At 35.9% G+C, this 59,358-nt stretch overlaps 6 protein-coding genes across 8 annotated transcripts; 2 read left to right on the top strand and 4 right to left on the bottom strand.

The window, feature by feature from the left end:
- Positions 1–6,094: 6,094 nt before the first annotated feature.
- Positions 6,095–12,128, bottom strand: LOC106445888 (LEAF RUST 10 DISEASE-RESISTANCE LOCUS RECEPTOR-LIKE PROTEIN KINASE-like 1.3). Of its 2 annotated transcripts, XM_013887531.3 has the most exons (7): positions 11,122–12,128; positions 11,001–11,024; positions 10,653–10,676; positions 10,293–10,316; positions 9,857–10,186; positions 9,470–9,775; positions 6,095–7,006 (listed from the first exon to the last, which is right to left on the bottom strand). In XM_013887531.3, exons 1-7 carry the CDS (start codon positions 11,885–11,887, stop codon positions 6,381–6,383), a joined length of 2,100 nt encoding a protein of 699 aa, XP_013742985.2. In that variant the 5' UTR covers positions 11,888–12,128; the 3' UTR covers positions 6,095–6,380. The 2 variants fall into 2 exon arrangements, with proteins under 2 accessions (XP_013742985.2, XP_022573761.2); XM_022718040.2 differs by lacking the exon at positions 10,653–10,676.
- On the bottom strand, positions 12,117–13,838 carry LOC125607890 (LEAF RUST 10 DISEASE-RESISTANCE LOCUS RECEPTOR-LIKE PROTEIN KINASE-like 1.3). Its single transcript, XM_048777396.1, has 2 exons — positions 12,825–13,838; positions 12,117–12,752 (listed from the first exon to the last, which is right to left on the bottom strand). Exons 1-2 carry the CDS (start codon positions 13,579–13,581, stop codon positions 12,682–12,684), a joined length of 828 nt encoding a protein of 275 aa, XP_048633353.1. The 5' UTR covers positions 13,582–13,838; the 3' UTR covers positions 12,117–12,681.
- Positions 13,839–16,982: 3,144 nt separating this feature from the next.
- Positions 16,983–19,315, bottom strand: LOC106445886 (putative glutamine amidotransferase GAT1_2.1). Its single transcript, XM_013887528.3, has 5 exons — positions 19,115–19,315; positions 18,660–18,973; positions 18,161–18,577; positions 17,853–18,062; positions 16,983–17,367 (listed from the first exon to the last, which is right to left on the bottom strand). Exons 1-5 carry the CDS (start codon positions 19,197–19,199, stop codon positions 17,110–17,112), a joined length of 1,284 nt encoding a protein of 427 aa, XP_013742982.2. The 5' UTR covers positions 19,200–19,315; the 3' UTR covers positions 16,983–17,109.
- Positions 19,316–29,204: 9,889 nt separating this feature from the next.
- LOC111213648 (probable non-specific lipid-transfer protein AKCS9) lies at positions 29,205–29,756 on the bottom strand. The gene has a single exon (XM_022715449.2). The coding sequence runs from the start codon at positions 29,746–29,748 to the stop codon at positions 29,326–29,328; it is 423 nt and encodes a 140-aa protein (XP_022571170.2). The 5' UTR covers positions 29,749–29,756; the 3' UTR covers positions 29,205–29,325.
- Positions 29,757–49,285: 19,529 nt separating this feature from the next.
- On the top strand, positions 49,286–50,897 carry LOC125607888. Its single transcript, XM_048777395.1, has 2 exons — positions 49,286–50,104; positions 50,406–50,897. The coding sequence occupies exons 1-2, from the start codon at positions 49,369–49,371 to the stop codon at positions 50,471–50,473; spliced, it is 804 nt and encodes a 267-aa protein (XP_048633352.1). The 5' UTR covers positions 49,286–49,368; the 3' UTR covers positions 50,474–50,897.
- Positions 50,896–53,320, top strand: LOC106445884 (protein PLASTID MOVEMENT IMPAIRED 15). 2 transcript variants are annotated; one of them, XM_013887526.3, is made up of 3 exons: positions 50,896–51,098; positions 51,215–51,352; positions 51,452–53,320. In XM_013887526.3, exons 2-3 carry the CDS (start codon positions 51,239–51,241, stop codon positions 53,120–53,122), a joined length of 1,785 nt encoding a protein of 594 aa, XP_013742980.2. In that variant the 5' UTR covers positions 50,896–51,098; positions 51,215–51,238; the 3' UTR covers positions 53,123–53,320. The 2 variants fall into 2 exon arrangements, with proteins under 2 accessions (XP_013742980.2, XP_048633351.1); XM_048777394.1 differs by lacking the exon at positions 50,896–51,098 and having other exon boundaries at positions 51,130–51,352.
- Positions 53,321–59,358: the final 6,038 nt, after the last annotated feature.

Here is a 59,358-nt window from a genome sequence, read left to right as displayed (position 1 = left end):
GTTTGGGATCATATTATATGAATTTTAGAGTCATATTGTCAACACAGTCGTTTATTAAAAATATATTACATGTTCAAATAAATGAACAAAAAAATAAAAATGTTTCTACTATCAAATAAAATAATCAAATCTATAACTAAAATCAAAGTTTGAAATTTTAAAAATAAAAATATGAAACAAAAGAGAAACATGAAAGAAAAGTTTTTCTACTCTTCCATATTTAGTGTTTATTAAAGTCATATTTTTTTCAATTGAACGCGAAACTCTGTTTGTTTACAGATAAGAAAAAAGTTGTGAAAATTTTCCATTAATTATTGTCCATCAAATTTATAATTTTTATATTAATTTAGTGAAGACTAAAATAAAGCAAAAATATCAAAAGGAAACTTAGAAAATAAAATGTTTGAATTGCAATATATTGTTATTTAATTATATTTCAAGTGTTTTACAAATTAAAGTTCTTTATTACTATAAAATTATGGTAATAGTTATTAACACAAATTTAACTTATGTAACAAATAGATTTTCATGTATTGTTATAAAATATATACATATTTACATGTTTTTACTTTTAATCGGTTTTGTTCGGTTTATTCGGTTTAATCAGTTATATACCAAACCATATCCAAATCCTATGGTTTTTATAAAATTATATCCATTCGGTTTATATGGTATATACTAAAACCAAACCATATTGTCTATTTCGGTTCGGTTCGGTTCGATACGGTTCGGTTTTACCATATTGAACAGCTCTAGTCTCGACATAGCATATTCACTTCCTGCGCAAAGAGGTCAACAGAGTTTATAGAAAAAATAGATCTTATTTCGAATCTGCGTAAGAGCTTTGTGATCATTACAAAAGACTATAAAAATTTCGGTCGCAAGAACTGTCGGCAAGTTACCTTGTTCTAGCCACCTAAAACCTTAAACCTAATTGAGTCGCAGCTCGATAATAAAAGACGAGGAAGAAACGTAAAAGGTTCTGATTGATTTTGGACTAATCCTTATGAAAGGCTGCCTACGTACCCCTTTCGAGGATAAAACCAAACGTAATTCAATTAAAAGAGTGGAACAAGAGATCGAACTCTCTGTGCGAGTTCGTCTAGTAATTGAGTGCATGATATAGGAACTGAGCATGTCGAGTAGAATGCCTAAAATTCCTAAATGCTGATAGTTTTATGAATCTAAAAAGCATCATTTTTGCGCTTCTTGCCTTGCCTCGCCTTATATATGCCTCTAAGGTCGAGTCTTTCCTTTTCTGCCCTTGATCCGAATTTATCTCCTCGCGGAAATATTCCAGTTTTCTCGATCTTCATGATTATCCTTTGAAACTTGACTTTTATCTTCTTTCGCGAATATTTTATAGACCATCATAGTAACTTGGGTTCATTCTCGTCTAAAATTGGAAGTGGGCTTTTGCCGCGTTTTAGACCTTTTCGGACCGTTTTTCGACTAAAACGTTTTTAAGATTTCTTTCGGAGAAATTACCTTTCGTACGACGTCGGTTTTACGAGGAAGTGGAAACCAATCATATAGTTGAGATAACCATGGTATTAAGTTCACCGTTATCATTTTATACGATAGATTCGGATTCGTACGAGAAACAAGACATTGCTAATTTTATCGTAAACTTTCAACAGTAACTCCGATCGAGATGAAAAAAGAAACAATTTGATTGAGACCCGAAAAGGGGAGTTCCGGAGGCGAGAATGCATGGTGTGGGACTGATCCAAGTCGTCTGATTGCAAATTGAACGAGATTGATTCAACTCGCCATTAGGCGAGTTGGATTGGTCGATGGCGAGTTGGATATGGTTAATCCATCTCGCCCAATGACGAGTTGGATTGGTTGATCCAACTCGCCATTGGGCGAGTTAGAAGTGGTCCATCCAACTCGCCCAATGATTGGTCGATCCAACTCGCCATTGGGAGAGTTGGACGTGGCTTATCCAACTTGCCCAATGGCGAGTCAGACGATGCTGGTTTAGTTGTTTCGATGCTCGGGAATCGTCTGTTCGAGAGATTGAATTATTTTTTTCGGAGGAGCTTGTCGTGTAATACTTTTAAAAGTACGAAATTTTAGTTTTTCGTACTCTTATTTTCTTTTTAGCAAAGCTTCTCGGGAACTTTTCGATATTGATTTTGTCGTTACCGATCCTTCACAGAGCATAGTGAAGTAAAACACTTCTTCCCAGAGATAAATCTACGCGAACCATTGGTCCTAATTTTTTTGATCACAAATCAAGCGATTTAACATCCAAACAGAAACACAATTTTGGCTGCGAATATCCGCAAACAAACGAAAATGTTTCACCGACGTAGGATTAAGCCTAAACCATTGTGCCACCGCAAAACATATCCAACCCGCAAACATTTCAAGCACGAAATGCGGTATACGAAAGAAAAAAGAACCTTCAGCATCGCGAGACATCGGAAACTCCTGAAGAAGCCATTTTCGATAAAATGACTTCCTCGATGAAATTGTCGTCTTGGAAGACCAAACTGTCATACGCACTAACACCCTCTAAAACACTTATCCTTCGCGAAAATTTAAAAACAGTAATATCTACCATTATGTTTATTGCTGATCACAATAAACTCGTAACGTCCTCAACATACTAAGCCGTCTCATAGAGATAGCTCTTAGACATCCGACACAAAGATAATTAGCGCTAAAAAGAAATCCAAAATTTTGGTCAACACTTCTAAACGAATTCAAAATTATCTTTGGAGAAATGCTCCGTTCCTAGTCGATGCAAGTCATATAAGCCGAGAACTTATCGCAGACTTCAATATTGAGACAAAATCAGGTCAAAAACGATACAGGAAGCTTAAGCCGAAGTAGTCATCACACCCCCTAAACCTTTATTAGGCCTAGGTCTTGCCCTAAACACAGCACAGTGATCTCAAACATCTGAAGGCATAGTATCCAACCGATAAGAGATCCCAAAATATGTATCTTCGTTTGTATACCAACGTTCATGAAATTTCGGGAAATCAAATTTTTCGAACATTCTCATCTAAGACGAACATGGAATATGACGATCCAGAAAAGAGATAGATGTGAGATGACAACTCATAATCTCCACTCTACATTAACACGAATACTCATATGCTCTTAAAATGCAATTCATTAAAAAGAAGCCGCAACGCGACAGAGATTCAAAGTCACCTGCAGCCAGTCCTAAAAATATAAATACGGCCACACTTGGCCAGAGAAACAGCCAACAAGGCTCGTTTTGAGGCCGGAAATGTCTAATATAAAATGCCATCGGCAGCAACGTATCCGATAATCTCTACACGACACACAATTAGACCGTAAAGGTCTCACTGGAAAATAGGTCGTAAGAATCTTAACTACAAAACAAACTATGAAAGACTTGATCCCTTCGACAAGGGTACGTAGGCAGCCTTTACAAGGTGCAGCCCCAATCTTATCGCATTCCATTATCATAGGAATATGATGATGATAATATTCTCCGCAATAAAATAATCGAAAACTCTTTCAAATAAAAACGAAAAGTATCGATGGCCGTAGATTTCGATTAAAAACATCACTCGCCCGCAAAAATCATGTTCGAAACTTGCAAGCTGGAGGGCTAACTGTTGGGGTCAAAAACAGTAATCTCAAAATCAACGTCCAAGATTGGATCTCTTAAGGAAACTTTCTAGAAATAATTTCAGAAAAAATCTAAGTAGAAAACTATCGAATAACGACCGTATCAGCATGTGGACAACTTTGAGTTGGATCGACCTTGTCCAACTCGCATGATACTGAGTTAGATGAACTACATCCAACTCACCATCAACCTCGTCTAATTCGCCATCAGCGTGATAGCGAGTTTGATCAACCCTGTTCGACTCGCCATCAGGCAACCTGGACCAGTCCCGATTAACCCGCTCTTAGCTTCTCCTTCGGGCCTTCATCGAGCTGTCTCTTGTTTCATCTCGATTAGAGTTACCATTAAAACTTTACCATAAAATTATTCAAGACTTGTTTTCTCGTATTCGAATCGATCGTATAAAACGATAACGGCCAACTTAAGACCATAAGTTATCTCGGCTATACTATTGGTTTGAATTATTTTATAAAATTTACGTCGTTATAAAAGTGAGAAAACACTTAAGTCGAAAAACGGCCTGAAAAGGATCTAAAACGCGGCCAAAACCCACTTACGATTGTAGGAGAAAACGAGCCCACATTTCTGTTAGGAGATTTATGTGTAGGATCTTTGTGAGTACTACTGAAAAATAGAAGAATGGTTTGATAGAGTAAGAATCGAGACTAAAGAGATGTTTTAATTTATTGATAATTTGAGCAAAAACTACAATGTTTGGAGTATAAACCCTACTTCTACCGTCTAATTCTATTTTCTTAGTCTCTAAAAGTCGATCCCTTGTTCTATGGTTTAGGTTCCCCTTATATAGTCTTGGAGAGGTCGGTTAGATAGGTTAAACTCTTCCATGTTCAGAAATATGGAAGAATCCCTTTAAGTAGAAAACTTCCATTTTACCCGGAGGCTGACTGGGAGTAGGGGCCAGAGCCAGGTTCTGTTTTCGCAGGAACCTGGAGGCCGGTGTCCTGCCCGTGGCCTGGAAAATAATTATACCGGAGTATTTTTCTTCAAAAGTTACTATAACGGTTTATCAAATATTTGCGAAAGAAAATAAATGTTAAAGTTTCAAAGGATAAACTCGAATCAAGGGCATAAAAGGAAAGACATCCATCCTTGGAGGCGTAAATAAGGGGAGCCAAGGCAAGAAGCACAACGACGATTGTTTATAGACTCTTAGAACTTCCTGCACTTAGAAATTTTAGGCATTATACTCGACATGCGCAGTTCCTATGTCCTGCACTCAATTACTAGACGAACTCGCACATGCAGTTCGATCTCTTGTTCCATTCTTTTAATTGAACTACGTTCGAATTGATCCTTGAAAGGGGTACGTAAGCAACTTTTCACAAGGTTCAGTCCCAAAATCAACAAAACATTTTTCGTATCTTTTTCATTTGTTGTTATCGAGCTGTGAGGTTTAAGGTTTTTGCTGGCTAGAACTAGAGAACTCGCTGACAGCTATTGCGGCCGAAGCTTTTATAATTTTTTTGTAATAATCGCAATGCTCTTACGCGGATTCGAAATAAAGATCTATTTTCTCTGTAAATTCGTTTTATTATCTTTTCATATTTTCCGTATTTATTTGGTCACTTGTCGTTGGCTCTCGCAGAAAATTCAGGACCTCATTGAAAGTTAAAATTTCCTGGCTTTCCTTCGATTACGGATCGACGGTGCAAATTTCGGTTCCACAAAATTTATAAAAGATTCCTTTTAACTATGGAGTGTTTCCAATGTCTTCAATGATTCAATCTTCTTGAATATGAAATATTAGTCCCGAGACTTCCAAATGATTATAACTTCAGTTATTTGTCGTGGATGATGTAGTCTATATTTGGAAAAATAAAATAATAAATTTATAAGAACAAAAGTGGAAATCAACATCAACTAAGTATAACTAACTCTGTACTACTTAGTCTAGTGAAGTACAACCGAATACAACTAAGTAAAACTACATTGATATACTGAGTTCTAGTCAGATAATTAATATTTAATATTATAATTTTGAAATTTCGAAAATTTGATATTTTTTTTAAATAATAATAATATCAGAAAATAAAAAATGGTAAAATAAAATATTCATGTTTCATTTAAACCATTGGAGCATAAGAGATTTAAGAGGCACATAAGAAATTACTATACATGCAAAGAAGGAGATGTCTCATTTTAATTAGACTATAGTTTTGTCAGCTCGTTAAAAAAAACTAATTTTCTTAAAAATTATATTTTCAAAACTTCTCACATATTGAAACAATGAGTATATCATAGAAGTATAAGAGGGTGTATTGAATCTCAGATTTGAAATGAATTGATTTATAATGAATTTTGAGATGATTGATTGTAGGTGAATCTAAACATATGGTGTAATTTTTGTTAAACAATTCTAAAATCTCATTTAAAACTATGAGATTTAGATTTTTACTTTCATAACTAAGAAACTCGTATCAAACACTCTATCAACACTTAAATTACTCTAAAATATTTAACTTAAATTTTGTTCAATAAAAGTAAATTTTAGAGTGTTTTATGAAATGACAAATTCCATAACACTCGAATTTATTTGTCATTTTGATACAAATGAGATCAAACTACTAGTTGAAGACATCCTTTTAGTCTTTCTGTGAAAATATCAAAATACCCCAGAAAAAAAGTCAAAAATTCAGACGTCAGGTAAAATAAAAGTGAAACGGTGAAATTCACAATGGTTATATATACTTACACCGAACCCTCGTTGAGGGGAGAGTCCAAAGTCTCTCCTACTACACTCTCAAAACGAACTCGACGTCGTATTCGAACTACTTGTCTCTTTCTCAGTTACCGGCGATAACGGCGGAGGAACTCCGTGCCTTAGCAACACAACGTCTTCTCCTCCGCTCACATCAATGTCCACCACCTCCGGAAAATCTCGCATCCCTTCCTTCTGAATCCCCTTCAAAACCTCGACGATCTCATCCATCGACGGCCGGACGTCCCTCTCCTGTTGCAAACACCGGAACGCCAGCTCAGCAACCGACATCATCATCCTCTTCACCGCAGGATCCCTCGCGAATCCGAGAGTCAGATCCGCAAGCTCGTGGACGGCGTCGTTTTGGATTTTGGAGATGGCCATGTTCGCGAGGTTGATATCGTGTCGATGCCGAGTGGTATCGACTGCTTCTTTGGACGAGATCAGCTCCGAGAGGACGACTCCGAAGCTGTAAACGTCGCTCTTCTCGTTGAGACGGTAACATTGGTAATACTCGGGATCAACATATCCCGGAGTTCCTTGCGGCGCGGTGGAGATATGAGTTTGATCCGTCGAAAACAACCGTGAGAGACCAAAGTCAGCTACTTTCACTTGGTAGTTGCTATCTAGAAGAATGTTTGTAGTCTTCACATCTCTGTGTATGATTCCTGAAAGCATGTTGTTACGGACCAGGTCAACATTTATTTTTACTTGAATAAAAATTTTACATCCTTAATATTTTCTAGTTTTAGATAATTTTGCTGAATTTTTTTTATATATAAATTTATGAATAATTTTCTTATAAATCTAATAATGAAACAAAATATCTACATAAAAAGTATTTTACGTAAATCATCTAGTAAGTCTAATTTTTTTCATCCAATAAAACACACATATATAAATATTAATGGAATGAAAATGATAGAGAGTATAATAATGACTAAGGAAATTATCGAATAATCTACTGATATAGTACTGCAAACTAGTTATGTCCCTCACCTTGTGCCAACTAATATATATATATATATATATATATATATATTAATATGTTTATTTAAAATATAATCATTTGTTAATATAATAATTTGCTAATATAATCATTTGTTAATATGTTTATTGCTAAAATTTATTTTTAGTTTTTTCAATATCTCTAAATATATGCAGTAAAAATGTGATTGTATTTTATAAATTATATTATATAAGTAAAATATAATTTATTTATTTTCATGTAATTGTAAGATATTATAGTAAACTAAATATATAAAAAACAAAAAAAACATTTCAATAATAATAATAATAAATTATTTTTTTGTCAATTAAACCTATATACCTTTATGTTACTTAATTTTTTTGTCAATTAAACCTATATACCTTTATGTTACTTAATTATTTTGTGTAATCATCTAAGAAAATATATAGATATATATAAAAAATTCAATTACTTTGAAAATATATATTTGTATTGTGTAAAATTATGTTTTAAAAGAAAAACATTTATTTTTCTAATATCAAGATCATTTGTGTGAACTTTTGTTTTTATGAAATCACATTATATTTTTTTTTGAAACACTAAATCACATTATATATAAATATATTTTTTTCATCTAAGAAGATATAGATAAAAAAATATTTTATTACTTCAAAAGTATATTTTTTGTTACTTAAAGATATCTTTTAAATGAAATATTACTATTTTGTGAACTTTCCTTTTTTTTATGAAATTATATTATATATACATATATATTTCGCTTTAAAATTATTTTTTAAACTTTATAAATGTTTCCTTTTTATTTATATTGTTATTTGAAAAATTTAAAAAAGTAAATATTAATATTTAAATGTACTTTTTTATTTCATTAAGAGTATCATAGTAATCAACCATCGTGAGAGTTAATGTGAGCGCGACACCTAAGAAACTGACTTCTCAAATAATATTATAGATATATATATATATATATATTAATATAACAATTTTTAATAATGTTTATTTTATTATAAAATATTGAAGTAGATTTAAATTTTAAATTAGTATGATAAGTTATAAAATTTCAATATTTATATTGGTAATCAATGTATTAAATTATTTTATTTGGTTTAATAGATTTATTTCTGTAATGTAGATTTTGGATCGAAATCTTTTCTATAGTAATAATCAAATTAAAAAACTTGGATTTTAAATTAAAAAAATATTGTATTTGGAATGAAAAAAAATGTAGTGCCACTGAAACTATTATAAACAATCACAAACCATAAAACATCAGCAAAATAAAAATAGTCTAAGAGTGTTTAATACGATAAAACCGAACCGAACCAAAATAGAGAAAATAGTTTGAATTTGGTGGCAGCGAATAAATCACTGGATGTTATTTTTAAGAAACTATAGTATATAGATATGATTTAGTTATATTAACTGATCCAACCGGATAAATCAATTAATTAAAATATATTATTATACATATATAAATTGTATAATAATTTGTATTTTTTAAGTACTGCTAATAAGAATCAGAGAAATTTGCTATAATACTAGGCATTAAAATCATAATAAATATAAGATAAACATAATTATGATATTATCGATAGATACTTTTAATAACAATTACTGATATTCATTTATTAGTTAATTATCCTAAATATCATGATTATTATATATTAAATATATATTTTAAGATAATAGTATATATCAGTAGAATATGTTACTGTTTATTAATTATTTTAAATGTCATGATAAATATATAATAAAATAAAGTTTTAAATAATAATATTAGTTAAACTAATGATTTATCCTAAAATCATGGAAAAGATGGTAAATAAAGTATTATCAAATAAACCTATGTTGGAAAATAAATAAAGTATTATCAAATAATTTACTGATTAATACTGCAAATGGAATTATTAATCTAATATTTTAATTTTTTTAGTATGAAACAAATATAGAAATTGGTGTTATTTTTTTACCAAAAAGAAAAGAAATTGGTTTTTATTTATTAATGCTACGGGAATTCAGACACGAGAATGGACTGTGGAGTAGTCGCACTCATTATCCCCATCTAAGCCGGCACTAAATACTATTTCATCAATTTTTCAGGAATCTCATGTGTTCCTGTTTGTTAGTTCAATTTGTGTGTTACCTGAGGCATGGAGAAAGGACAATGCCTTAGCGGTTTGAATGGCGATGCTGAGTCTTGCAGGCCAGCAAATAGGACGAGACTGTGCTTGGTCTCCATGGAGATGATCAGCGAGTGTGCCATTAGAAATGTATTCATACACTAAGAGTAGCTCTCTGCTATGTCTTGTCGTGCATCCGTATAGAATCACTAGGTTCGGGTGTTTCAAAGTCCTCAATATATCGATCTCGTTCTTGAATTGCTCCACTCGTCTCAATGATCTCTCGAAGAGTCGTTTTACAGCTACTGCTCGTCCGTCCTTTAGTATGCCTTCACGAATTTTTCTTTAAGCTTTTAAAACACAAGTTTGAAGGTTTTTATTTGGTATGTAATTAGAGTTTTGGTTCTTACCGTAGTAGACAGTACCAAATCCTCCATCTCCAAGCTCTCTTGAGAAGTTCGCGGTGGCTTCCTCGAGTTCTTCGTAGCTGAAGACTTGAACTCCGAAGTAGACGCTTCCATTTGCAAGGTTGGAGATTGAGGGCATGAGAGAGTGGTTGCTTCCGGAGATTGTTGTGGAAGTTGGAGTGTTGGACATTGTATTACTGCTTGAATAAGGAGATGTTGTTGAAATGCCTTTGCTTATGTTTTGAGCTGCCAATCTTTTTCTTCTCCAGATGATACAGAGCACAGCTACTGCTAAAAGAATGGCACCGAAGAACCCGCCAGCGAATCCGATTCCTAGAGAGGAGCAAGAAGACAAGGGCTTTGTTAGGTTGCCTCAAGAACCCACAAGGTATGTTTTACTGGAATTAGATTCTTCGAAAGTAAAAGAACAGTAATCTACCTAGTTTCTGTTTTTTGGTGAGTTCTGCATCAAAAAATACCATGAGAAATATGTTAGTTCAAACTGACGACAGAACTCGAAATCATCGTATATAAAACGAGGTTTGCACTCAAGGGAGTTTCTCTGAATGGTCACTAGAAAAGGAATGTAATAAATCAAGTTCATGTTAGCTATTTACTAGTTCCAGTTAAAAGGTGAGGTTGGTAGATGGGGTAATATACTAGTATGCAGTGGTTAAGGAAGGAATGAGATCTGGATTTTGTGGAAGAAGATTAACACTTACTTTCATACCGAACTAATATTTAGATTAACTGAAATAGTGAATTTAGATTCCTTGGAAGGAAAAGAATAGTCACCTACCTGATTTCTTTGATTGGGTGAGTTCTGCATCAACAAATACCATGAGACATGTGTTAGTTCAAACTCAAGACAGAGCTTACAATTATATTTAAAACAAGCCTTGAAACTCTAGGGAGTTTCTCTCATCGGTCACCATAAAAGGAACATAACAAATTATATCTATGTCAGCAAGGGAGTTCCAGTGAAAAGGTAAGGTTGTGAAGTGGGTATCATGCAGTTGTTAAGGAAGGAATGAGATGTGGATCTTGTGGAAGAAGATTAGGACATTATATTCAAACTTTCGGAGATACAGATTAACTAAAATAGTGAATTTAGATTCCTAGAAAGGAAAAGAATAGACACACCTACCTGATTTTGTAGGTCTGTAGGGACCTGCATGAACAAATACCATGAGAAAAAAAGCCAGTTTAAACTCAAGACAAAAAAAAACTTCTGAGGGATGAAAGAGATTAGAAAAGCAGATTTATACATGTACGCTTGTGAGGCCCGTCCACACAGTAGCAAACGAATGCTCTCGAGCTATCATTATAACCACAAGAACCCTGCGATTGTTTGCATTCCCAACATTCAGTGGTAAACATAACCTCGAAACCATCCTTAAGAGCCTTCTCTATAGCTTCCAGAGTCGGGTTTCCGTCTTCAATACTCAAGGCATATCGAGATACAGGAATACTGACATTGTTTTCACACGATGCGCTTGAATTTTCTAAGATAGCTCTATCCCAGGAACGTAAAGCGGACGAGACAAAGTAACTACGCCTACCATTGTCATTCCCACAGTCCAGCTTTCTAATGTTAAAACCGGGGGGAACATCTACCCTTGGAGCAGAGCAGTTGTAATAAAATATTGACAGCATAGTGTCCGGAGAAAATGGAAGGACATACTGGTTGATATCTACATTTTCAGGGTGTCGGGGACAAAGATTGCTTTGATAATCCTTTATGGCAAGTCTTATGCTGTAACCCTTGTTCTCAAGGATTTGGAACTTAACGGAGGATCTACTAAACTCTGCTAATTCTCCGCTGCAGTTGAGCTCGAAATCCGGGTGGCCACACTCTTTTCTCTCAGGTATCCAAAAGGGATAACTGAGATTTCTCTGATTGGCGCATGTAAACGGTGGATAGCATTTTTTGTGATGCTCATCAACTGACAAAGCAAAAGAGGGAATCACAAAGAGCATCCATATGGTTGCATAGGACCAAGATTTTGTCAGAGACTGATAAAGATTTATCATGGTCCTCTCGTCTGTTTTTTTTCTTGAAGATGAACACGAGGCAGAAGAAGAAGAAGAAGAAGTAGTTTTAGAAGAATAGGAACATAGTTTTTTTGTCGAAGTCTTGGTTTCTTTATCTGGAAATCTATTACCAAACGGAAATTTCCTTGTAATTAGGCGTGTTAGGATGACTTAGTCTTCGAATGGACTGGTGGACAGTCAGGATATTATATTATTTTTAAAGATTTTATTTTGAATGGTTGCTATTAATATATCAGTTTTTAACTTTTTATTAGTATTTATTTGTTTTGTTTTTTTGTAAGACGACTTAAAACGTAAGTGCCGGTACAAAAAGTTTACTAAGAAAAGTCAGCAAGAGTAGAAATGGGGCTAGAAAAAGAAAGAAGAGTGGAACAAGACTATGACTCTTTAGCCATTTACCATGGAAAACTGAACGATGTTTATGAAGTAGAAGAAGGGACTGTGATAAAGAAAGGGGATGTTTCATTGTAATGAAGACGTCCATAAGTTGAAAATGACTTGATTGAAACCGTGTATACCAAGTTGCTAGAGACAGATCAAGACTTTAAAGCCACTCAAGTTTCTACCTTCTATCTTGAGCTCACTAGGATATAAGGTATGTCTTAGAAGTGACACATCCAACATAGGAAAACCGAAAGAAAAGATATTTGTGACATGTGATTAGTATGAGCCGTGATTCTTGAATTTCTTGGTGATTAGTATCTTGTAAATGTTTGTTGATTTACTTATTGTGCAACATAGGTTTATAGTTGCATTATGTGTCATAGTGGAACTTAGGAAGCTGCAAGTCGACTTATGAACGAGCTATTATTTTCTGTTTTAGTCTGGTTGCATCGTTGCAATGCTGCATAAATTTGGCAAGGGGAAAAACTAAGATGATATGCATAATAAACTTGCTAATAGTTCAGAAACATACCAGATGGAATCATTCGATTGCATTTGATTTTGGATGGAGAGTTTCTCCTGCAGCAAACAGGAGTGCCAACATCGTAGCCGCAGACTCCACCAGTGGATTTACATTCTTGACACGGTCTCCCATCAATCATCAGTTTCACCTCAAATCCCTTTCGGAGAACACTTTGTAAACGGGACAAGTTCAGAGTTTTCATCTCTGGAGCATAACTTGTGGGAACAGTGATGTTGAAACTCGCAGAACACTTTTTATGATTTTCATTGCTCCGATGCATTGAGGCAATACCAATCTTTGGACATTTGAAATTTGCGGGGTTGGTAAGATGAGGTTCGCAGAGATAGTAAACAAAGAGGGTCGTGTACTCTGGCGAAAGCTGAAAGAGTTCATTAGTCAACGTTGTACCGGTTAATGTGGAATTGCAGAATGATACACCTAAAAAGTCTTGCCTCGCGAGCCCAAGGGTGTTAGTTGAGTTGTCTAAGAAAAGGACACTGTACATCTGACCTGAGAAAATAAAGTAAGTCTTGTTCGAGTTTTGGTGACAGTGAAGCCCCAAAGAAGGACGACCACAAGGTTCTGGTCGAGCCTCTCCCCAGAAAGGAAACCCCGCTGTTATATTCCCACAGTGAAACAGGTTATCACAAAACTTAAGGTCTGGTTGACTTAGAGCACAAGGAAGATGGTGAAAGTAGAACGAGAAGAATATCAAGATCAGATAAGAATTCGGGTTTGAGAAACCGAAGAGTATTGGAGAGAACATGACTGATTGATTGATATCTGAATTAAGTTGTCTTTTCTGGGGGGTTGGTTTGGTGTGAGCAGAGTAGATAAATGAGTAAACAAAGAAAATAGAAAAAGAATATCAACTAGATAATAAAAGCTCATATTAAAGAAAGAAAAAAAAATATCAAGTTGGGAAGGACTCAGTCAAGAATGAAAAAGGAGAGATATGCACTAGAGTTGGATAATTTATTAGTCAGACGTTTTTGTTAGTTGACTTAGACTTTTCTTCTTTTCTTTTGTTCCCTAACTAAAAGGAAACTGAAAATTTGGCTTCACTGTCGAGAATCTTATTGTCGTACCAGAAAAATAATTACAACCGCAACAGAAATATTGAAAAATGTTAGCGGAGCAAAATTTATTTATTATTCCAATAATATCTTTTTTTTTTTGAAATTGAAAACAATACAAAGACACATAAAAAATGAAATGTTCACTTTTATTTAAATTATTTTTTTAAAAACCATTCGTAAATCCTATGAAAGAAAAATATTGGACGGCATATGTAAAGCTCTGACTGTCCCACGCCCCCACACATCGGCATGTAGGTTCCATAATGGACAGTGCGTTAATATGTCCAAAGATTTGAAATAATTTTTTATTGACACTACAATTACCATATGACATTTTTTCGCGTTTTAGCTTTACTTGCACAATATCGGAAATCATTTACCGATAAATCACTCATTCTTCTAATATTCCAGCACAAACACGCTTAATCCTAGAGATTTAAAAGGATGTGTTACGGAAAAAAGTAAGTTCACTTTAGTGACATATATAGCCAAATCAGTTTTCTTAAGCCTTTCCATATACCACAACCGGGATGTTACAATTCACCATATCTCAAAGAACGCAACATCCTCGTTGCGTCCCAAGATCTTTACCTATGTTAGTGTGAGCCTTGACTGATACCACTTGTAACGCCCTGATCGCACGCCCGCTCAGTCGTATCGTGATCTTCATCTCATTTGATGGACGGTGCGTTAATTTGTTCGAAGGCTCAAAATCATTGTTTACCTACCCTGCAATCACTATATCACCTTTCATCGTGTTTTGGTCTCACTCGCACGATATTAAGAATCACTTTCCGATAGGTCACACATTGTTCCATATTCCATCTCTAGTCCACTTAACTCTGGAATTTTAAATCTTTTCATACTCTGTCTCAAGTACACTTCACTCTGGAATTTTAAATAGATGAATGACATAAAAAGTAAATGCACTAGTAACTAGATAACCAAAATCAATTTTTTTAAATGTCTTCATATACCACAACCAAGATGTTACAACATAATTAGCAAACGTAGGCAGCAGCAATAAGTTGTGGTGTTAGTGTAAGAGGTGGAGGTTATAGTTTGGAGGGCTTTGGGTAGCAGCAATAAATTCCGATCTTTGGCTTGTGAATGAATGGTGACAAGGGAACGACGAGGAATAATGCATTCCCTAACGTTCCAAAAAAATATCACCATTCACGAGGAATAATTTTTTCTATTCTCTAACGTTCCTAAAAAATATCACCATTCACGAGGAATAAATTTTTCTTCTCATTCTCTACCATTCTTTTTTTTTGTAGAGAAATAAAGAATAAAAGTATTCCTTGTTAAAATTTGAGACGAAACAACCATTCTTTTTCATTCTTGCAATTTTATCCCTTTACGTTTATATTCTATTCGTTTTTCTTGTTTCTAGAATAATCACCTTTAAAGTCTTGATGGATTGAGTTTTTTCTTAAATAGAGAGTAGAATCTCTCAGGGAAGAAACGTCTTTGAACCTTTTTTTACCCTTTTCTTTTTTCCTTTTCTCATCCTTTTTCATTCTTTATTTTTGTTTTTGGTGAAAGATCCTTCAAAATACCCTGTTGCAAAATGTTCTTAATCCCATAATTCATTTTTTGAATATCAAGAAGTACGGGGTCGATTGTCGATTGTCGAAGCCCGTAATCCTCCCTATTTCTAAAATCACATTATGTTATAACTTAATCCCATAATTCATGATAAATGGGCAGTGTCACAAAAAGTTTAAAACGTCATTGTATTTGCATTACTAGTAAATTACTAAACCAAGTTTGTTGGCGAATAACAAAGTCGCCTTATTTCTGAAAGCATGCTCTGCCTTTCATGTAAACATTCACATATCCTTGAAGCATTCATTAACATTACCACGAAGCCTTTGCTCCAAGACTTCTCCACAGATATTCCCAATCAAATGATAAAAGGCCATAAGCTTTGAGAGTTGCTCTATGTTTATCTTGTTCATCATGTTACCTATGTTAGTGTGAGCCTTGACTGATACCACTTGTAATGTCCTGATCGCACGCCCGCTCAGTCGTATCGTGATCTTCATCTCATTCGATGGACGGTGCGTTAATTTGTTCGAAGGCTCAAAATCATTGTTTACTTACCCTGCAATCACTATATCACCTTTCATCGTGTTTTGGTCTCACTCGCACGATATTAAGAATCACTTTCCGATAGGTCACACATCCTTCCATATTCCATCTCTAGTCCACTTAACTCTGGAATTTTAAATCTTTTCATACTCTATCTCAAGTACACTTTACTCTGGAATTTTAAATAGATGAGTGACAGAAAAAGTAAATGCACTAGTAACTAGATAACCAAAATCAATTTTCTTAAATCTCTTCATATACCACAACCAAGATGTTACAACATAATTAGCAAACATAGGCAGCAGAAATAAGTTGTGGTGTTAGTGTAAGAGGTGGAGGTTATAGTTTGGAGGGCTTTGGGTAGAAGCAATAAATTCCGATCTTTGGCTTGTGAATGAATGGTGACAAAGGAACGACAAGGAATAATGTATTTCCTAACGTTCCAAAAAAATATCACCATTCACGAGGAATAAATTTTTCTATTTCCTAACGTTCCTAAAAAATATCACTATTCACGAGGAATAAATTTTTCTTCTCATTCTCTACCATTCTTTTTTTTTGTAGAGAAATAAAGAATAAAAGTATTCCTTGTTAAATTTGAGACGAAACAACCATTCATTTTTATTCCTGTAATTTTATTCCTTTACGTTCATATTCTATTCGTTTTTCTTGTTTCCAGAATGATCACCTTTAAAATCTTGATGGTTTGAGTTTTTTCTTAAATAGAGAGTAGAATTTCTCAGGGAAGAAACGTCTTTGAACCTTTTTTTACCCTTTTCTTTTTTCCTTTTCTCATCCTTTTTCATTTTTTATTTTTGTTTTTGGTGAAAGATCCTTCAAAATACCCTGTTGCAAAATGTTCTTAATCCCATAATTCATTTTTTAAATATCAAGAGGTATGGGGTCGATTGTCGATTGTCGAAGCCCGTAATCCTCCCTATTTCTGAAATCACATTATGTTATAACTTAATCCCATAATTCATGATAAATGGGCAGTGTCACAAAAAGTTTAAAACGTCATTGTATTTGCATTACTAGTAAATTACTAAGCCAAGTTTGTTGGCGAATAACAAAGTCCCCTTATTTCTGAAAGCATGCTCTGCCTTTCATGTAAACATTCACATATCCTTGAAGCATTCATTAACATTACCACGAAGCCTTTGCTCCAAGACTTCTCCACACATATTCCCAATCAAATGATAAAAGGCCATAAGCTCTGAGAGTTGCTCTATGTTCATCTTGTTCATCATGTTCCTTACTATCCTCCGCTTCTCCTCGTCTACTTTCAACTTTTTCATATATGATCCTCCGTTCCTCACCGTCGCTCCCATCTCCTTCAGCCTCGTCTCTTGCTCTGTGCTTAGCGCCGTGTTTGACTGCCACAGCCCACACCGTATACCAAAACATTACTTAACTCGGTAAAGGGAGAAACATCCTTACATTGATAACAAAAAATTGTCAAGAAAGAAAGAGTTATTGAGGTGGGACAAAGGCCCTGGACACTGATGATCAGCTCTCTCCTGTTTAGGTGGGACAAAGGCCCTGGACTTCTGCTTTGTTTTTTTTACCCACGTGCATGTTTGTGACAAACGCCAAAATCATAACCAGTTAAAGTGTTTGGAATTGCGGTATAAAACGAGCTGGCCCGATCCGGGATCCCGTTGGCTCATCACAACAACCATAGTCATTATCTAACCCCCACTGAAATGCATAGTCGTATTTTAAAAAGATAACTTTTACTATGTAACCCTTTAGGCCTACGAAAGGCCAAAGATGTATTATCTAAACCACTTTGCCTTTTGCATCAATATTTGACTCAACATGTACTTAAAGTTAAGCAGAGAGATTTAGCAATCTTTACCTCAAGAAACTCGGCGCCAACTTCGAGCTCTGATACTTTTGAAGGGTTCTTCCCAGTTGCTCCTCTAGTATACATATACCTCGCAAGTGAGAAACATCGAACAAGTATCTTTCTCTTACTCTCCATTTCTCCGTCAAGCACCAACGTCTTTGGAACGGACATTGAGCTATTCAACTTCTTCTGATACGCAATCACCGCCTTTGCAAATTCCTAAATCAAAATCATAAAAAACACCTTATAAAAAATCTCATTTCACAAGTTTCTTTTAATCACAATTAATGTATAAATTAATTTTCAAGAACACAAACCTGATATGCAGCAGGACAACCAGGATAATCAAACTCGTCAAGATCATTTGATCTCATTCTTTCAGGATGAAACTGCAAACCCATTATAAACTTCCCTTCTTCCGGATTATACGTATCCGGATCGTAGAAACCTTCCATCAATCCATCAGAAGCGAACGCCATTGGCACAAACCTCTGTGCCAACCTCTTGACACCTTGATGGTGGTAACTATTAACCAAAATCTCCATATTTTCTCCATCCAACGAATCTTTAAACCAAGAATGAAGTGGACTGTTCTCAACAATCCTCACAACATGTCTATGCTCATCATAATTATCGTAATCTATATGCTTCGTTCTACGTTCTTCCGGTAATTTATTCGTAAGCTCTTTCTCTAAATCAAGATAAAGAGTCCCACCACATGCAACATTCAAAATCTGCCAAAAATGTTATCATCCATCATTAACATTTTAATTCTAGAGAAAGCTACAAAAGACGAAACAGAGACATAGATATTACTTGTGATCCTCTGCAAATTCCTAAGTAAGGAATGTTCTGTTCGAGACAGAGCTTAGCAAGAGCTAACTCAATGGAATCTTTCTCTTTGTCAATGGATGTATCACTCGCATGTGTTTCTCTAATCTCCTGAAGCTCTTCCGGTGAAAGAGAAGAGATTTCAGATTCATAAAGAGAAGGATCAATATCTTCTCCTTCACAAAGAAGAACTCCATGGATTGGCTTGAAGCTCTCGAGCAACATGTGAACACCAGTGACTCGTGGAACAATCACTGGTACACATCCATAACGAACTATCAGATCAAGATGATATTCACCTGAAAATTAAAACTAACCATTATCACCCAATGAAACATTTACAGGGGAAAACAGAGAGGAACCTCGAAAACATACGTTCAGTTATTAAATCACAAAAACAGAACCATGCATGCAACAAAACAGAGAGGTTAGAGAAGAACCAACGAAGTCGACGAATTTGTTTTTACGAACGGTGCGTCTAGAGACCACGAGGACACGAGGGAGGACTTGAGAAAGATTCTCCATTTATCCCGAAGGGAAAAGAAAATTTGAGAGATTCAGGAGAAATTAGTTTTTTTTTTTTGGTGTAGATCCGATGTGACGTAAGAAGAAACAGAAAAGAGTTTGTTGTGACAAGAGAGAAACCGAAAACGTAAATTTATAGTGAAGAGAAAGGCTTTTTCATCATATTATTTTTATTTTTGTTTTATTACTATTATAAAGTTTAAAATATTACAGTATATACGGATTTGTTTTACGGATTTTTGTTAGTTTGTTTAATCCTGAAGGAATACATGAGGAAACAGGGTATTAAGAGGTGCTGACTAGCTGCTAGCTTGGGTATATATCTCAACTTTTAGAAAAGGAAAATCTATATTTAAGTTTGTCATAAATATATTTTTAGGCAAATTGATGAGTTCAATGGGATTGGAAATGAATATAATTCACATAAGTAGTGTCTGGTTAACAACTTCCTCAGATCAAATCTAAATTTTCTTGGGTGTCCCTATGAAATTAATTTCACGTGGTGTCCCACTTCACTAATAATGTCTCAGTGGTAATTATGGAACTCTCTTCCACAATTTTGTGCCACATAAAAGTATATACATTGTTGTTGGAACACTTCACGTAATATGATAGTTAATGTTTATAAGACCCTAATGGAAACACTAACGTAAGCACTGAAACACTAATATACAAAACACAGAACCAAAACCCGAATGGAAACTCTAACATGAAATCGAAACCTTAACCCGGATAGAAACACTAACATGTAACAGAGACGATGCAGAGGGTGAAGAGAAAGTGAAGAAGAAGAATCGAAGAGACAATCAAGAAGACAAGAACAGAGAGAGAGAGAGAGAGAGAGAGAGAGAGAGAGAGAGAGAGAGAGAGAGAAGAGAGAGAGAGAGAGAGAGAGAGAGAGAGAGAGAGATGAATCGAATCGAGCTATAGAGAGCTCGAGAGATAGATAGTATAGAGGAGAGAATAGCGATCGAGAGCGAGAGAGATTTGATCTCTAGATCTCTAGAGAAGCTCTCTCTCTCTCTCGAGAGAGGGAAGAGAGAGAGATCTCTGTCTCTCTTCTCGATCGAGCGAGAGAGAGAGATCTCGAGAGAGATCTTGAGGACTCTCTCTCTAGAGAGAGCGAGAGATCTCTAGAGAGAGAGAGGAGAGTTGGTTTCTCCACTCCCTGTTTTTAGGAGGGGACATAATGGGGCTTAATGGGTTTTGGAGAGAATTATTTTGGGTTAGAAGACAAATTTGTTTAGGAGGGAAAATTGGGTTTTGTTGGTTTTAAAATTTTTTGGTGTTTAAGGTATCAATAGGGTTTATAGTTTGGGGTTTTCCAAAGTTTGGGGAGGGGGGGGGGGGGGGGGGGGGGGGGAGTGGGTTGGGTTGAGTTTAGATAGGGTTTTTACTTTTGGGGTTTTGCTACATTTTTAGAGTTTAGATGGATTTATTGAATACTAGTGGTATTCCGGCATAGCGCCGGGTTCGTATGTTTTATTCTTAATAAATTCATTTTATGATCTTCGTAAAGAAAATAGAAGAGTTCAAACTTTTTAATAAGAATATATAAAATTTTACAATGCTTATAAATCATTTATTAATCCGAGATTCATACTATTTTATAAGTTTTCATAACTACCATTCAAAATCTTATAAAATGACAAAGTAGAGCAAAAAGAATATAAGCACAACTTGGTTTTATTCTGTATGATTGCATTAGCCTAAATAGGTATTTCCATTTGTTTCAAATATCCTCTCTCAAAGGCGTCAATGACCACATTGTAGGTGACTAAGTCCACGAATTTCATCACGGCACTCATCTTCTTGTAGTTTCCTCTTTTCCCATATGAATCAAGGAGGATATTGAATGTTCTGATATTGGGTTTGATCCCAGAGCTCTGAAACATGATGGAACTCTTTTCGTTCTCAAGCACGTATCAAGCATAAGATCATTGGATTTGTTTGTTACTATTCAATTGTGTATGTTACACAAGCTTCTTCCAACTTCCTCAGCTCGAGAAATAGCCAAAAAGAAGATACAAGTAATGCTAAGCTACAACATGTATTACCACGTTAGGCGCAATTATTACTGCTGAACCTTCAGAACAGGAAACACAATGACGTCTCTTATACTCGCAGAGTTTGTCAACAGCATCACCTGCCTGTCAATACCAGGCCTCTAGGAAAGACGTAATAACAGTAAGAGAACTTATATAAGTACTTGAGCAGACAAAGCTTGGTAATGTTTTTGACTTGCAAATTAAGCAACGTCAATACTATTAATCTAATCGTATACAAGAAAGAAAATAAGATACAATACCATTCCAGAAGCAGTAGGAGGCATTACGTATTCCAGGGCAGTGAGAAAGTCTTCGTCTAGGGTCACCTCATATGAATCATCATCGTCTTTCTTTGCGTTTTGTTAAGGAGTGTTCGATGCAGCCGCTGTTCGCTTTGCGTTATGCTGCCTTACTTGCTCTCCAACCGCATCCTCTAAATGCAGAGATTGCATTCCTTCAGTTAAACCAAAGCCATCTTAATGATCTATTAAGAAAAAATGGATGAAGTTTAAAGCTGAATGTTTCCCGAGTCCTACCTCGGAGTCAAGAATGCAAGTTTCCCAAACGCTCTATGAGCAACGACTCTCCCGACCATAGAAACACGATCACTCATTGTTTGATTCTTCTCCGTTCGCTAGATACCTATAGATCTCTTGGAGCCGATTTGCACTGTGGCTTTTTCCCACTTGTAAGCATAATGCTCAACACCTTGACCTCTCAGTTCTTCAACCTAATGAACCAGATCAAAATCACTTATCACAAAATAGAGAAGACAACCTAAAAACAATGTCTTGATACAAAAGAAAGTAGCTTCAAACACTTGAAGAAACCTCCATCACAGTAATATACTTGCAAATGAATCATCTTTTTAAGACGAATAGAGAGAATGGCCTCACGATCAGACATGGAATTAGAAGATGAAGCTGCCCTTATTTTGCAGCCGGAAGGTTTGGGAGCTTCAGCCGTGGTGGCATTTGAGGAAGAAGAAGCGGCGGAAGCACATCGGAGCACCAGTGATGAGTGGTGGAATCTTCCTATAATGAAAACCAAAGCCGTAATAGAAAAAACTTTGGAAAAGGCATCACCTGAATAAACGGAAAGCAACGGCAGAGCTCTGTTTGTCGATATTCCTAAAATGATGAAATCATGTTAAAATGAATTGATACAGGGAGTCTGAAAGGCGTAAGCTTTGGTTTATCATCTTTGCATCAAACACATTTGGGTCATACAGCCAGCCGTCCTGAAAGTTTTGAGCCGATGGACATTGATTGTAGCCTGAATCAAATTGGACGGTGACCTATTTCACAGAGAATGTAAGCATCTTATTTCGTAATGAGTACGTGTTATCAAGGCGAAATGAAAACCAAGATTCATTACCTTCCTATCGAGCAGTAACAGATCAACGCCCATCAACTTTCCACCTTTCTTCACATTTTGAGCTTTCCAGAACCGGGGAAGCCTCGTGGCAACTCTCTGCCTGCAGCCGCCAGCCCTGAGCTCAGAGAAATGGATTTCGCAGAGATGGCGCTGTTCATCGCTGGAAACGTTCAAATTTATATGAGACCTCCTACTGGTTATGTATGTAAATGATGAGATCGATTAAATGCTACGGAGTGGGATGAGTTGGATAAAACATGTAACTGATCAGATTAAAGGGGAAAATCAATGGAAACTGATGGCGTTACAGGAAGTTCATCGGAGGCGGCATCATCGGCAGGGAAGGGTCGGCGATGTTCTCTATGTTGTTACACATGATACTTTGGGCCTGAAAAAAAAAGAGAAGATAGAAACCCAAATATAAGAAAGAGAAAAAGACTAGATAGCATCGACAAACACTTTAATGAATGTCATTTTTGTGACTTTCTCCTTCTAGTGTCATTTTTGAGACAAAAACTCAAAAGGTGATATTATTGGCAATTGCCCTATAAGAAATGGCTTGGCATCGTTTAAACATTAAAAGATCGATTGCCCAATTAGCTTTCATTTACTAATTTAAAAAAAAAACTGGAGTGCCACGTGTCCAAAAACATCCCAAGGTGATTGTTGAGCTGGACATCCTAAGGAGAGAGAAAAAACTCCTTTATTTATATGGATAGATAGATAGATAATTAAATATATTTATTTATAATTTTTTATAGTATACAGACATATATGGGTTTTTAATAATAAAACCCCGACTAAAGTGGATCATAGAAATACTCTACGTCACGGTATTTTAGATGGATGGTGACATACATTAACGGAATTAAAACTGAGAGTTTTTTTTGTCGAACTTTTAGTTGAAAAAATATTTTGCGATCCATCTTTAATTGAGTGGTTTATTACTAAATGCAATTAAATGTAGTATCTTTTACTCTACAATCAATTGTTTTGCACAAATCCCTCAATGTTTTTTTGATCATTAGTACATAATTTCTTCACCATTCAACCATGGTAGAGGAGCTTTGGTTCTTGTCATCCCCCGTCAAAATCCTTGAACATTTATCCTGCAAGGATGATTTAGAGGCATAAACATTCGATGACAGTCAAACAAACTATGTTTCCTTCCATGATTTAACCAAAATGATTTTGTCTCATCTGGACAATATAGAAAATCTAAATGACCATGGATCATCCAACCAGACATCATGCGATAAGGTGGAAAGTCATTAATAGTCCACATTAATGCGGCTCTCATCGTAAATTTTTCTTCCTCGAGATATAATATGATTTACCCCGTTACTCCATAAAACTTTGTAGATCTTCAGTTAATGATTTCAGTTAGATATCTATATTTTCTTTGAGTATCTCATCCCAAGAACTAATACCGATAAAAAGAAAATTATCTTTTCATACACATCCTTAGAGGTAAATAATACAAAGTTATGATAACATGCCACACATAGTGAGCTTAACCATTCATTCCAATCGAATGGAATCCATCTGTTTCTAAGCCTAGATAATTATTCCGAATTTTCGAAACAAAATTAGGATATACCTCGTTAAAATGCATCCATGCTCTCCCATCGGATGGGTGCATTTCTCCTACAAGACACATATTCTCTGTGCCATTACATATGTGATGCAGTCGCCTCTAGTTACTATAGGCACGATCCGTAATTGTCAATGTAAAACATCCTTTCTAGGGAGATTTTTGCCCTTTCCACGGTTTTATGGTATCAGTCTTTGCCACAAAACCAACAAACCATGAGCCCCTTTTCTTCTTTCCAAAATAGAATGCAGTTATCCTCAAAAATATCTATCTTTACAGCACGAAGACAAAAAAACAGATGTCAACTTCTTGTCTCATAATAAAACGCTAGAACTTATTAGGTTGAAGCAAAAAGTCTCTTAAAGTTTGAGATATCTCATCGGCGCACAAATCTGCAATATTATGATCGGTTTTAATGTTACTCCCCTCCTTCTAGCACCAAACTGTTAGGGGATCTTTTTGTAGGATCATTTAGAGTACTACGGAACGATGGATAAGCTAGTATCTTGACTTAGTTTGAAGGTATTTCATAAATATTTGAGAGTAGTAAAAGAGAAAGAGACTCAAATAGATCTTTATTGAATAGAACAAGCAAGGATTACAAGATATTGGGTAAGAACCCTAACCCTAGCCGTCTAAGCCTAGTCTCTATGTCTAAAAGTGGCGATCCCTTGTTCTAGGGTTTGGGTTCCCCTTATATAGTTGTCTTTAGTTTGGTTCTTGTCGGTTGGAGTAGGTGGAAGTCTTCCATATTCAGAAATGTGGAAGGTTCTCCTTATCGGAAATTTTCCATTTCTCGGAGCAAGGGGTGGTTCTTGGGACCGTTCCCTGGGTACCCGGTAGCGGGGATCTGGAGCGTTCTTTAAACGGGGACCCTGAGGTCAGGGTCCTACCTGGGGTCTGGAGGAAAAAGATACCTAAGTATTTTTCCTGAGTCACTACCTCACTACTTTACTTAGCCTGAAACCGAATATTTACGTCCAGATAGAAAGTAGAACCTTGACGACAGCATTGGGATGGGTGTATATGTTCACAACTTCAAAAATGCAGAGGCCTTACCACCGATGCGACCAAACGACCATCACCGGCGCTGGCATGTAAGTCTTCGCCGCGCTATCACCGCAGCAGGCTCTTCTCCGATTAACCACTCCGACGTCGAACCTTTTGCCGTGCGTCGTCTTTGAACACCGAATCTTCTTTCCGTCGCCTGTTACACCCCTCCTCAACCATCTCATCGTCGCAGGGGAAGGAAGATCCAGGTGGTGGAGACGTCTCACCGAAGTCACATGCCGTTGTAGGGAGGGCTCAGCCGTATATCTAGAAAGGGGAAAATCAGATCCAACCAAACCCTTGGTTCTAAAAGCGGACCCTCGCCTCCACCATCTTCTTTGGGTCTCACCGTCACTCCAGAAGAAGCTGGTATCCATCCCTGTCAACCTCGGAGAATCTCCGGAGGGGAATCGACAGCTCAGAGCTTCGTGCATATCAACCTAGGTACAAACAGATGCTGTGAGGGCAAAGAGACACCAAGATGGGAGAGAAAGGTTACACCTCTGGCGCCGATGAGCCAACGGTCGAAGCTAGGTCTCTGATGGTAGGGTTTTCGCGAGTTGGGAAAGAGAGGTTTCAAGGTTTCTTAAACGAGCTTTGCAAAAGGCACTGCGAAGAGTATTTGCGCCCCTTTCATTGTTTTCGAAGCTTGTTTCGAATACAAGTTACCAAGTTCGAAATCAAACCCTTTATCTCTGACTCATACGGCTTCAACACTCAGCAGATCCAAAAGAAGAAGGAAGTCGAGCTTTCGTTCGAACTACAGTATTTATTATTATATTTAGGTAATTAGAAATATTGTAAGATAAAAAAGAATTGACAAGCGGATAAGTTTTCTAGTTGGTGCAGTTGGAAGTTACAATATCGAGCAAACCCCATCCTTCCAGGCTGTCACTACCTCACTACTTTACTTAGCCTGAAACCGAATATTGACGTCTGGATAGAAAGTAGAACCTTAACGACAGCGTTGGGACGGGTGTATATGTTCAATAAAAAAATACAGAGACCTTACCACCAACGCGACCAAACGACCATCACCGGCGCTGCCGTAAGTCTTCGCCGCGCTATCACCACAGCAGGCTCTTCTCTGATTAACGACTCCAACGTCGAACCTTTTGCTGCGCGTCGTCTTTGAGCACCGAATCTTCTTTCAGTCGCCCGTTGCACCACTCCTCAACCGTCACACCGTCGCAGGGGAAGGAAGATCCGGGTGGTGGAGACATCTCACCGAAGTCACATGCCGTTGTCGGGAGGGCTCAGCCGTAGATCTAGAAAGGGGAAAATCAAATCCAATCAAACCCTTGGTTCGGACCCTTGCCTCCACCGTCTTCTTTGGGTCTCGCCGTCACTCCAGAAGAAGCCGGTATCCATCCCTGTCGACCTCGAAGAATCTCCGGAGGGGAATCGACAGCTCAGAGCTTCGTGCATATCAACCTAGGTATAAACACATGCGGTGAGGGCAAAGAGAAACCATGATGGGAGAGAAAGGTTACACCTCCGGCACCGATGAGCCGACGGTCGGAGCTAGGTCTCTGATGGTAGGGTTTTCGTGAGTTGGGAAAGAGAGGTTTCAGGTCATGGGAGAGAAAGGTTACACCTCCGGCACCGATGAGCCGACGGTCGGAGCTAGTTCTCTGGTGGTAGGGTTTTCGCGAACTGGGAAAGAGAGGTTTCTGGGTTTTTTAAACCCTTGTTCTAGGGTTTGGGTTCCCCTTATATAGTTGTCTTTAGTTTGGTTCTTGTCGGTTGGAGTAGGTGGAAGTCTTCCATATTCAGAAATGTGGAAGGTTCTCCTTATCGGAAATTTTCCATTTCTCGGAGCAAGGGGTGGTTCTTGGGACCGTTCCCTGGGTACCCGGTAGCGGGGATCTGGAGCGTTCTTTAAACGGGGACCCTGAGGTCAGGGTCCTACCTGGGGTCTGGAGGAAAAAGATACCTAAGTATTTTTCCTGAGTCACTACCTCACTACTTTACTTAGCCTGAAACCGAATATTTACGTCCAGATAGAAAGTAGAACCTTGACGACAGCATTGGGATGGGTGTATATGTTCACAACTTCAAAAATGCAGAGGCCTTACCACCGATGCGACCAAACGACCATCACCGGCGCTGGCATGTAAGTCTTCGCCGCGCTATCACCGCAGCATGCTCTTCTCCGATTAACCACTCCGACGTTGAACCTTTTGCCGTGCGTCGTCTTTGAACACCGAATCTTCTTTCCGTCGCCCGTTGCACCACTCCTTAACCATCTCATCGTCGCAGGGGAAGGAAGATCCAGGTGGTGGAGACGTCTCACCGAAGTCACATGCCGTTGTAGGGAGGGCTCAGCCGTATATCTAGAAAGGGGAAAATCAGATCCAACCAAACCCTTGGTTCTAAAAGCGGACCCTCGCCTCCACCATCTTCTTTGGGTGTCTCACCGTCACTCCAGAAGAAGCTGGTATCCATCCCTGTCAACCTCGGAGAATCTCCGGAGGGGAATCGACAGCTCAGAGCTTCGTGCATACCAACCTAGGTACAAACAGATGCTGTGAGGGCAAAGAGACACCAAGATGGGAGAGAAAGGTTACACCTCTGGCGCCGATGAGCCAACGGTCGAAGCTAGGTCTCTGATGGTAGGGTTTTCGCGAGTTGGGAAAGAGAGGTTTCAAGGTTTCTTAAACGAGCTTTGCAAAAGGCACTGCGAAGAGTATTTGCGCCCCTTTCATTGTTTTTGAAGCTTGTTTCGAATACAAGTTACCAAGTTCGAAATCAAACCCTTTATCTCTAACTCATACGGCTTCAACACTCAGCAGATCCAAAAGAAGAAGGAAGTCGAGCTTTCGTTCGAACTACAGTATTTATTATTATATTTAGGTAATTAGAAATATTGTAAGATAAAAAAAAATTGACAAGCGGATAAGTTTTCTAGTTGGTGCAGTTGGAAGTTACAATATCGAACAAACCCCATCCTTCCAGGCTGTCACTACCTCACTACTTTACTTAGCCTGAAACCGAATATTGACGTCTGGATAGAAAGTAGAACCTTAACGACAGCGTTGGGACGGGTGTATATGTTCAATAAAAAATGCAGAGGCCTTACCACCAATGCGACCAAACCACCATCACCGGCGCTGCCGTAAGTCTTCGCCGCGCTATCACCACAGCAGGCTCTTCTCTGATTAACGACTCCAACGTCGAACCTTTTTCTGCGCGTCGTCTTTGAGCACCGAATCTTCTTTCAGTCGCCCGTTGCACCACTCCTCAACCGTCACACCGTCGCAGGGGAAGGAAGATCCGGGTGGTGGAGACATCTCACCGAAGTCACATGCCGTTGTCGGGAGGGCTCAGCCGTAGATCTAGAAATGGGAAAATCAGATCCAACCAAACCCTTGGTTCGGACCCTTGCCTCCACCGTCTTCTTTGGGTCTCGCCGTCACTCCAGAAGAAGCCGATATCCATCCCTGTCGACCTCGAAGAATCTCCGGAGGGGAATCGACAGCTCAGAGCTTCGTATAAACAGATGCGGTGAGGGCAAAGAGAAACCATGATGGGAGAGAAAAGTTGCACCTCCGGCACCGATGAGCCGACGGTCGGAGCTAGGTCTCTGATGGTAGGGTTTTCGTGAGTTGGGAAAGAGAGGTTTCGGGTCATGGGAGAGAAAGGTTACACCTCCGGCACCGATGAGCCGACGGTCGGAGCTAGTTCTCTGGTGGTAGGGTTTTCGTGAGTTGGGAAAGAGAGGTTTCGGGTCATTTGTTTCGTAAGTATTATTGTTTCGTTCTTTAAGTGTATGAGATATCTAAATTGTACTTCCACTTTTTCATCAACTTGTATAAATAGCATTCTATCTTTTTCTTTTTTAACTCAAAATATAATTTAAATCCAAATCAGGAGAAACGTGTGTGTTTCAAAAATTGAGCAGGACACACACACACACACGCACACACACACACATATAAAATCAAACACTTCAGCATATAAGCTTCAACCATAACATGATGATTCATTGTTACATCAGATCTAGTTTGATTCTTTTATTTTTAATAATATTTTTCTTAGCAATGTCTTGAGAGATTTAACAACTAGGAAAAGGAACCTTACAAAAATCTAAGACTTTGCGACCGTTTGGAGAAGTAACATACATACTATAGGCTGGGTTTCGAATATAACCACAAAGACATGGTTTCTGCTCTACTAGTTTGTCGCAGCATTCTGTAGTCGGGTCTCCTGCCGTGGTCATTGCTGGTAAGCATGGGGCGAGTTCTGTCACAACACACGATTGTGCCACTTCTCCGAAACTTTCAACCGTGGTTGCTCTAATTGGAACAGGAGACGACATGGCGATTATCACCAATGTGATGACCATTAGAGTAGTGAACTTCATGTCGTGAAAACCTAGAAGGCTTTTTTTTTTGTGCACAAGAAGGCTTTTCTTTGCTTTAATTTTTTTTGGTCTTTTTATTGAAGTATTTGTGAGATTGGGATTTGAGGTATTCATGATGGTGAATGCTGGTATTATATATAGAGATGGGGAGATTTTATATCTGGTCGTAACGGACAAATATTTGTTCGACTTATCTCGTTGAAGAAACGCTCATGCAAGTGGCCATTACACTTGGCCATCATGCGGAAGAAGGTCATGAACCAGAAACAGACAAAATATGCTCACACAAGTTTTTTTTTGGTAAAATGCTCACACAAGTTTCGTGCAGGTTGTTGATTTAATAAACCAAATTCTGATTAACAGCTGTGTTTTATAAATAAAAGACAGATGTAGCAGACTAATTATTTATAAAAGACAGATGTAGCAGACTAACTAATCTTTTCAAAAAAAAAAAAATGTAGCAGACTAATTTTTTACCAGAGTATGACGTATTTGTGATAATTTGACAACAGTTACAATACGGTAGTCACAATTACGTTATATAAAAGTAACAAACGTTGCCATTACCAACTAAAACTAAGGGGGATTAGTGGGAGATTGATTTTTAAGGATTTGAAGAATTTGAAGATTCTATTGTTATTGCTTATATTATTCTTAAATTTCTAAAAAGTCTTGTGTTATTGGTGTGTTGATTTTATAATTCCATATAAATCTTTTGTTATTGGTACAACGATTTTCTAATTCAATTAAAAAAAATTTATTATTAAAAAAGCTGAGTATTTTCTGTTTTTTTAATTCTTTTAAACTATAGTGTTATTGGAACAATTATTCTTTACATTTTAGCTCACTAATCATATCTTTCAAAATACTAAAGTTAACCCATGTTTTCTCTAAGTTGAGATGACAAAAGCAATCATCAAACATGCATATACGTAAAGATAACCCAGAATTTTGTTTATCATAGAAAAACTAGAGATTCCACTGTCACACAGCAACCATCAAAATGATTTCTTTTTTTGAAACATTAGAAGCATATAAAACTTTTTTTTGATATATGTATCTTATTTTATTGATATATGTATCTCACCATATAAAATGTCACACAAAGAGTGACTATCGTGAGGTTTTAATTTTGCCCCTAACTAGACATAATCCGCGTGTATGTTCGGAGTGAGTTTTTATACTAATATTTATTCATAAAATAGTTTTAATATTTTGAAACACTATGATTTTTATCGATTGTAAAATGACAAATACAAATGTTGGTCTCTTATATATATCATCGTTGTTGAAGAGGTAACGTATTACAACTCATTTTTATTATATTTAAGATTTCATATAATTAAAAGGAAATTAAGTTTTACGGCTGACACAAATCACAAAAACCAAATAGACAACATCAATTATAAAATGACAAAATGAGATTAGGTTTTTCGCTCTCGATTTGTTTACTATTGACTCTCCATAAGTGATTTTATTTTCTACCTCTATAAAATTCTGTTTTTGTTCTAGTTTTGATTTTATAGATAAAGTTTTTTTTAACTTATTCTATGAATTCAATGAATTACATAAGTGTCAATTTAAAAAGATAGACATCTGTAAAAATTAGTCCCACTCTAGATACATATCTAAGAATAAAACTTTTGAATAAAATCACCGGCAAACTCTATTCATAGGTTAGTGTTCAAATCTAATATTTCAAGTTGTCATAAAATATAAGTGCAGACTCGAAATATAAATGACTGTCTCACCAGTTATGTCTAAAAATCATCTAATTCTACAACAATAAAATAAATTACTTATTTTATTAACCTACACTTTTGAGATATAGTTACTTAAAAGTATACCGATAAATATATATATGTATATATATGTACTTTACCTTTATAGTATATGTTTTTTTTTTTACAGCAAGACATTCACAGACTCATATTGACTATGTAAACCAAATCGGCAACTCCGCATCCATATGAACGACGAAAGACGGTTGTTTCCTAGCACTACGTGCCAAGCTATCCGCCCTTTGGTTCTCCGTTCGGGGAACATGGATGATGTCTGAGTTGAGGAAGCTTCTTCGTAAAAGCTTGATATCTTCCAGGTAGGTTTCAAATGCTGGCCATTCTTCTGGTTCCGAAACCATCTTCACCAATTGACAACAATCCGTTGCAAATGTAACCTGAAACTATCTTAGGTTCTTCATACATTCCATTGCTCAAATCAACGCCTCCACCTCCGAGTGAAGAGGTGATAGACACGCCCTTACATTCCTTGCTCCTAAGAAACCATCAAAACCTGGTAAGGTACTATACCATCCTTGTCCCGAAAATAGTTCATTCTCTTTCAACGAACCATCTATAAAACACTATCGTCCTGTAGATTTTAATGTAGGTCGGGTCTGTACTTGCCTCTCCCTTCGTTGATCAGTGTTAACCTGTGCTTCAGCCCAAATTGTCGATTCCAGTTCTGCTAATCTAAGTGTTTCCCTTGGATCAATATCCAGATTACTAAACACTTTATTGTCCCGACTTTTCCATATATACCATAATATCCATGCAAATTGGTGATCATCCATCTTTCGAGTAACTCGCCAAAAGAGATGATCCATGTTACCAAAAAACGAACAAGTTGGAAAAAAATTCGGACTCAATGGTATTTTAGATAGTGCCCACACTTGACGTGCTGGAGGACATTCAAAAAATACATGATTAATTGATTCCTCCGGGTCTCCGCATCGAGCACAACAAATTTCCCCTTGTATTCCTCTCCCCCGCAGATTCTTCATTACCGCTATACAACCTGAAACGAGTTGCCATAAAAAGTGCTTCAACTTCGGTGGGCACCGCACTTCCCAGCAGAAAGCTTTTAACGGATCCACTGTGGGTCCATAAAAAATCTGGTGGTTTTTCCTTATCAGGATAGACCCGTTCCACCTGATACCCTGATTTGACTGAATATTTCCCATTATTAGTGAAATGCCATCCATTCCTATCATCCATCTGATGTCTACTTAATGGATACTTTCAATAATTTGTGCATCATGAGGATCCACCAAAGCCCTTATTGCCTCAAGATTCCAAGTTCGGGATTCCAAATTAATGAGGGAATCCACTGTGAGATCCGGATAACTGTTGTGAAGATTTTTGTTTGCTGGTCTCGGGCGAGTGGCTGAGATCCAAGGATCATTCCATACTGAAATAGATGAACCTGTTCCCACCTTTTTAATTAGTCCTTTACAAACCAGAGATCTAGCAGAGATCATACTTCTCAAGCCATATGACGGGGAGTAAGATCGGAACGGTTCAAGGGGTGAAGCATTCCTATAGTACCGTCCTTTAAAGACTCTAGAGAAAAGAGTGTTTGGATTCTCAATCAGCCTCCACAGTTGCTTTCCAAGCATCGCCGTGTTAAAATCCATAAGATCCTTAAAACCTAATCCACCATTGTCTTTAGGGAGGCATAACTTATCCCATGATTTCCAATGCATGCCTTTTGTGCTCCTTCCTGGACTCCACCAAAATTGAGCTACTGCACTCGTTAATTTTTTAACAGTAGCTTTTGGTAATCGATAAACAGACATGACATGATTTGGCAGAGCCGTAACCACCGACTTAATAATCACCTCCTTCCCACCTTTAGTAAAATATCTAAAATTCTATCCATTTACCCTATTATTCAAACGTTCTTGAACAAATCCGAACACTTGGACTTTAGATCCCCCAAGGCTTTCGGGTAACCCTAGATAAGATCCCATTCCTCCTAAATTCTGAATACCCAAAATATCTCTCAACTCTTGTCGACTGGACTCTTCAATCTTATGTCCAAATTGAATTGAAGATTTCTGAAAATTTATTTGTTGCCTGGAAACAGCCTCGCACTCTTTTCGATATAATCTTGTAACCTACATTGCATAGACTTATCGGCTGTAGTTCCATCATCCTTGTAGGTCTCTCTACTTTTGTAACAACATCCTCCAGTTGTCCTTCATGATTTTCTGTCCATCCTGCCGCAATTGATTCCATAAGCCCCTCTTGGCCAATCCATCTCTTACCAAACCTGAACTGACCCGTTTTTTTCCTTAATACCTTATCCTCCAAAAAAGCTATCACAGGGCGATGATCAGAGCCCACCATCCTCAAATATTCTGTGTAAGAACATGGGAACAGTGTATGCCACTCCTCATTTGCCAAGGCCCTATCCAATCTACACCTGATCGTCATTGCTCCTTTTCCTTTACCTCTCTTTGCTTGCCATGACCATTTATTACAGCGAGCCGAAAATTCTAGTAGACCACTATTCCTTTTCATATTGTTAAAGGGTATGAATGAGGTGGCACTTCTTAGGGATCCCCCATCCTTTTCATGATTTCCAGTAATCTCGTTTAGATCTCCAATAATAAACCATGGTTCAGAGCGTGATAATCTATACCGAGTTAGTCTCTCCCAGACCTGTTCTCGTAACTTTTGCACCGGATCTTCATAAACAAAAGTAAGAAAAACTTGTTTTCCTTTGACCACCGCTTCGATATCTATGATTCTGTTGCTAGAATATAAGATTTGAACTTGATATTCTTTATTGTAATAAAGAGCTAAACCACCACTTCTTCTGTTTGGATCCACAGTAACCAAACTATCATATCCAAAATGTGATTGGAATATTTGTACAAATTCAAAATCCTGTTTCGTTTCAGATAAAAATAAAAAATCTGGTTTATGTTGATGCCATATCTCCCGAAGATAACTTATAGTCTAATGACTCCCCAGTCCTCTACAATTCTAACTTAAAATATTCATATATAAAATATATATATTGCTCCTTCGAGCCAGTAAATACAGGTTTAATGATACCCACTAATATAGTAATCTCAAAAAGCCACTTCCACCATATTTGCGTAATACTCAAGTAATCGCCAAAACTTGATAAACCAAAACCCCAACGTCTACGATCAACATTCTGGTGGCCACCAATTTGTGCGTTTCTTCTAAAAAGCTTCCAATAACGAGTGAACTTCATCGTTTTTATAGTATTTACCACAACCAAAAAGGGGTTATAAGGTAATAGAAATAAACTCCATAATCTCCGGCAAAAATCAACTGGAACAAATAATTCCACAAGAAATACCCTACTCCAAGTATCAAATAACACCTTATAAAAATTGAGACAGATAAACTTCACGTTAAATAAGACCAATGATCCCTTCCACCCATTGTGTAAATGTATTTTCCTTAATTCCAATAGCCAATACCTCATGGCATATTCCACATGAGCTTCAATAAAAAATTCTTTAAAATATTGCCATATATATCTCCGCATATGACCGTAACACATTTGTATGAACATTTTGGTATTCAAGCGAAGGATCCAAAGGCTATAATAGGATCTGAGGAACAAACCCAACCTCAAAATCAAAACCGACGATCCACTCCACCAACCAAAAACCAAATTTACCCACTGCAACATCAATAACCATGGGCACCGAGTGCCCCACCTGAAGACAGTGCGTAAACAGGCCATCTTAAGGAAGAAGACCCTATGATACCAAGAATCAGCAACAATATAATATATATAAAGCAAAGCACTCCTGTTCCTCATGTATCCATAACCCAGCCACATCCCTTCAAACCAACTATAAAACCTCTATATACTTAGGTCCATCACCCGTAGCATGCTTCAGTTCTCTCACGAAGAGACTAGAACCTACAGTAACAAAGCCAGACTCCATACACACACACCACCAACAAAAGAAAATACCATTTTTATTCCAGAACTTAAAAGATAACAAGAACAACAATTCAAAAAGATAAAACCACAGACCCTTGAAACCAAATAAAACTAAGAACTATTTGATTTATTAAATGATAAACCAGAAAACTTTAAAAATAATCATTTATTTATATATTATTTTGCAATTAATTAATTTATAATAAACTACATAAAATACAACAAGTTTTTTGGTCAACAAAACTACAACCAATTAATTATATAGTTTTGTAAATAGAATCTTTAATATAGCTATTTACTAAATCATAAATCATAATCCCTTTATTTCATAATAAGTATCATTCTAATATTCTTTTCTTGTTAACCAAAAAATGTCACTTTATAATTTCAATACAAATTATACTTATTTTCAGCTGAAAATTAACTGTAAACTGCATTGATTTTAAAACTAACTAGACCATGACCCGCGTGCTAGCACGGGTATGAATTTTTGGTTATTTATTTAACTAAATGATGTATTTGTAATATTTAATGTATTATATTCACCAAGTAAATAATTTTTTGGCATCTTAAACCATATATTTATGACGAATATTTGATATCATATAAAAATAGAACAAACAGACGTAATTAGAGAATTCTAGACTATATATAAAAACAATGGTTATTAATGTAAAATATGAAGAAATATTATATTATAACTTAGTATGACATAAAAGATTGTAAATTAGTTATACATGTTTAAAGAAAATACAATTATTTTTAAACTTCTATGAAAAATTTAACATATAAAAAAGGGCGATGAATTAGTCATCAAATTGTAAATAATTTCATAATTTTTATTAATAATAAATTATTTATAGTCTCGGTTTTTTGTCAAGATAATTATTAAATGTCCATAATATTAATATGTTAAAAGGCCATATGTCCATAACATTAATATGTTAAAAGGCCATATTATGAAAGCCCATGTTGTAACCGTTTTTTTCCGGAAAGTGTAACAAAAAATTACATTTAACTCTTCATTTTGTTTAAGTTATGTGTCGGTAAAAGATTAAAAAATCTCTCTATCTTTTTCAATGTTCAATTTAAAGCTTATGATGCGAAAATCATACGCAAATATAGGCAATTGGTTGGAATCTTTATATCTTTATATTCTTACAAATTTTAAATTTATTGTTTCCTCTTCTGCAAGCAAATCAATTACCAAAGTAATAGATCAATTGGTTGTAATGAAATCTATTCTTAAAATTTGTGTAATTATGGTTACAGTTTCTATATTTAATAGGTACATTAAAGATACGACATTGAAGATATTCTGTTTTGATTAATAGAAGATATTGCATTTTGAGTTTGTATTTATTGATTTGTTTTTTTTATAAAACTTAGAAAATCAATAGGATGATTGGTTGGTTGATACATCCTATAAGGAAAACGAAAATTATAGGTGGTTTGAATATTGTACATTGATCGATGCATGATGTAAGTTGACTATATAAAAATTGAGCATTATCATTTCAAACTAAAGTATAGGAAGGTTATATGCATTTGTTATATTGTAGTTAATATATTTTAAATATTACATACGTCAAGTGATTCACGTTTTCATAAAAATAAAATTCAAGTTCATTATTGAGCCGTACTCATCCGTAATAAGCTACGTTAAATATGATGTATTTTTAAGTTCATTTAATGATATTAAGTTTAAATTTGATTATGGAAAACTCATTAATTTAACTGAAAAGACTAGCATTAAAATATGTAGGTTCGTTTAATGACATTAAGTTTAAATTTGATTACGGAAAACTCATCAATTTAACTGGAAAAGACAAACATTAAAATATGTAGTTTAATTTAATTCTCAGTGGCATGAAAGTGTAAATAAGTTAAAAAACTTAGGGGTATTCTTTAATGTGTACTTCTCTTTTAATAATATATAATTTATTTATCTCCAAAACTATTAGGTCAAATTGGTGAAATTAATAATAACTTGAATACATTTTAATCACTTTCTTAATCTATGTGAAACTGTTAAAGTTAAGAAACGGAGGGAATATATATCTAATCAATCCAGTAATTTTCTGGGCTTACTAGTGACTTGCGTTAACACTGTACCAGTAAAAAAGATAATTAAAAATAGGTTAGATAACCTACTACAGCGTGATTAGATAGAGTGATTGGATATGGTAAGTACTCTACGCATCTCCAATTATTTTTACAGTAATAAAATCAAGAGAATTTGGTGTGGATACACCCAAAGACTCAAATAACTTTGCCATATACCCTTGTTTTTAAAAAAACAATTTCATGACCATAATACCTTTGTGTCTCTAGATCTCTCTCTTCTCTCTTTCTTCTCTATGTTCTAATATCCTTATCTCTCCTACATCTCCTTTTTATGCAAGCATAAATTAAATAACAAATATCTATTTTTTACTCTAATTCCATTGACACCCATAATGCTAATCTTATTATCTCACCACCAATTCAACTGTTTCCAATTTCGAATTACAATCATTTTTTATAAGCCTCCAATCCCAATAATAATTCTGTGTCGTGGCATTTTCCTGAGGTAGTTAAGTGAATTGCTGACCTTGACGAGTTCGTCATCTCATCGAAGAATCTGTTATCTCTGTTGCGAATTCATGGAGAAAAGGATCGGAAGATCTCGGGAAGAAGAAAGCTTGAAATCTACATTCTTTTCTTTAGATAACATATACGTTAATAGATATTTCATTACTTACCTGCTTTTATTTATATTTTAATGGATTCTTAATCGATATATGGAGTGTTAGTTGTTTGGGGCTATTTGATAGATAACTGGTTAGCTGTTAATAGTTTCTTTAACCGATATATGATTTGTTAGTCGATACATTTTGTTTGATACATAGATTGTTAGATAATACGAAAATTATTATCTGATATGTTAGTTTATATGTAGCTTGTTACCTGATATGTAAATATTTAGCTGATACATTATTTGATATCAAATAATAAATATTCATTATTAAGTAATTGATTCTTTTATATTGATAAAAAATTTTGTAGTCATTGGTCGTCCAATTGTTATATATTTCTTAAAGAGTCGATAATTTATCCAACTGATATGATCCTTAACAGATAACAATTAAGTAATTTATTTATTATATCAATAAACCGATAAATGTGATATTAAGAACTAAGATGAGTTTGTCGGAGGATAAGATGAAAAAATAGAATTGGCGGTGATTGAGAAATTCAGAGATTGTGTGAAAAATTGATAAATATCTCTTAGTGTTCAGTTAACATAATGTGTACCTTCTAAATCTAGAGTTACATGTTTTTGCTAAAGCAAAATGGCATTTTCGTATGAACAGTGTCAAAAGTTTACTATTTTTTGGATTATCTATAGCTATGGATATTCTGTCAATTTGGATCTTCGATGGATATACTATACAAATTGTCTCTAAAATCAAAACAATATGTTTTAGTAACAAAATCTAAACCTATAGCCCAATATCTTTAGTGTTTAAATAAAAAGAAGCCCAATATATTTTCATTTATAAATCAACTAGGTTAAAATCCGGGTTTGGCGCAGGATGAACATTATGTATACAAATGATTTGTTACATATTATTATTTATTTTTTGTTTATTTACTTATTATATATATATAATTAAATTAGAGCTAGCACATAAATCAAAATAATAACTCTTATTTATATATAATATGTTTTGGTAAATAAATCAAAATAATCATTTTATTTATTTTATATAGTATATAATTAAATTTCAATGATACTGATCTAGATATATAGTATATTTTAAAATAAAATATTTATTAAAATTTATATAATTGCTGTAACAGAAGATTAAACAATTAATCACAAAATTTTTAATGTGAAATTTTTCAGTGTAAATTTCAAAATTAAAATATTAAGGTCTCAATATATTCAATTTAAATTTCAAAATTAATATAATTACTTATTTTATATGATATCTAGTTTAATTCAAACAATAAATAAAATATATATATATATATGTATACATATATTTGATATGAATATCTATTAAATGAGACTTCATATTCATACGATTTTATGATCATTTGTATCTTATAATAACATAAAAGGTTACCACTAATCACAAAATTTTCAATGTGGAAATTTTATCATTTTAGTAATTAATAGTCGTTTAAAAAATTTAAAATATGTAATATAAGAAAAAACCTAAATTTTTATTATATTCTTAATGTGATTATTTAATTTATTTTAATAATACAAAATTAGAAAAAAAAAGAGATGCTACAAAATATTTTATTAGATCTTTTATCATTCATAATCACTAATTTTCATATATATGTTAATTATATTAGGAAATACCGTAGTTTTTATTTAAGAAAAAAATGAAAAGTATTATTTTGTACACTACTAATCAATTTGATATTTAATTTAATTAAAAAACATAATATATGTTTAGATGGACCAATCTATTTTCTAAAGATTTTAAGAATAATCCTAGTGATGACATGTGGCTACCAAAATATGTTGTAATGTTTTTCAATTAATATATAAAGAATTTTTTTGGGATGTTTATTTTGTGCTTTTTAAATTTTAAATAATTCTACATTAATCAATACTATTAAAGCAAAACCATTTTTTTATTCACTTACAAATAGTCTAGGTTGGAAACATTACATTAATTTAATTTCCTCTTATTTCTCCTCCAACTAACTTATATATACATCATATCTAAAATATTATTTTAATAATAAGATATCTAAAATAGTCTTAAATATCTTTTTAAGATTACACTTAATAATATCTTTTAATAGTTTATACTGAAAAGTAAATATATATTTGTTTTTGATATTTACTTTTAAATAATAAAATTTGTAATAAATATTAAATATTATTATAAATGAGTATTAATTCATTTTTAATTTATAAAATAAGAAATATAAATTCTATAATATTTATATATACATAATTCATATTCATAATTAAATTGGTAATTTGTATTCATAATTAAATTGGTAATTTATAGTCATAATTAAATTGGAAGACCAATTAATAAATATAAATTATTTAATCCATTTATTAACTATTTTATAAATTTTAAAATTCAAAATAATTACATATACAGAATAACATATATCTATGAATTTTAAAAACTACTACAACTTATTAAAATAAAATATTAAAGCAAGATATTTAAACTAATAAATAGTTTATATTTTAATATACATATTCAAATTAGAATATTAAAGTATAAAAATGCAATATTATTTAGTTGGTATTAATATTAATCAATACTATTAAAACATAACCACTTTTTATCTACTTACGAATAATATATATTAAATTATTACTAGATTTTCTATAAATGATATGACTGAACATGTTATTATTGTTGGGACAGATGTCTCGAATACCATGTACAGATTTATAGAATACGGTGTACAACGTATACATTTTAAGTCGTACAACGTAATATACATTATAACATTATAACATTAAAAGCCGTGCACCCTAATATAACATTATAACATTAAAAGGGAGATAACATTTTCAACATTAAAACGAATATAACATTAAAATGGAGATAACACTAAAACGGAAACTTCCCAAAAGGCTTTGATTAAAGCAAGTGAGAAATATTGCAACATATCCAAAAGAGCCTGCAGTTTTTGCAGATTCCTTCAAATGTGGAGTCTTGATAACGTTATCATCCAGAAATTTGAATGTTGCACCGTGTGAGTTCAAATATCGCGCATGGAACAAAGACAATATGGACTTTAGCTCATCTCCCATCTCAAATATGGCATCGGACCTAGGTCAACATGATTCGCGGTGAACTGTTACATGGCTGGCTTTCATATCTTCACCAATGCATACATAGAATATGCCCACGGTAGGGTTAATAGTCCATGCGTAGGGATATTGGGCTCCAAAACTTTGATTCCCTCCTCGACCCCTAGACTTGTTGATCGGTGGAGACCTTCGTAGTACACATCGTCTATGTTTTCAACCTCAACACACTTTAGGAAGAACTGCCCAAACTTACCATAATTGCTGATTTCACAGAGAGTCACATTGACCGTAGGAGTCATGTTGCACCTCTTTAAGATGAATGGTTCATGGACAAGTTCGTATCCGCGTTTACCAGCACACATGAAAGCTCCAAGGTACCATGATGATTCCTCTCCAAAAAGCTCAATTATTTTAGACATGATTTTGTCAGGGAAATTTGGGAGTGTTGGATTTGCCATCCTGTTTTCAAGTTGTGGAGGAGAGAGTATTTTTGTTGTCCGATGAGTTTTCTTGTTATTTGATAATCCCTACTTAAAAAGAAGACTTTGTTAAATAAATTTTGTGAGTTTAATACAAAAGTTATTGTTCCACCTAGATTTGAAACCTAACCACGTACCGTAAAACCTGGCTAGAGTAATGAGGTTTTGCTTCCCAAGAAGGCAAAAAATACTTTGGTTTCACATAATAAATTACCATAAATTAAAGGAATTGGAAGCAAATCAATTTTTTGCCCAAATAAATTGCCATAAATTAAACTAATGTTGGTCCATCTACTTTTGAACTTTCCCTCAACTTTTCAATATAAATACATTACAAAAGAGGCTAATTAATAGATAATTTAATATAAGGGTTACAAGACTACAACTAGTTCCAATTTTGCATTAAAGGGAAACTTATAATTGTACTTAGAAAATGGCAAACATTAAGTTCATGATAATCATTACTTTCCCCCTCACCAAAGCCTAGTATCCCTAATAGGATGCATCGGGTTGAAATCACGGAAGAAAAAACCAACCTCCTTGATACAAAGGCAGCGGTTGCACATGTCCTCACCCTTGATCTTCTCAATATGCCATAAAACCCAATATGTATCCCAGTGAGGAGTGCAGCGGCAACTGTAGAACGATGGTAAATCATTCGACACAAACTTGTCCCTCTTCGATACAAACTCATCATTATGAGACATGCCCCAACCCCAATGTTGATCTCAGACTGCCTTCCCAATCCTCACAAGGAACGACTTGCAGATCGCTCTCAGTCTGTACAGATCTCTGAATGAGTTACCTGCAACTCGTTCAACCACCATGGCTTGAGTTTCTTCTGACAGCCCTTGAATAGGAAAATAGGACATTTTCTGAACTAATTGGTGTTATTTATCTTGTTAAGTTGCAAACAATATGATAACAGTTGTTAAGTATAAATAAGGACTCAAAATGTATAAATAAAGACAACGAAAAGGTGTTTTGTGAGAGAAACCATTATAACACGTCTTTAAGATCTATTCATCCTTATCCTTACATGTAGCGTATCTTTATAATTACTTTAACCTAATCCTAATACGTTGCCCCAACTACCTAATAAATTAACAACATCTACACTATGCAACAAATAAGTGTACACACCTACGTATTCAACTAGATCTTCAATGTTTGTTCTAAAAGGTGTACACCTTAAGTTAACTTTATCCTTACTATTCTTTTAAGTTTATACATGGACAACAGCCACATATGACCATTAAATTAGGTGTAAACTTATAGATGTACATGTGCATATGTATTGTACACCCCTGATATTATGTGTGTATGTATTTTACACTCCTCATGTTAGTGGTCTATGTTGCAGAAACCATTAATGGTAGAACGTTAACCCTTAAACCATTCAAGTTTAGAGATATTTAGTTTGAGTTATAAGTACACCAAAGGGTATTAAAACATAAAATATTTTTAAGTTAAAACTTAAGCATTAAAATATAAACACAATTTGAGTTTTAAGTACACCCCTATTGCCAAATAAAGTCACTCTGCCTGACCCTGGTTGGCAACCTCAGGGTTCCCAATGAATTCTTCATAGGTGTCATCACGTATTGCTGACGGAATTTATCTACCATTTTGTCATCGATCTGCGCCATGTCTTGATAACTACATCCCGCTGCATGCATTTCAATGAATTTAACCGCGCACGGCCCACAGTCACCAGATCTTTCATTTTGGTAGATATTTTCGGGCCGAATCCAGGTAAATACACCGTTTTCATACCCTTCATCTTCAGGTGGAGTCGAGACGTTAGGAGGCAGATACGCAGCTAACACATATGGCAATTAACGTAGTAGAGGACTCATGTGCTCCACAAATCCTGCATCAGACTCGTTGTGCGTTATTTTACATTCAAGGATCTCCACCTGTTTGGAATGTAGGTTGATAACAAGTCCCATCCAATGATCCAATTCCCACAGCATCGGGATGTACACCCTGTCAATGTTGCGAAATAACTCCATCTTCCAATTCCTTTAGCATGATTTTCCAGTAACAAAACATTTGGCTGGACCTGCCCAGTCGAAATTCCGCTTGTATGTCGCTTCCTCGAACTTTGCGACCTTTGGCAGTATGCACGCTATAGGGTAGTGGTCCATTAGTGCGCACCACTGATTCAAGTAGAAACTTTCATGCCGTCTCCACATCATATTCAATAGAACGTGAATGTGCTACATATGATGTGTAAACAATCTATCATTAAGTATATAAAAAGCATGTCAAACAAAGTAGGTGTACAAATTCATCTAAATACCTCGGCGCTGACCCAATTTGTTGGCCTTGACAACGAGAGAAGGAACTGATTTGACACAGTAGGCCCAGCCAAAATTTCAAATTCCCTACAATTTAAAGGTTTAACAGAATGTTAACAAACAAGATACGAAAGGAAAATTTGACAATAGTCTGCAAAATAACTTACTGTTTCGGGTTCTCTTGGAGTATTTTTTGGAACTCTTTAAACTTCTTTACATCAACTTCAGCTAAGGGCGTATACTTTGGTTTTTGGCAACTCTTGAACAGCTCTTTCAGTCTCTTGTATGGGGTGTAAACTCTTCCAATCTTGGTTGACCTCTTCTGAATACGTTTCCCTTTACCCCTCTTGGTTGACCTTACATATATACATTTTCCTTCGGCCTCTTGGATTTTCGTTTGCTTTGTCGAATAATGTCGATTTAGAACATTCCCACCTTCGGGTGTTCGTGATTTAGCGGTTGGACCATCCTCTGGCGGTGTCTTGTAATCCTCGGAATTTGTTGGTGACGATGTCTCGTTGTTCTCCGGGTTTGTTTCATCCGGTGCAGATGTTCCAATTTCAGCTGAGTCAACAAAATCTTGCTGATAACACAGACAATGTCAACCTCAAAATGTTCATAGTCATTACAATTTGAGAAACTACCTGGGATGAGAGGACGTAAGTTTTAGGTTTCGCCAAAACTAACGCCAAACTGTTGTCGACCAACTCAGAATCCTCATGATCAACCCCACTTGCATTTTCCACCTCATGTGCTAATAAATTCAGCCATGTTGTCATCGGAGACTCTTCAACTGTGAGAAAACCATTATTTTCACCAACGAACATATGAAATACAGCCTTAACCGCTGTCGCAAGCTACAGATTTCAGATAACAAACAATAAAGAAGTTAAATTTGTAACAAATTTAGTCAACCATTAAAACATCAAATATGTACACCTATACACTAGCTGTACACCTAATTGTCTCTGTACACCTATGCATAGCTGTACACCTATACTGACTCCAATATTATTACCTGATCAGCTCCCAATATTGTTGCTTCTGGCGAGGGTGTTTGAACAGTTGGTGCATCATTGGCGACGACAGTTGGTGCATCATTGGCGACGACAATAGGTGCATCATTGGCGATGACAGTTGGTGCATCACTGGCGATGACAGTTGGTGCATCACTGGCGACGACAGTAGGTGCATCATTGGCGATGACAGTAGGTGCATCATTCGCGACGACAGTAGGTGCATCATTCGCGACGACAGTAAGTGCATCATTCGCGTTATTAAAACCAACTGTCGACTCATCTCGCTCACGGAAGTTGTCATTCATTGTCGTTTCATGATCGTAAAACCCATCAGCACTAGGGTCCATATGTTTTTCAGTCTGAGACCCACCATTGTCCACCTCAAATCCATCACAACTGTTGTCTTTTTTCTTTTTTTGGTTTACGAGATCCCCCAACTTCGTTCTCAGGACTGCTCAATTGCCGGTTTTTTTCACAAGCTTTGCATTTTCGATCCAAGCTTCTGCCTCTTCTATTATCATGATTGGAACACCTTTCATTGGGATGTAACCAACCATAAATCTCTTCACGAAAAGTTTGAAGCTGTGCGCTAAGCTCACCACGGATCCATGCTTTCAACTCCTCATTGATTTCTCCACTGTCTGTAGATTCAGGCTCTACACCAATACCTCGCTGGGGACGAGATGGATGACGCTGCGGTTGACTCGAACACCCAGGTTCTTCAATTTTTTCCGAAATTATCGTCTCTCCTGTGGACACTCTTTTGTAACACCAAGTGATGTGATATTGGGCTCATATATATAAAGTTATGAGCATGGAAGACATTCAGAAATTGGCCCATGATGCTAGGTTAATATATCCAGTCCATTTTTATCAAGTTACAAACCCAAAAAGATTCATAAACAAGTTGTTTCTTTGCTGTCCAAGAGAAGTGATGAAAATTAGGTGATTAATTGCATGGAAGTTTTCTCTCTCTTGCATGCAAGGAATGCTTGTTTCAAGAACACTCTCTCTCCTCCATGCACTAGTTTTATCATTTCCAATGTAATAAATATCTAGTTTTGTGGGCAAGTTTAGTTTCCTATAAATAAGTTGTAATATCTATTGAAATAAAATAAGCTTTGAGAGATTATTTTTGGAAACTTGAGAGTGATTCTCACTTTTCTTTTAATGGTGTGTAATATCATTGATCTTTTCGATCCGTCTTGGTGCGTCATATCTAAGGGATCAAACTGATTCGTCATAGTGTGTCATATCCAGGGAATCATCCTCATTGTCGTCTAGGTGCATCATATCCTAGAGCATTGTGTTGGAATATCGGAGGCCTTCAGCATCCTTCGTGCAACCATTTACTCTACATCCCTTGTCTTTGAAGCTTTATGGTTTCATTGCAGCAAGGTTTATCCCCTTTACAAACTTAGAGTGCCGACTCCTCAGGAGATTTTTATCAATTGGTATCAGAGCACACTTTGAGTTTGGTATTCACTTCTTTCCATCTTCTACAAAACAAAAAAGTTTTATTATTTCTGTTCTACAAGTTTGCTGGATCACTGGGAAGTGTGTGTTTAAGTTTTTCTTTTTTCGGAGAAAAAGATTTGAAGATAAATCTTTTTGAACAGGAGTATGATGTGATATTGGGCTCATATATGAAGTTATGAGCATGGAAAACATTCAAAAATTGGCCCATGATGTTAGTTAATATGTCCAACCCATTTTTATCAAGTTACAAGCCCAAAAGAATTCATAAACAAGTGGTTTATTTGCTGTCCAGGAGGAATGACGAAAATTAGGTGATTAACTGCATGAAAGTTTTCTCTCTCTTGCATGCAAAGAATGCTTGTTTCAGAAACACTCTCTCTTCTCCATGCACTAGTTTTATCATTTCCAATGTAATAAATATCTAGCTTTGTGGGCAAGTTTAGTTTCTTATAAATAAGTTATAATCTCTATTGAAATAAAATAAGCTTTGAGATATTATTTTTGGAACCTTGAGAGTGATTCTTACTTTTCTTTCAATGTTGTGTAATATTCATTGATCTTTTTGATCCGTCTTGGTGCGTCATATCCAAGGGATCAAACTGATTCGTCATGGTGCGTCATATCCGTGGAATCATCCTCATTTTCGTCTTGGTGCGTCATATCCTAGGGCATTGAGTTGGAATATCGGAGGCCTTCCGTATCCTTCGTGCGACCATTCACTCTACATCCCTTGTTTTTGAAGCTTTACGGTTTCATAGCAGCAAAGTTTATCCCCTTTACCAACTTTGAGTGCCGACTCCTTTTCATCACCAATCCCTGTCACTTTGGAAGTACCAATAAGAGGCGGAAGGGAAGAATCACCACCAAAAATCCGAGACTTGAAACTTGTGGCCTCCACGTATCAGACCAACTAACTTCTGAACTGTGGGGTCTTCGATTTCGTCCTCCCACTTGAAATCATCACCTTCATCTGGTAATGAAAACGTCACAACAACCTAATAAAAACCGAAAAACAAATAGTACAACAGACGTCAACACAATCCCATTTTAAAACATCAACACAATGAAGACTTCAATAAGTTGTACCTCCGTATCGGTTTCAACTTCAATGATGTCTTCGAAATGTAGAAGTTTATTTGTTGTGCTGCATCCCTCAGGATCTTTTTAGGTTGAGGAATTCTTGCCAAAAGTGCAGAGATTGCTTTTAAAGCCAACAGTTGCAGCGCCAAAGGGAAACCATAACATGCTGTGTGGTTTGCTGTTTGAGCCACACTCGCATGACCTCAAGGGATTTAGCTTTTGCTGAAGGAGATGCAGCTGCAGGCGGGGTCAATCTAGACAAAGTCGTGAGAAATGCTTCTCTCCCCCAACTATATTCAAGAAATGTTTCGGGGTTTTCAACCATTCTGACGTACGATGGCGTGACTCGCAGCTGGTTGTGACCACAGACTATCAGACAATCTACAAGAGCAATCAGAGCCAGCGGAAAACGTTTCCACACATGTAACTGAGGCTCTGCAAGCATTTGAAGCACTTTTGGTACTCGCACGTCTACATCTTCGGTTACAAATAGATTTTTCCACATTTTCCTAACCCCTGATTCATCTTCAAACACAGTAAGGGGTGAAGATTCGATTACAACGTTACCAACAATAGGGTCGCACTTTAGGCCTGTTATGTCACCGAATTCACGGAGAGAGAATTGGAGGGGGTTATCTGCAAATAAGAACCACAGTTCATATTTGAGCAACATTACAAGTTGACGGCTAACAAGGGAGTGTACCAGTTTCGCAGAGTTTAAACACCGCGCGACTGGTAAGCGGAACTAAGAACCAAACTGACTTCCAAGCAGTTTATCCAGTTCCGGCGTTCCTTTCAGCAACTTCACTATCGAGCCAATGATTGTTGCCTTTGAATAAATGTTCAAACGAGGTTTATTTGGATAGTAGTTTCGTGCGAACAGCCTCACCGGAAGCTGAGGCGGAGGTGAATGCGTCGTTTGAATAAACTCTGCTCTGGAGGTTGATGTCAACTTTTCCTGATCTGAGTTTTCCGGTTCTGTGATGTATTATGCAATGGAATCAAAAAAGCTTTTTGGTAAATATAGCAATTCAGGACTCAGCGCGTTCCAAACTAAAGCTATAATCTATAAAGGTATCTAACGAGAAAGGTAAATTGCTCCGAAGCGAAGCTTATACCTACATAACGCGGCGTCTGGTTAGTGGGTTTTCTACTTTTACCTTTTCTTTCAGGTTTCGGTCCGGCGGATTGACTGCCAGTGACCCTTCTCCCTACCGTCTGACTACGCAATTGAAAAACCATGTGGAAATCTTCAAGGTCGATACCCGATTACTTCCGTTCAGGTTGCAAATCGAAAACCCTTTCACGTTGGAACTGGGTTTCGCAAATGGTAACTGTTTTTAATTGGGGTTCTTTAGAAATTCGACAAAATGATTTTCATCTATGTGTTAATTGGTCACATTAGAGGCAAATTTCTTTGGGCAAATTTTCCTTTTATCATTCACATTTTTTTTTTATTCACATTTTTGTTATTTTTTACCTTTTTTAAAGAGTAATGACAAACCTGTAAATAAAACAATAATAACAATCCCTTGTTGACATTTCACATAACATAGACCCAAAAGCAGATTTGCCCAATTTCCTAATTCAAACACAAAGTTGCCTAGCTAGCCGGTTACAAACTTAAAAGTTGTCCAATCTACCAATTTTTCCTAAAATTTAAAGCTAAAACAACCAATTCTACGATTTTTTTTTTTAAAAACACCCCAAAACTACAAGTCTACAACCTGCCCTCTACTAATCACCCAGCTTATATTATTGACAAAGTCATTCAATTATCTCTTCATTTTTTTTGTTCTTAGAATGAAGGTCTCTTTCCGGTGCAGCTCCTCCTGTCCTAATCACGAGCCTCTCTTCCGCTGCTGATGACGTTTCGCTCACCATCCCGAAGCTCTCCCTCTTCTCCTCCAATGGGTTCCTCTGCAACTGTCCCGTTTGGTTCTCCTCCCCTGCCGCCTGAACCACCAGATCCGGATCTTGTCGTGGTGTTTCCGATAAATCCTCCAGACCCTCCACCGGTCCTGCTGGTTTGTCCCTTTCTCCGCCAGTTCTCGCCGTCTTACACCGCTCCTCTCAATCAAAAGGAAATCGAATCTCTTATGCCATGGGATCTCTGCTTTTCAACCGGTTGCTTGCTCAAGCCTCTCTGCCCAGACGTCGATGTGCTATCCACGCAGCCTGCTCTGCTGCATCTTTCGTTGGCTGGAATTTCTCCCTCCGGAGCTCTCAACTCTGGCCTGAGTTACTCCTCCTTTCGACATTATCCCGTTTCAAAGCCGATAATTATTACCTCTTGTGTGGAACATGTTTTGTTAAAGTCAGCCTTAAGGGCATCAACGATTTATCATCAAGAGTCGTGTGTGGTTTCCTTATCTGTTGCAAGATTATTGGTATCAATAGCTGAGTGCAAGCTGACTTCCCTTCATTACTCATCTCTTCAAAGTCTTGAGGACTGGGCTTGGAAGGTTGAAATATTGGTGGTGATTTTCTCTCTGTTGGCAGCTCTTAATACCGCAATGCAGCATTTTGAAGTGGAGCTCTCTACTGCTTTATGCAGTTCTCAGTCAAGGCCTATCTTCTCTTGCTTCAAGCTCTCGCAAGGTATGGTGTTTTTAATTTGCTGGAGTGAGTCACGATTGTTCGATCCTTGCCTCCTAGTAGATCTTAGTTATCTCAATACGAACCCCATTTTAATTCGGAATGAAGAGGTAATGCTATCCTGGATTAGCTCTGTACCTCTTTTTGAGGATGTTACACTCCCTTTGAGTTTCAGGTTGAAGCTCTCTTTACCTCAGTATGAGGAAGTTACTCGTTGTGATACTACTTTGTTACCTCAGTGTGAGGATTTTATTTGGACTGCTGTCTCTGTGGACATGGTTTCACTTATCTCAGGCGTGTTTAGGCTATGGTGGTTCTCCTCACAGCTCTCAGTCTCTTCAAAGAGGTGTTTGGTCGCCTTTGAGCTTGTAGCTGGGTCTTTCCCAATTGGTTACTTTCAGATTTGCCCGGCAAAGGGAATGTGGATGCAAGGCCGTGTCCTCCATCGCTTATTGAGTAGAGTGGGCTCTGGACACGTCGTCAAAGCGGTGATGATTCACAAAGCCTCTCAACCAGCAATATCAACTGGACTCTCAAGACTTCAGATTCTTCCGGACTCAATCGTCCCCTTCTGTTCCCTGCGCTTAGGGATGGACTTGAATGAGATTACAGGTTTCTTGAGCTTCAAAAACCTTGTTCCTCTCTTCACTCCGTTATCATGTGTTTATAATCTACGCACAGCATTATGTTTAGCTGTTGCTTTTGCAAAGGGTGTTGTACCCAGACTTTGTATTTCAAGTACTCTGCTTTGAGTTGGATATGAAATAAAATTGTTGACAAAAAAAAAAAAAAAAAACTGCCTCTCTCTCTCCCTCTCTCTCTCTCCATTGCTGCTACTTGTTCACTCCTTGTCCTCAGATTTCGTCTCTGGTGTCCCAAGGAAACAAATCGTCCGAATGATGAAAAATCAAGCAAGAACATCATATCTACCAATCATTTTCTTCTTTTCTTTTTTTTTTTGCTTCACACCACAAGTTGCTCCTTATCTCCTTCACAGGTACCTTTGTTTACTCGACGAAAATGTTTTTATTTTATGCTCAGAAAATATTTTACTTCCAGTTTACATTGTTAGAATTCGTGATTTGAGTTTTTTTATAAACTTTCTTCTTTCAGTGAGAACTCTAGAGAACACAAGCAATGGTGAATTCCAACGTAGGGACGAAAACCGCAACAGAGAAAGCAGAGACAAGCATGTACAGACAACACGCTGTTACAGACAGCTTTCATCAGTTCGGTTTACCAATCGTTAAGGTGAAGAAACCAAAGATATCTTAGTTAGACTTTGTTTTAGTAGCTTTTGTGTAGATAGACTGAATGTATTTATGATAATAATGATTCTTCTGTAACCAGTCATCTTCACTTGTGGAGGATCTGCACAAGTCAAGGAGGATACTTGATGGTTACATTGAGAGTAAAAGAGATTCAGAGTCTGAAAGAGAAAGAGCTGAAGCGGAACATTCCAATGCACTGGAGTTGGTAAAGGAGCTCACATTGCTGATAGAGAGGTCGAATAGGAGTAAAGAGTTTCATAAAAAGGATACGGGAGCTTTAAAGATAGATATAAAGGTTGAGGAAAATGGTGATTACTCTGAAGTTATGAGAGATTTGGAGGCTGCGAAGGAAGAAGTGAGTAGGCTAAAGCTTGATGTAGACTCTGTTTTGGGAGAGAAGGTTGCACTAGAGAAGGAAGTTGTGAAAATAGGGTTTAATATGGAAGAGAAGTTGAGATTGTTGGAGAGTCTTAAGAAGGAGATAGAGGTTGCTAATGAGGAACATTTTTTAGTTGAGTTAGGAAAGATAGATGCATCGATGGAACGTAAAGAGATAGAAAGGCTGAGAGAAGGAGAAGGAGAAGAGGTTTTGGATTTCTTGGTGGAAAAGAATAAGAAAATCAAGAAAATGTTGGAAGAGGCAGATAGCTCAAAGGGTATTGAGGTTGAGTTGTTTGAGACGACTTCGGATGTTGAAATGTTACAAACGCAGCTAAATCTTTTCAAGAAAATGGAGAGGAGAGGCATGAGCATGTCGAGATCAAACCGTTCTTTTGAAAGAGGAAAATGTACTTTGACGGTTTTGAAAGAAGTAACAGAAGAGACTGAAGCGAAAAAGGAGGCACTTGCTTCTCTTAACGCAGAACTCTTCAAGCTCATGATGGTAATGGATGAGTTGAGAAAGCAAATCAACCAGGCCAAAGAAGAAACAGGTCAGCTCAACAAAATATTACGGAAAAATGATGTTAAGCTTCAGAAACTCAATGCAAAGATGATTATGGCAAAATCGAAACTGGAAATAGCATTGTCGGCCAAAGAAAGAGTTACCTCTCTTGCCGACAGTCTAGCTGGTTCACTTGAGAAGTTAAAGAAAAACAAAGAAGCTGCAAAGCAAGAAGAGTGTCTTCTGATAGCACAGAAGACGGTTACAGAGATGGAAACACAAAAGACCAAACTCGAAATAGACGAAAAGGAAAGAGAACTGAATTCAAATCTGGATGAGCTTGAGAAAGCAAAACAAGCGGAGGCTTTAGTACTTGAGAAGCTCGAGTCCCTCATAGAAGACAAAATGGAGAGGCGCGAAACAGAGTCCAAGAATTGTTCGACCATCACTATCTCGAGGTTTGAGTATGAGTATTTGAGTAGACATGCTTCTCTAGCAGAAGAAACTGCAGAGAAGAAAGTTGCAGCAGCTGAGGCGTGGGTTGAAGCACTCAGGGCTAGCACTAAAGCGGTTTTGATGAAGACGGGAACTTTGATGAGAGAGAGTGGAATGATGAGAGTGGAAGAAGAGAGAGAAGTGTTTAGGACAGAAAGGACGAAGAGACTGGCTGAGGACGAGACCCATAAGTTTAAGCGGATCCCGGAAGCAGAAGCTGAAAGCTATCTTTCTCCTAAACTGGTTAGAAAATCAACACCGGTGCAACGAGGGAAGTCAAGAAGATATTCATCTGCAGGGACTCCGACTTTCTTTGTAATAAAGAAGAAGAAAGTTCCGAAACTAGTCAAGATTTTTAGTCGGAAAAGGTAAAAAAGTTGAAGAAATACCATGTTGTTGTTCATTGTTGTGCATGATCATATCTTCACATCTCATCACATATTCGTGATAGTAAGTTTTGTTATTCAATTGCTGCATGGTCATATCTTCACATCTCCTCCCATATTTGCGAAATGATTCATATTCTTATTCATTGTTATGCATGGTCGTCATATCAGTATGACATTCTAATGGTTTGAGTTTTTCTTTCCTGAAAAACAGTATTATAAATATCTACCACTTCGATTTACATAATTTGGGATTTTGTGAATCAAAAAGTTAAAGGTTTAACGTTTCTCATACATCGTCAAATATGTTTATTGAAACATATTTGAACTCTTTTAACTAATCTGATACATGTACTTGTTTTTCAAAAAAATGTGAAATGATTAACCGATATATAGAATATTATTGAAGATACTTATTATCAACTCATGTTTATGTATAGACCAATATAGATAGTTATTTATGATTACTAATTTCATAGTTTTACATATATTGTATATACGAACATGTTAATTCTTTTTAATAAAAATCAAATTTGAAGCTGTTGTTTCTTGATCAAAACTATTTGAGATACAATAGAACCCCTATAAATTAATATTCTATAAATTAATAATTTCTATAAATTAATAAATTTCGCAGGCTCCAACTTAAGCCAATTCAAAATTTGACACAAATAGATAAAATAATAAGATAATATTTTTTTAAGAAAATTCTATGTAAGTATACATATTTTATATAAGTAAGAACCTATTATTCTTTTGTTTGTTTTAAATTCACAATGGAATTATCTTTATATTTTCTTAACACTTCATATATTTTTAATGAGATTTAGTAATATTATATCTAAAATCACATTTAAATTCTATGAAATATATATTATATACACCAAATAGTATAATAAAATTAATATAAATATCAAATTTTAAAAATAACAATTAATTTATGTACACTAAAATCAAAGATTTTTCTTATCTTAGAATAAATATATCTTACAATAAAAAATCTAAATAAAGATTTTTTGTAAATTAGCATTTCTATAAATTAATAAAATTCCAAAGTCCCAACATTATTAATTTATAGAGGTTCTACATTAGTCGTAATTAAAATATTAAAACCAGCCCGAAGTGATCCTTTGTGGTTGTGCTAGAGGTATGTACTTCCCACATCCACGTAGGAGGCGCGGTAGTAGACTAACTGAATAAGCTCTGCATCATCTGATCTTGATGAGGAAAACTCTAATTTCCATTCATAATCGTCTCACCAACCGCAGCATCAATAAGAATTCTGAAATCCCTTGGTCTTGTAGGTTTAGTGATAGTAATTAAGGGACCGAGTTCAGTCAAGTAATCATACCAGAAGGAAGCTTTGATGCCTTAGCGAATGACACGTCTAAGGAGATTGAATAGCATAGGATTGAGCCGTAGCATATCTCTTACTGGTCTTGAGAATCAAGACGCGTCATCTGTCAGCCAAAACCCTCTTTTGCCAAAAACATGAGTGTTAATCCAACCAAATGCCTGACCCTCCCTCTTCTTTAGGCCAACAAATATCAGTTCAAGAATTTCTGGCTTATCTTGCATGTAATCCTACTATATTTTTTTAAAGAAATGCAGTACATAAAAAAGCAGCCTTCAAGTGTATTGTTCGGAAGGAAGAAAACTGAACTTCAAAAATTGACTATACCCTACACAGTCAATGCAGCCAGCCTTATCGTCATGCCCGCAAATGAGAGGAATTTCATAGTCCAACAATGAATTTTTGGCTTTTAAGCCAATGTCTTAGTATGAGGATAGCATACTGATATTACCACCCAATGTAAGTTTGAATTCATATAAGCATTCTGTAACAAAGTTTCATGATAATTTACATATGTTATTAGCTACTTGATCTATTTAATTTCAAATTAAATTTATCGTAAGCGTCATTCAAAACAATTTTTCATATAAAGTATTTCTTTTACCCACCCAAATTAAAACAATAAAATACTAGTGGATTTCAGTAATCAAATTAAGATAGAATTGATCAATTAATTATTTTTTTAATTTTGTAGATAATGTGAACTCTATATATAAACTGAAATAGAAAGAGTACTATCATGAAGCTTCGCGCGTGGCTTTCACCAAAAAGGTCTGCGAGTGGTTCTTACTTATGTAAGTGTCACGAACTCCATGAGGTAAATCCTTAATGTTTTCATATTTGTACCAAAAGGTGTTCTTCATTTTGAAGGGAATCTCTTTGTCATTGATTATGGCTTAAATGATACTCGTTACGTTACTATTCAAGTTCCGTATATAAGCCCATGCTCTCCTCATCCGCTACACCTTTACCCGTTTCTCATAATCTGTTGTGAAGTATAACATGAAGAGGTCAATAGTTGCAAGCTCAGCCGAGTTACCAAATGCATCTGTCAAAGCATCTCGCATCAGGATGGACCTGTTGCGCCATATTCACATAGCGTGATGGCAATGCCTACATCAACAAGATGTTTGTTGATGAATTTATCCTAAAGTTTTCATAATTTTTTGATGAGTTATTCTTAGTTCATTTTCATATCTATCTCATATGCATTTAAAGAATATTTAAATTGTATAAATATATTGGGGTATTTGATATTTGGGTAATTTAATTATTTTAAATAATATATCTATAAACCATTACGACTATTAGTGATGGTAACTTTTGGTGATTAATCATTGTAATTTTTGGTGTTAACAATTATAACTTTTAGCTAACTATTTTAACGTTTGTTTTTTTAACCATTGCAATCTTTAACTTTCTATATAAGAAGTCGTGAATATTGACAAAGAATGAAAAATAAATAAGTAGTTGGGATAAAAAAAAAAGATATCCATTTTTAATTGATCATCAAATATCTTGAAAAAAGACATTGAATACGAGAATTTTTAGTTATTATTTATCTACATTAGCCAAAAACATAATGAAAATGATTGTCTTATCCTATAAAGAATTTATAAAGAATTTTGTCTTATCCTATATTACTATTATTAATAATAATAACAAATTTACTAAAATGTCTTGTTTTTTTCTAATTCTTATAAACTGCATAATTTTTGTGATGTTACCTGATACGCTTTAAATTGGAAAGGATCACTTTAGCTGGGTGTTGGATATGATCCGAGAAGGCAAACAACACTTCTGGAACTGAGATGAATTGAAAGGATCGTCAAAAGATGCGAATGGCTCTTGATATACCCACGATCTAAGGCTAACCACCCAAGAAAGAATCTAGTGCGTTGGCTAACCACCCAAGAAAGAATGTAGTGCATTGGCTAACCACCAAACAACACACAAAGATGAATTGGCTAACCACCAAATCAACATGCCGGTTCATACCAATGAAGTAGCTAAAGAACTCTCTCTCTCACTCAGAGAAGAAACAAAAATAAACTCAAAAACATAGACTGATTTTATTCATAGAATGAGACTACATATTTATAGTGTTTGTAGTCAAAGACTAATAAAGAAAATACACGAAAAATGATGCATATAAAATACAGATTTGACCAGTTCTGAATAAACAAGTCAAAAAGTCAAAGACTTAGTCTTCCATGCAGAGTGAACAAAGATGGCCCTTCAGATAATGTTCAGGTTCATCCGAACCAGATGGATGCACAGGGTAAAGATAAGGATGCTTGCGGGACTGTCTGGATGGTCCGCCGGATAAGAATGCATGTCCGTCTTCAGTTTCTTCACGACCCAAGCTAAGTCTGGCTCGACCGTGGGTCTTAGAATGTCGAGTTGGTCGGATAAGACGGGATGTGGTTTGGTCGGTTTGGTCTTCTGGACGTGGTTCCAGCCAGAGCTCCAATTGGGACGCACGCGGGACGGCTCGGTCAATCTGATCGGTACGGTCGGATGAACGAACCTCGGTCAATTTGTTCAGAACGTCCTGATCTCCATGATGGTTGGCTCCAATGGACTGATCCACGAACCGGGACAGATCATTCCCTTCCTCTTCAAAAAGATTTGTCCTCAAATCTGAAACATTAAAAGGAAAAAGATTATAAGCAAAAGAACCATAATCAGCACAATTCTCACCTTGAGTTTGGTCCGTTTTTTGAATGGAAGATGATTCTTCTTGGTTGGCTTGAGTATCCCCTCCATTGGCTCATATGTGAAGTCATCGAAAATTGGTAATGGATCTTCCTTTTCTGGCTTGGTTTCAACGTTCTCATTCTCCAAAGTTACCAACGGTCTTTGCTCTTGACACTTGTTAGCGTAATGACCGATCATATGGCATTTGAAGCACCTGGTAGAATGAGATTTGCTTGTGGGTTTCACAGCTTTGCTTTTATCAGAAGACAACACATTAGTTTTCAAATCTGAATTTGAAAGAGAATAAAAATTACTTTGTTGTTTTGGTGCAGGAGAAGTGTTGATGTTTCCCTTCTTTTTGAGTTGTCGGATAGCATGAATTGCCTTATGCAACATCTTCTCCAAACTGACATAACTCCGAAGCTCATTCTGATCAAACACATCACGGTTGCTTCTCTTGGCTTTGGAGAAGGGACGATCACCATTTTTGACCCACTTCTCACCATCATCGAACATGTTTTGTTTCTTCCTTTGTTTTCTTTGTTTCTGCACAAAATCAAACCCATTAGAAGCAAACTGTTTCTTATTTCCAAAAATCATTTGCTCTTTTTCTAACACGGTTTTAAAAGGAAAATAAATGTCTTGTTGTGGTTTTGATTTCTTGAGAAGTCCAAACATCCTGAAAACACTTAATAAAAGAGTTAGCAAATAAAAATCCTCACACTCTCAAAGTGTTTAGCTCACGATTTTTAGGTGATCACTCAGAGTTCTTTCCACTGATTCAAAGGATGATAAGCAGTCAAAATTCAACAATCAAAACCCAAAATAAACTTTTGTGGGAAAAAGAAAAGAGAAAGAAAGATGAAGAGAATTTTGATATGGATCCGAATTGTCCTAAGGTTGGGTTTCTCTTCAGCCAGTAGGGTTTCTCTTCAACCACTCCCCCTGGATTTCTCTTCAGAAGTGATTCAAGCCAAAACTTTTAAGTGTTTGAAGTGTCGTAAAAAGTCTGCGTAGGTTAGCTTTGTAATCAACCATGTTTTACTTTTTGATAGAAGACTTTTGTAGAAGTCTTCTAATTAATATTAAATGTTCAGTTATTTATTGTCAAATGCGAAACTCACCTACGCAGACTTCCTACGACACTTCGAAAAGTCAAATTATCTGCAAAATTTTGGTCAATTGCAAAACTAACATGCTTATCGTTTTCTCTATTTTCTTGGTTATAGAGAAACGTAAGAAGACTTCTCTAAAATTCTTCTACTAAAACACACGAAATTATCAATTGCAAAACTAAACTAGCAATGACCAGAAGACTTATTTAGAAGTGTTCTGAATGGAGAAGAATTCTTCTTCGCGAACAGACTGAAAAAAAACAAATTTTGTAATCGAAATGTTTTTTTTTGGGATGAAATTAGAGAGAAAGTAAAAAAAAAAAGGTTTGTTGGATAAGCTTAAGTTGCAAGTTTCCTTTTCCTTATTGAGTTATGATTATCTAAAGGAAATATGAATTGTGATAATGCTATCAGGATTAGGAGTTATCTAGTTCTATATAAGAAGATGCATATTGTATTGCATAATTTGTGATTTGAGAGTTTTGAGTGATTAATAAGAGAAATACTTCTTATTAAGATTAATTGTGATTCTATAGTTGGTATCAGAGCCAAGTTTGTTTTCCTCGCAGACATGACACGCAAGTTTCTGTGTCTCGACTGATATCATGTATACTTTCGACGAGCTCCTTGTTAACCATAATTCTCATTGTATCTTTGTTAATATGACCTAAACGTTTGTGCCATATAGCACCTTCTCCGCAAGTTCTTACTTTCAGACACTGAATGAGATCTACTTGTAAGGTTACCTTGTACAAACGATTATTTGCTCTTGTTGTCTTGACCATCAACTAGTGTCAATGTGTCGTCCTTCATACTCACTTCACATCCTAACTCAGTAGCTTGTCCCAAGCTAACAATGTTACTATGTAGTGTCGTTATGTATTAAAAATTCTTCAATACCTTCTTCTCACCTCCCTTGATGATGAACCGAATTGAACCATTACCCATTATGTCAATTCTCGAGTCGCCTCCTGAACGTACCTTTCCAGTGATTGTGTCGTTAAGCTCAAAGAAAAACATAAGATTACCACTCATGTGGTTGTTGGCACCATT

Source organism: Brassica napus, chromosome A4 (assembly GCF_020379485.1).
Source record: "Brassica napus cultivar Da-Ae chromosome A4, Da-Ae, whole genome shotgun sequence".
NCBI lineage: Eukaryota > Viridiplantae > Streptophyta > Magnoliopsida > Brassicales > Brassicaceae > Brassica > Brassica napus.
Note: the sequence above shows the minus strand (reverse complement) of the source record. Positions and strands in the feature narration are given on the sequence as shown.

Bases quoted from the DNA above. Each gene is read 5' to 3' on its own strand.
- LOC106445888 (XM_013887531.3), bottom strand. From the start codon at position 11,887: ATGATAAATCTTTATCAGTCTCTGACAAAATCTTGGTCCTATGCAACC. The intron at 10,677-11,000 runs GTAGGTGTGTCT...TTGTTGATGCAG, and splicing joins CTACAGACCTACAAAATCAG to AACTCACCCAATCAAAGAAA. The intron at 10,187-10,292 runs GTAGATTACTGT...GCTCCTCTCTAG, and splicing joins CACCAAAAAACAGAAACTAG to GAATCGGATTCGCTGGCGGG.
- LOC125607890 (XM_048777396.1), bottom strand. From the start codon at position 13,581: ATGTTCTCTCCAATACTCTTCGGTTTCTCAAACCCGAATTCTTATCTG. The intron at 12,753-12,824 runs GTATGTTTCTGA...AAATTTATGCAG, and splicing joins CAATCGAATGATTCCATCTG to CATTGCAACGATGCAACCAG.
- LOC106445886 (XM_013887528.3), bottom strand. From the start codon at position 19,199: ATGGAGAATCTTTCTCAAGTCCTCCCTCGTGTCCTCGTGGTCTCTAGA. The intron at 18,974-19,114 runs GTTCTTCTCTAA...TTTAATTTTCAG, and splicing joins CAAATTCGTCGACTTCGTTG to GTGAATATCATCTTGATCTG. The intron at 18,578-18,659 runs GTAATATCTATG...CATTTTTGGCAG, and splicing joins GAATTTGCAGAGGATCACAA to ATTTTGAATGTTGCATGTGG.
- LOC111213648 (XM_022715449.2), bottom strand. From the start codon at position 29,748: ATGAATACCTCAAATCCCAATCTCACAAATACTTCAATAAAAAGACCA.
- LOC125607888 (XM_048777395.1), top strand. From the start codon at position 49,369: ATGACGTTTCGCTCACCATCCCGAAGCTCTCCCTCTTCTCCTCCAATG. The intron at 50,105-50,405 runs GTATGGTGTTTT...AGGCGTGTTTAG, and splicing joins TTGCTTCAAGCTCTCGCAAG to GCTATGGTGGTTCTCCTCAC.
- LOC106445884 (XM_013887526.3), top strand. From the start codon at position 51,239: ATGGTGAATTCCAACGTAGGGACGAAAACCGCAACAGAGAAAGCAGAG. The intron at 51,353-51,451 runs GTGAAGAAACCA...TTCTGTAACCAG, and splicing joins TCGGTTTACCAATCGTTAAG to TCATCTTCACTTGTGGAGGA.